The sequence below is a fragment of the Aegilops tauschii genome, chromosome 6 (assembly GCF_002575655.3).
Source record: "Aegilops tauschii subsp. strangulata cultivar AL8/78 chromosome 6, Aet v6.0, whole genome shotgun sequence".
In the NCBI taxonomy this organism is placed as follows: domain Eukaryota; kingdom Viridiplantae; phylum Streptophyta; class Magnoliopsida; order Poales; family Poaceae; genus Aegilops; species Aegilops tauschii.
Window position 1 is genome coordinate 491,538,842 of NC_053040.3, and position 71,147 is coordinate 491,609,988.

The 71,147-nt window shown below is 46.9% G+C and overlaps 3 protein-coding genes across 5 annotated transcripts; 2 read left to right on the forward strand and 1 right to left on the reverse strand.

Annotated features, from left to right (window-relative positions):
* Positions 1 to 35,444: 35,444 nt before the first annotated feature.
* LOC109758919 (probable prolyl 4-hydroxylase 3) lies at positions 35,445 to 39,513 on the forward strand. The gene is made up of 7 exons (XM_020317782.4): positions 35,445 to 35,957; positions 36,063 to 36,144; positions 37,430 to 37,625; positions 37,939 to 38,068; positions 38,164 to 38,351; positions 38,569 to 38,664; positions 39,120 to 39,513. The coding sequence occupies exons 1-6, from the start codon at positions 35,668 to 35,670 to the stop codon at positions 38,640 to 38,642; spliced, it is 960 nt and encodes a 319-aa protein (XP_020173371.1). The 5' UTR covers positions 35,445 to 35,667; the 3' UTR covers positions 38,643 to 38,664; positions 39,120 to 39,513.
* A 16,316-nt stretch (positions 39,514 to 55,829) lies between these two features.
* On the forward strand, positions 55,830 to 61,370 carry LOC109758918 (sucrose transport protein SUT4). Of its 3 annotated transcripts, none has more exons than XM_020317779.4 (14): positions 55,830 to 56,385; positions 57,802 to 57,867; positions 57,967 to 58,065; positions 58,151 to 58,215; positions 58,438 to 58,522; positions 58,635 to 58,668; positions 58,756 to 58,855; positions 59,296 to 59,371; positions 59,481 to 59,837; positions 59,955 to 60,098; positions 60,342 to 60,575; positions 60,651 to 60,714; positions 60,793 to 60,836; positions 60,930 to 61,370. In XM_020317779.4, exons 1-14 carry the CDS (start codon positions 56,119 to 56,121, stop codon positions 61,095 to 61,097), a joined length of 1,803 nt encoding a protein of 600 aa, XP_020173368.1. In that variant the 5' UTR covers positions 55,830 to 56,118; the 3' UTR covers positions 61,098 to 61,370. The 3 variants fall into 3 exon arrangements, 2 of the variants coding, with proteins under 2 accessions (XP_020173368.1, XP_020173370.1); XM_020317781.3 differs by having other exon boundaries at positions 58,176 to 58,215; XR_006665746.2 differs by having other exon boundaries at positions 55,868 to 56,385; positions 59,955 to 60,072.
* Positions 61,371 to 61,475: 105 nt separating this feature from the next.
* On the reverse strand, positions 61,476 to 62,933 carry LOC109758922 (uncharacterized). The gene has a single exon (XM_020317785.4). The coding sequence runs from the start codon at positions 62,842 to 62,844 to the stop codon at positions 61,642 to 61,644; it is 1,203 nt and encodes a 400-aa protein (XP_020173374.1). The 5' UTR covers positions 62,845 to 62,933; the 3' UTR covers positions 61,476 to 61,641.
* Positions 62,934 to 71,147: the final 8,214 nt, after the last annotated feature.

Below are 71,147 nucleotides of genomic sequence, written 5' to 3' on the forward strand. Positions count from 1 at the left end.
AAACTGATCCAAAAAACCCCAACGAAAACAGGCAGATGGACGACGTCGAGAGCCAGGCACCCCATGGAGACCGGGAGATCAAGGCCGCCAGACACTACCCGTTTTGGCTCATCATGGTGGTCGGGCTGGTCGTCGTCGGCACCGTGATGGCTTTAGGCGGTTTCCTCCAATACGGGTACTATGGTATCAATGCCCATTACACCTTCGCGGTAGATTCTGTCTCCGGCACCGACCCCAAGACGGGCCTCTCGTTCAACCTCACCCTCGGCGTCGCCTCCCAAAGTTACGGGTCAGAGGCGTGCATTAACCCCGGCGCATACATGGAGGTGACCTACCGGGGCGCCCACCTCGCCGCCAGCGCGCCCAAAACACGACCGCTCTGCGCTAAGCCACGGAAGGCGGTGGAGCAGCATGTCCTCGCAATGGCCACCACGGTTCCGTAGGGAACGTGTTGGACGGTCTTGTGGCCGACATGAAGAGAGGGGTGGCAGTGTTCGACGTCACATTGCACCTACCAGTCGGATCTTATGGCAGGGCGAACGCATGGGTGCCAGGCTGCAAGGGTATGCGGGTCGGGCAGGGCGCTGTGACATGTGAATCCCCCGACCAATAGTTGTCTGCTTAGCTAGAATAGTTGGTAGTTGATACAAGAATTTTGTTTTACCGTATACTTAGTCCGACTAGTACATATGGACGATCTAGTTATCAACTCATCGATCAGTATGTTGTCAAAAAAAGTGTAAACCTCTTTGCTTTCTTTCTTGGAACGATCCGTTGCATGAAGTACATCTTGAGACCGTGGTTAGCAGGGTTTGTAAGGTATGTTTGTTCTATCGATCGTGGTTACCAGACGATTATCAAAATTCTATTTTTTGCCAACCGATATTTTTATTGGTTATAACTAAATAGTAAAATACATCAAAGCATGTATATTGAAACAAATACTAGCAACAAAGACCTATGATATATACTTACCATGCTCACTGAAACAATGGATGACCAGGAAAAAAGTTACGTATATAACAATGTTTAAATACTAGAAGACCTAAAATCCAACTAAAAAAAGACCTAAAATCCTTTTAACTGGACACAGCTGATTTGGTGCGAGGGGAACAACAACTCAAGCATTGTATTCTGACCAACTGAATTTAGTCCAAGCATAATGCCACGCGGTACAACTACTCCCTCCGTCCCGTAATATAAGAGCGTTTTTGACACTACACCAGTGTACAAAACGTTCTTATATTATGGGACGGAGGTAGTAGTTTGGAGATCATCGGCAGTGGCTCCAACACGCCTATACCCCCACAAGATGACCACCATGTCATCAACATAATTACTATCGGACAGCCTTAGAGCATCTCCACTCGGGCCCCCAAGACCCCCCCCCCCCCAAGGCACTTTTTGGGCGCCGGCAGTAAAAAAAGCTCCCAGCCACACCCCCAAGGTCTTGTTTTGCGCCGGATTTGCCCAAAAATTCAACCAGCGATCTCAGGCGAAACCCAACAACCTGGGGGGCAGCTGGGGACGCTGGCACTAATTTTTGCATGCAAATGGTCCACTGGTCAGTGTCCCCAACTCCCTTTCTCTTCTCCAGGCCCACCCACGTGCGAGCATAGAGCACACTCCCTCTCTCCTCTCCAGGCCCACACTCCCTCTCTCCCCGGCAACGGCTACATTCTCCATGTACTCTGGGCGGGCGAGGCTGGACCTCGCCGTGCGTGGCCGGAGTTGGCGAGGCCGGGGCGGGCGCTGGCCGGAGCTGGCGAGGCGGGGGCGTGGCCGGAGCGGGCAAGGCCGGGGCGGAGGAGGAGCGCGCGTGGCCGGGCGGAGGAGGAGCGCGTGGCGGCCGGGCGGAGCGGGCGCGGTTGTGGCCTGCACGGCGCGGCCGGGACGGCCCTGCACACTCGAGAGTGATTTCGCATTCTGTTCAGCGCCAGCGCACGGTGAGAGGCCATTCTGTTCAGCAGCGCGACGAGCCTCTCTCAGCCGCCCAGCGTCTCCACGCCCGGCATGCCGGTGAGAGGCCATTCTGTTCAGCAGTGCGACGAGCCTCTAGCAGCCGCCCAACGTCTCCGCGCCCGGCACGCTGCCCTGTTCGGACCAAAGAAAACAGAGCCCGGTCAATCAGTGTCGGGCTACACACGTGTCGGAAAAAACGCCTCCTGGGAGGACAACGGCTGAAGATGCTCTTGCAGTCACTTTGAACATACATGTCGGGCTACACACGTCCTAGTATGACGGCTCGCGGAGATAATGCGGAGGGTAAGGTTGAACGCTAGGTCTAGAGGCAGTAGACCAAGGTCTGTGATCGGGTCCAGGCCGGAGATGGAATCGATCCCATGTTCCCAATCGAGTGTGAACTGACCGTGGCTCGTATGGTTATGTTTTTTGTGGTGCAACCAACCAGGGTTCAAGTCTTAGACTTGGCATTGGTGGTTGTATTTTTTTGGATTTATTTCAGACCTTCAGTGATGACTTCGTTAATCTTAAGATCATGTACGGACTCGGGATCTTGAAGATGCTCATAGGGTAGTATGTGTGCGGCGTTTATAGGGATGAGTGTATGCTCATATGTATGAGCGCATGTGGTTAATAAATACCTCCACCAACGAGGGTTGAGATTCTCTGTAGTACTGTATGGTGTTGTAGTATGAATGACATGTGGGGCTAGATCCGACATGGCAATGACTGTACTGCACCGTATATTACTGTAGAGGATCCTAACCCAACCTCGTTAGTTGCTAACTACTACTCCAGTTTCCTTTGGAATCCTATAACCGTAGGATTGCCTAAGTAGTACGCAAGTCTCCGGCCAAAAAGATTTTATTTTTCGGGTGAACAGAGGAATTTGTTGGCCAGTTAATATCCTTTCCGATAACAACACCATCTGCTATATAAACTCCAGCCCCAGCCCGAGACCCCAACTCAAACACAAACACAATCAATCAATCGGTCGATCTAACAACAACGGCGTACGTCCATGGCTGCCACCGTCAACCGCGGCGGCCCTCCAGACTACGACAGCCCAGGCTTCATCTTATGCACAATATTGGCCGTTGCCGCTGCGATCCTACTCGTCGCCGGAATAGGCTGTTTGCTCTACTACGGGCCTGCCTATCCTTACTACTACGTCGCCATCGACTCCGCCTCGGGCCTCCTCGACGTCGCGGCGCCAGACCTCACCCTGAATCCGGAGTTCAACCTCACCGTCCGCGTCACCTCGGCGAGCCCCGGTCAGGGCGTGTGCATCGAGGCCGGCACGTACGTGGAGGTGTCCTACCGCTGCGTCATGCTGGCCGCTAGCACCGCTACGTCGGAGACTCTCTGCACCGAGCCGGCCAAGTCAAGGGAGGTGCCCTTCATCGCTAGGGGCGTCGGCGTGCGCGTGCCGGGGTACATGATCGACAACCTCGCCGGCGATGTGCGCAACGGGGTGCATGTGTTCGACGTCACGATCAAACAGTCCGACGCCTTCTACGTCAATCGTAAGGTGAAGTCGTGCGGCGGCAGGCGGGTCGGCGGGCAGACTGCCGATGAGTTGGAGATCGCATGCGATGGTGTGTGGTTGTGCCCTGACCCGGACCACAGAAGGATCCCTTCGCTCAACTCGCGCACAAAACACATCTCTGCTCAGCGAATTGTTATGTAAATCAAGACCAAGGATGTCACGTCCTCAAGTCAAAATCCCTGTTCCCAAGATCAGCCGTCAAGATGCGTTACAGGTTCACTAGAGTTAGATTAAAAGGTGTTATACATATATTTGTAATTTCGGTTGTCAAGTGTGGGACGCGCCTCACATCTTTTGCTTCAATCGATCTAATTTTAATTTTAGTTACTCCTACTTAGCTTGTTTGATGCCTCGCATACGTTAGATTGATGCGCCACGTACTTCCTCTGTTTCAAAATGAGTGTCGTGGTTTTCATATAAATACGACATTTATTTTGAACATAAGAGGTAGTTTTTAACAACACATGAGTTCTGGAACCATAGGAACAAGAAGATTCCCTGTGCGTTACTGCAGCAGTTCATGTCTTTTATAAAAAGCTTTGAACAAACACTTTCCAAGAAAAAAGAAGGAAAAAATAAAGGGTTTTTATCACTTATGCCACTAGTTATGTCTCACTACCCAGTTTTGAAAAAAAGAAGGAAAAAATAAAGTATGTTTTTAGTCCCTCAAGTTTCCATAATGTACAGACTTGGTCCTTTAATATTTTTTGGTATACATTTGGTCCCTCAAGTCTCAAAACCAGACAAGTTTGGTCCTAAACCAGATTTTGACCCCGTTGACCGGGTTTGACCGCCAGAAAACCGCCTGATGAACAGTAAATTCGAGTTTTAAAAAAACTTCAAAAAAATCTGAAATTTTTTGCGGTCCAATATGCTTACGCATGTAAGCATATAAGCATATTGGACACCTTGCGCATGTAAGCATATTGGACCCCAAAAAATTTCAGTTTTTTTTGAAGTATTTTTTAACTCGAATTTATTGTTCATCGGGCGGTTTTGTGGCGGTCAAACCCGGTCAACGGGGTCAAAATCTGGTTTAGGACCAAACTTGTCCGGTTTTGAGATTTGAGGGGCCAAATGTATACCAAAAAATCTTGAGGGACTAAGTCTGTACTTTTTGGGAACTTGAGGGACCAAAAACATACTTTTCTCTAAAAGTTACAACTACTAAAAAATGTCATTGTTTCGTGAGATGCTTACTCAAAATGCCATTAGATACCTAAAAAATGTCATCGTTTCATTAGATGTTTGCTCAAAAATGTCATTAAAAATTGTTATTGTCAGGTCAAACCCGTTGACCATGTTATATGAACAAAATACCCCTAGACCCACATGTCAGATCTCTCTATCTCACAATGGTAAGTGTGGAACTCACTTGTTAGGAGTAAGCAAGCGATCAATTTTAGAGAAAAATAAGAACGCTGTTTGGGGTCGAGTGGGACCCCACCTATCATAGTGAGATAGAGGGAGATCTGACATGTTGGTCCATGGGTATTTCGGCCATTATAACATCGTAAACAGGCTTTGAGCTGAGAGTAATTAATGGTCTCTAGATTCACTAGAGCTTACAAAATGTGATGAGTTCCCACATGCTTTCAGCAGCGAGTGATGGCTCGATCTGGCTAATAGCATTGAAGGACATGAGTAAACTAATGAGAAGTTGTCTGCTCATTTTGGTGGAGGAAAACAAAAGGGTTATTTTAAGGGAACAACAAACACATGAAACTAGTAACTGACCATTAGGTGCAGCTCAAGACAAAACAGACAGTTGATGAATAGTTTAATATTGAGACTTTTAAAAAATGTGTTAAGTTTCAATATTGAGACTTAGTACGAGTGAGCGATACAATCAATTATTTTGTGTCTATGACGGACAGAAAACATTGCTTAAAATTATATCTTGAAACTGGTTGAAACATTGCAGTTTTAGATGCAAAAATTGTAAGTTTCATCACTGAAACTTAAAACTTATTGTGCCCTCGTGCGGGATCCAACTATTACGCGAATCGCAAGGCAACTCAAGCGGTGCACGGTAACAACAGAAGGGATGTGGACTCCCTAATTATCCTCACTCCACACGAGATTTGGCTATAGAGGAACAGACGTGTGTTCGACAAGGCAGTGATGATTCCCACACTTGTAATAGGTAGGATTAAGGCAAACTTCGAGAGGTTGAGAAAAGCGAGAGATAGCATGTGCACGTGGGTCTTTCAGCGATGATTGCGTGTGATCAGAACCGTTGTGGGTAACAACTCCCCTCCATCTTAATACATAAAACACAAAAAACTCATAAAACATGCAAAACTCTTGTAGTGTTCTTAAATACGAAGTTAATTTATTCGATTGGAGATATAGAAGACCCTAAAAGGAGTATGCTCCCTTCACCGACCTGCCGACAACTCCGATTGACTCAGCCTTGACCATCTCCATCATTGATTCGCATTAGCTCCTAATCACATGCTACCACAGTTTCTTCATCTCCATCGGCCACGAGCGCGTAAATCATGCACTATTTAGGGCTACTATTTCCGGTCATCGTCCTCGGACTACCTCAGACAAACAAACCGGCAATGGAATTAAATATTAGCATCACTGGAATTTAATAATGTACCATTTTTGGTGAACCTAGTGCATGTGAGTATTTTAATAACAAGTAACACCTGGTTTATACTAAAATGTTTTAACATTTTAATTATATAATAATAGTGATGTAATGATTTTATTATCCGATTTTACCATTTACAGTGGAAAATACACTTGCATTAAATTTATAACATATATAAAAAGGAAGTAAAAAATATAGTTTAATGTCTGAGACACCGCTTTTTTTTTACAATTTTAGGTTAATAATCATAACGTGAGAACTTAGCCCTAGCTCTTGATCCATTTTTTGTAATGTTATATTTTCCTTTGTATCTACTAATATTTACCAACCTCAATTGTGTGATAAATTTAGAATAGGGATTTGTCAAATCGATACTAATTGGTTGGAGGTTGAAACAAAAATTATTGAAGATCAATGAAAAAATCGCATGCCTTTATAATTAATTGTGCCGGTTAGATGAATGTCAAATATATACATGTGTTCACATTTATTTTACTTTCCTAAATATCATGGTAGAGAGCTCTATGACTAGTAGAGATTTCTATCACGCGTCTTTATCTATGTTATTTAAGGGCAATAGACGATATATCACCAATGGGATTTCCCTCAAACCGCCACGTTGCTCCGGATGGATTTTTCATGACCAACTTTTTTTTCTCCAAGACAAACTCACAAGTTTTATTACGTCGTCATAATGTCTACGACAACGAAGAGAAGATTTCCAAATTGACCTAACCAAACATGCCGGCCAACCTCCATAGTAAGACCATGCTTTTGTGAGCCTCAACATTTGAGTTTGTAAACTTGTGACTAAAAATAAATGAAATAAACCCTGATGAATTTTCCCAATTTCACTAACCACTGCTCCATAGCTATAATGTCTTCCTCTAGGGCCATCGCCTCCCTGGTTGCTAGAACCTCGAGGATAGCATGATCATCAACGTGCGGGAAAAACTCGGTTGACGCGCCCAAAAAAGTACCACCATGGTCAAGGAAAATCGCTCCCACAACTCCGAATCTACCATTCCTCAACACTGTTGCATCAATATTTATCTTCACATGGTCCGCCGGAGGAGGGATCCACTGACTTGTTCTAGATACTAGGGTTGGCGGTCTAGACGTCGCATGCTTTTGCAAAATTTGTATATCTGACGGGAATGATAACACAAAGCTATGGGTACATAAGTGCCTCTGGAAAATATCCCCGTGAATAGATTTTCTGCGAGAGCTCCATATCGCCAACAGCGTTACAATCATCCTTGTAAATTCTTCCCGTGACAGCAAATCGTTCATGGCAAATGCCCAATCCTTGGCATTGGGTTCATTGTTCAGACGCATATGCTCGGTCATTACCTCATTAGAGAGAGAGGGAGCCCAAATGTTGTGTGTCATACTGCAATTTAGTAAAATATTTTTTGCATGTTCATGGATTCGAAGTTTGGTTCACTTATTATTCTCTCTTTTTTGGGGGTAAAAGGGAAATTTCTATTAACTCAAGGAGGCAAGTCAGCCAGTACCATTACAATAATATTGCTTAAGCCTGAGCCCAGCCAAACTACAGTACGAGGAGTACTTCTACCATATGCAGCGAGCTCATGACTAACTTTATTTTGCGAACGACTAATAGCATTAATAGAAATCTCCCTAGGGTCATCAGTGACCATCCTCTTGGTCTCCTCAACGAGTAAATGAAATTTCGACCTGTGCACCGACGTGGCCTTTATCATTTTGACGGCTTCGGTACTATCCATCTCGATCGCAATAGGGAGCTCAGTCTGGTGTAGTGCAAGCTCAAGGCCCTCCCTACAAGCCGCTAGTTCAGCATGGAGACTATTGTCGCAGGTACGAATCTCCCTACAAGCAGTGAATATAATTTCGCCGTGATCCGAGCGGAGAACCATGCCTCCTCCCACAGCTTTTTTAGCATGTACATAGCTGCCATCTATGTTCAATTTCGTCCAGCCAGTAGAACTCTTATTATTTTCTTTTATGAGGGGATAGAGTGGCTGCTCTAGTCTCTACACAACCAGGGCTCGCTGACGGGTGGGCCACATCACGTGGATTAAGCTTTCCATGGCTCTCTCCCGCATCACGTTCACAGACCACGTTCGTATCGGTTCGCGAACATTTGCGATGTCCGTTTTGGGGATTTGCATTGGAGATGCCACCCAAAGAAATCTCCATTACATACCATGCCCTTGAGGTAAAGTTTAGTTGACAACATTACATTTAACATTGTATATAGAACTAGTTTATACTAAACATTTTAACTTTTATAATTATATATTATTCCATTTATGTACTTTGTGACTAGTATAAGTTTTTTATATATACTTAAAAAATCAACCATATAATACTAATATGATTTTAAGAAATAATGAGCCCGTTATACCTGTTTAATGTTAATGGTGGAAAATTCACTTGCATTAATAAATATAAAACATATATTCAAAAGTAAGTGTTCCATGTTTGAGAACATCTTATTTTGTTTTTACAATAATGAGTCAACAATAGTAACTCAAGCACTTAGCACTGATAGAGAGCCTTACTGCCAGTAGAGATTTATAGAATGCACTTTTATCTATCTTAGGTGCAATAGACGATATAGTTAGCAGTGGAGTTAAATTGAACCTTCTAGAACACATAAGATATATCACCAATGGGTTTGCACTCGAATTGTTGCATTGCTCACCTCGTGAGTTTTTTCACGACCAAATATATTTTTCTTTTTTGAGAGTACGCCAAAGGCGTACCGTATTTTTATAGAAGAGAGAAATAATGTTTACAAGAGTCCGTGCAAGACGAGAGCGCCTACACGGGAGCTCCGACTCCAAGAAAAATACAAAACCTACTCTCTCACAAATCTAGCTAGTCCCTTGACTCTTACTCCCGCCATCTTCCAAAGTTTGATCTCCTCCTGGATTTGTTGCACTAGGCTTGGGGCCGATCTAACATGATCATTTCGATTGAACACTCTTGCGTTCCTTTGCTTCCACAAGTGCCACACGGTTGCGATGACGAAGGAGTCGAACCCTCTTTTGACCTTGCCTTGGAAGGACTCTCGTGTCTTCTCCCACCACTCTCTAAAAGTGTCCTCAAGATTTGGAATTTGTATGTTGACTTGTAAGAACTCGAAGCAGCCACTCCATACTTGCCTCTCATAAAAGCACCGAGCTAGAATGTGATCAACTGCGTCCACTTCTTGACAGGTAGCATGTCAATGTTGTCTCTTGGAGTCCGTGTCTCGCTCTTCGGTCTGATGTCCAAAGCCGATACTGGGAGGCCAGCCAAGCAAAGATTTTGCACTTGAGGGGCGCCCAGCTACTCCAAATGCAATTAGCAGCGGCAAAACGGGTCATGCCCTGGCACAACATCTTGTAAGTGGACTTTGCGATATAGGTTGCCGCCGCATTGCAAGGCCAACTGAAAGCATCGGCCTCCGACTCATTCCTGGCTACCGTAGCCATGGCCTGCTGCAGATGGATGAGCTGCAAATGCGCAATAAAGGAGAGGTCACGCGCGATGTCATGAACCCATGCGCCCTCAAGCAGCGCCTGCTGGACAGTTCTCTTGCCCTTGACGCGTTTGTCGACCATTCCGGCAATCAGGGGGGCGATATCCTTGCCGCGAAGTCGTGTATCCATCTATCCGTCCAGAACATAACCTTGCTACCCTCTCCAACTTTGATGAGCACCATGCTATCAATAACTACCTTTGCATCCTTGTCCACCATGAGGTGTAACCCTGGCCACGGGCAGGTGGGGTCTGTCCTTCTTATCCACTCCCACCGAACACGCATGGTCAGGCCTTGGATCTTCAGGCTCTTGACTCCCAAACCGCCAAAACATATAGGTCTGGAAATGGTGTGCCATGCCACCAAGCACTGCCCTCCGTTGACGGTCTCTTTTCCATCCTAGAAAAAAAGCTCTCATCCATTTGTCCACCTCTTCGAACACCCATTGCGGCGCGTTCATGACGAGCAGATGGTGAATAGGCCTCACCGCAATTACACTTTTAACTAGTACAAGTCTTCCTGGTCTCTGAATCAGGACGCGCTGCCAAGCCGGAATGAAGTGCTTGACCTGATCTAGCATGGATTGCCATTGCACTTTGGTGAGCTTGTGAATGCTTAGTTGCAGGCCTAGGTATTTGCACGGGAACTCTCCCATTTGGCAGTTCAAGAACTGTTGCACCCTCTCCGCATCTCCTTGCTATGCTTGGATTAAGCTCGCAGAAGTTTTGCGATAGTTCACGCGCAGACCCGAAGCATGACCGAAAGCTTGGAGCACCTCTCTTGTGCAGGAAAGATCCTGCTCTATGGGACGCACAAAAAGTGCTACATCATTGGCAAATAGAGAGAGCCTTTGTGAAAGAACATGCGGTGCCCCCATGTTTGGTTTTGGTAATTAATGACAATCTCTATGAACTAATGGTTGCCTTGAGTTATATTTAAAGGATTTGTCCATAGGCATTCCTTGAATTCCATGTGTTGGTTTCAAGGAGTTTATGAGTTGACCAAGGTGCTATTAAGGAATTATTCTAAGATTGGTCATGTGAGTGTTGAGCTTATTGCAAGCATGTCTTGAAGAAGAAGATTGTGTGATCATTCATGTTTACCTTCAAGACATCATCCAAATGAAGAGAGTTGGAAAGATTCAAGGTTGATCAAGACTAAGTCAAGAGTGAATCAAGTTGATCAACTCACAAAGCGTAGAAGATGTACCGAGAGGGATCAAGTGATCCCATGGTATGGTAAGCATTGTCCACTGCGCTTTGTGTACTAACCCATGGTCTATGTGAGAGTTTTATGTGGGGTTAGGTACGTGTTCATGGGCTTGCGTCAAGAGGAAGATATCACTCAACCCATGGAGAGGATGACATCAAGTGGTGATCATCATCAAGATTGTCGTGTGCAAGTTCAAGAGGAGCATCACGAAGCAATCAAGTGCTTGAAGCTTGCCATCCATTGTGGTGTCAATGGACTTGTGAAGATGTGCCGAAGAGTGGCTCACCCATAGTGGAGTATGGGGGAGCATTCATCTAGTCTTCATCGAGCCAATGCAATCAAGAAAGGTGGTCCAACTTGAGGGAGTCAAGATCATCATCATCAAGCTCAAGTGGACCATGTGCAAGGCAAAGGTTTGCCCTTGATAGGTTTTCTATTTTACCGGTCTCATGGTGGTAGTTGGGAGACCGGGTTATAGGATCGATTGCCGTACTATCAAGGGGGGCTCTCGATGAGTAGCTTGATCGTATCATTCGTAGAGAGCTCAAACCATTGCATCCTTGCATCATGTTTCTTGGTTCTTGGTTGGTTATCTTTGTGAGTCTTAGAGCTTATGGTCATCTTGATGACAAGCTCGAGTTCTTCGAAAACCGATTTCTTATGCATCTTCTTTTGTGTTTTCGGTGTTGGAGTTTTTACCGGTCTTAATTGAGAAAGAGTTCTCACCATTTTATTTTGGGTATTTTCTCATTGCTATTTATTTATATTTATATCAAGATTGTTTTTGCTCTTGTCTTTAGCTTTCCAACAAACTTGATTTCATCGAATTCGGAGCTCGTATGCGAAAGTTGTGGCTGTTTTGATCTTACCTGTTTTACATTGAGAGGTTGTACCGCCCCTTAGAGCGGTTGTACCGGTTGACCGGTACAACCGGTGTTTGGAGCGGTTGTACTGCTTCAGAATTGGTCTGAATGTTGTACCGGCCATGTAAACCGCTCTACCACCGGACTAGTTTCTGTTTTGGAGCGGTTCTTGGGCGGTTGTTGACGGTTGTACCGGTTAGTTTAGTTTAACCGGTACTACTGGTTCCCCGGGCTGTTGTACCGCTTAGGCCTTTTTCCTACAGGTTGGTTTTCCTCTACTTTGACCGGTTGTACCGGTTCGTGCACCGGTTGTACCGGTCTTACAGTTTTCTGCACATAACGGGCAGATTCGTGAGGACCTATCAAAGGGGGTCTTCTTCCCCATTGAACCTTATCCTTTGAGCTCGTGTTCTTCCCCCATTATTGACCTTCTTGAGCTTGCTATCTCTCAATCCCTCCATGGATTCTTGCTAGTTTTGGGGGGGGAAAAGAGAGGAGATCTAGATCCACATTTCCACCAATCACTTTCTCCTCTATGTGAGGGGAACCCCTTGGATCTAGATCTTGGAGTTCTTGGTGTTCTCCTTCTTGTTCTTCCTCTCATTTTCCTCCCTAGCATTAGTTGCTTTGGTGGGATTTGAGAGAGAAGGACTTGGGCACTCCGTGTGCCCTTGCCATTGCATTTGGTGCATAGGTTTGAGTTCTCCATGGTGATACGCGGAAGTTACAAGTTGAGAAGCTTATTACTCTTGGGTGCTTGGTACCCTTGAGTTTGTTCCTCTTGGGTGCTTGGACGCCCTAGACGGTTGGTGGTGTTCGGAGCTCAATCATTGTGGTGTAAAGCTTCGGGCAAGCTTCGGGGTCTCCAATTAGGTTGTGGAGATTGCCCCGAGAAATTTGACGGGTTTCGGTGACCGCCCCAAGGGTTGCCAAAGTGTACGGGTGCGGTGACCGCCCCCAAGGGTTGCCATTTGTACGGGTTCGGTGACCGCCCTCAAGGGCCCCTTAGTGGAATCACGGCATCTTGCATTGTGCGAGGGCGTGAGGAGATTACGGTGGCCCTAGTGGCTTCTTGGGGAGCATTGTGCCTCCACACCGCTGCAAACGGAGATTAGCATCCGCAAGGGTGTGAACTTCGGGATACATCGTCGTCTCCACGTGCCTCGGTTATCTCTTACCCGAGCCCTTTACTTATGCACTTTACTTTGTGATAGCCATATTGTTTCTTGTCATATATCTTGCTATCACTTAGTTGTTTATCTTACTTAGCATAAGTTGTTGGTGCACATAGGTGAGCCTATTTGTTGTAGGTTTTGTGCTTGACAAATTAACCGCTAGGTTTTCCGCATTTGTTCAAGCCTAAACCGTAATTATTTTAAACTGCCTATTCACCCCCCCTCTAGGCGACATCCACGATCTTTCACTTGGTATCAGAGCCTCGCCTCTCTTTGTTAGGCTTAACCGCCTAGAGAGTAAATATGTCGACTAGGGGATTAGGATTCTCTGACACTCTTAGTTTCAATGGCACAAATTTTGATGTATGGGTAATTCGCATGCTTAATCTCTTTAGGGTCATGGACCCAAATTTAGAGCGAATTGTAGATATGGGTTTTTCTCCTCCAAAGGATCCCCAAAGATTATCTTTAGAGGATGAGAAAAACTCTTATCTCAATGCTCAAGCTTCTATTGTGCTTTTCGATGCTTTGAGCAATGTAGTTATATTTCAACTCATGCCGTTCCGGGATGCTCATGAGTTGTGGACAAAGCTTCAAGATAAATATGGCATGTCCAAGATTTGTGGGGATGATTGTTCTCCCTCCACCTCCGGCCGTATTGTGTTCTCAACTTCTTCTACTTCACCTACATGTGGTTTTCCACAGGGTAATGAAATGGTGAGTAGTGTTGGTCATTGCAATGATGATATTATGCTTATTGTGGATGATCCTTCATCATTATCTTATTGCAATGCATCTTCTTTGCACTTTAACACTTCGAGCACCCTACATGTTTCTCATGCTTGTGTTGATAGTGCGTGCATATCTTGTAGAAATTGCTTGACTAAATCCCATGATGATATGCTTGCTATATCTTGTTGCCAATATAAAAATGCTTGTATTTCCTCGAGTTGTTGTGCTAACAATGTAGAGGAAACCAACACTCCATGGAACAATATGTGGTTTTAAATGGTGCTTCAAGGGATCCTACATCATCATCTATTACGGTTTGCCTTATGGCCAAGGCTTCAAAGGTATCTCCTACCTTGAACCCCAATATGTCTCTTGTTGATGATGTTGATGCTAATAATGATGAGGATAATGATGAAGAGAATGATAATGTTGCCTCCTTAAAAATTAAGGGGGAAATGATTTTTAAAGCTCTCCATAAGAATAAAATTGCTCGTTCCAACTTCATGGAAATCATGTCTATTGCTATTGAGGGCAAGAAATATATAGAGGAGTTGGAATCTCATCTAGAGGAGCTTGAGGTCACCATTGAAAAAATGGAAGGTCATGAGTGTGATTACGCTAATGAGATTGCGGACCTCTCTCAAGCTCTTGAACTTGAACAAACCACCAAGGAATATCTTGAGGAGACTTTTGCTCTAGAATTATCTAGAGTGAAGGAATCTCATGATAGAGCTCTTGAGGTGGCCAATGATTTTGAAACTAAAAAATGATAAGCTTGAAGTTGCGCATGCTAAACTTCTTGAGGACTTTGGGCACCTCGAAAATGGCTCAAGGGTCATTAAGAGTGAGCTCATCAAACTCACCGAGTCTCATGCACAACTTAAAGCTTCATATTCAAAAGAGCTTGCCAAGTTGCCTTCTCCTCTTGCTATTATTGATGATGCTTGTGCTACTAACTCTATTACTTGTGAAGCATCCATTTTGAAGGAGAATGTTGAGCTTCGGGCTCAACTTGAGTTGCTATCTAGCAATTATGGGAAATTGGAAGAAAGTCATGAAAAGCTCTCAAGCTCTCATGATGATCTTCTAGTATCCCATAATGTGCTAAAGATAGCTCATGAGGCCATGATTGCTAAGGTAACATCTAGTGAGCCTCATGTGGATACTAGCACTACTTTTAGTCAAAATGCTACATTGCCTTGTGCTAGTCCTCGTAATTCATCTATGCATAACATTGGCACATCTTATGATGAATTGCTTTCCTTGCCTTGTTGCTCTAACGATGAAGCTTATACTTCCTCTAGTGCTTGTGTTGAGACTAACCATGTAGAGGAAATCAAAGAGCTCAAGGCCCAAGTCACTTCTTTGAAGAAAGACTTGGAAAAGTGTCATGAAGGGAAATCCACACTCAACAATATGTTGAGTGTGCAAAAATCCCCCAATGACAAAGGTGGACTTGGATTCAACTCCAATAAGAAGAAGAAGTCCAAGAGCAACAAGAAGAAGGGCCAAAAACAAGTCAAGAATTCGTCCAAGATCATTTGCTTCAAGTGCAAAATTGAAGGGCATCATGTTAGATCTTGCCCTTTGAAGAAGAAGGCCATTAGTGACAAGCAACAAGGGAAGCGGCCACAAGTTCACTCTAATGCTCAACCTCAAGTTGAAGAAAGACCTCTTCCCAACAAAACTCAAGCTAATGCTTCTCAAGTTGAGAAATCAAGTGAGAAGAAAGTGAAGAGTAGATGTTGCTACCTATGTCGTGAGAAAGGTCACCTCGCTTATTCATGCACTAGTCGTAACTTATCCAACCCAATTATTATTGATGATATCTATTCTCTTGGGAAGGATAAGGTTGGCAATGTGTTTGCCAAGTTTCTTGGTACTCAAAGTGGTTTCAAGCAAAGAACCATTTTGGTAGCCAAGCCTATTGTGACTAACCTCTTAGGACCCAACTTGGTTGAGGACCAACTAGCTCAAACTTGATCAATAGGTGTTGTAGGAGGGCATTGGATACTTGGCTACATCATGAAGAATTAATGGATCTTCATCATTCATATTATCTCAAGCCAAGTCAATTGGGTTATCAAGTTTCTATCTTATATCCAATGTGCCTCCTTGCGGTAACTTGTGCTTAAAGTGTTTACATTGATAGTTACTTGCCCCTTTGCATGTTTGGTTTCGTTCCTTGCATGTGTTTGTATTGTTGTGCTTCCAACTTGATTATCTTGAGCAATCAAGTATGTGTGTGTTGGTTTGCACATCATGTACGTGTGTGTCATGCGTTGAGCCTTTTGCATCTTGTTTATATCTTAATTGGCTCATGTGAGAGATTAATGGAACATCCCATTTTGGGGGAGTGATGTGCTTTGTGCACCTCACGGTCCCACAAATGTGTGTACATGAGGAATACCACCTATTATTGATATTGCAAGCTTATCTAGTCACTATGTGGTATGTCTTCTCATGAGAAATTCAAATTCTAAATAGTCTATTAATTATCTCTTGTTGGATCCTCTTATTGCCTCTTGTTAAGTTTTTATTGGTATCACATTATGGGGGAGTAATATGCTATGTGCATATTACAAGCCTGGAAAATGTGTACATTTGTGATATTGTCACCTAGAATTGATATTGTAAATTATCTTGTTCCTAGGTGGCATGTTAGCTCTACAAGTTGCAATTTGCTTATGTTTGGTGTGAAGATGATGTTGGATATCCTTGCTATCTACCAACAGAATTATTTCCAAATACTTTTTGTCTTTTGACAATTTGTACTCACTTATGTGTGGTAGAAATTATTGATCATCTTTACATTGGCCTTTGCTTTTATTTGCCTTATCTCTTGCCTAGGATTGTGTCAACTCCCATTGTATTCCATACCACTTGTGGATCTTGTTATTTCCTTGAGATTGTCTAGTGTTTGTATAGATATAGTGAAAGTGGTGATCCCATCTTGTGCTTTTTGTATTCAAATGCAAATTCTCTATAATGCACAATGCTTGGGGGAGCTATCCTATTTTTCTTAGAACACTCACCTTGTGATCCTTATCAAGTGTGTGTTGGTGGAATGCAAACCGTTTCTTTTTGGTACTTTGTGCCATCACGAAACTTTGTAGAGCACTTGGTTTGTTTGGAACCATTCTCTCTTTTGGGAGTTTGACATCATTCTTTTTGAGTGTGCCAATGGATATCTCATTCCTTGATGTATCGGTTAATGATATCTTCCAAGTGATGGTTTCTCCTTTTGGTACCCTTTTCACTTGGTATTCCTTTTTCATTTGGTGTTGGTTCTTGAAAGTCTTTAGCATGCATATTTACTTCATGTATTTTCTTTGGCATGCTTTCTTTCTCTGACCCTATATATAGGGGAAACTCCACCAAGTCTCAAATTGGATGAGATGTGCATGAAATTCATGTCCATATCTATATGCACATATTTATGTGGAGTTTGTCCTATGTGTATTGGTGTTTCTAACTCTTTGGTCCCAATGAGTTTGGGTACCATTTTGTTTGTGTTATTGGTATAGGAACAATTGGAGATGCATTGGATGCTCAGCTCACTCACAAGGGAGGTGGTGCCACCATGTGCTTATTGGAGTCAAGCTATGATGCTCAATGAACTACTATCTACTACCTTCAATTGGTTTCTACCACATCCTTCCAATGTTAACTCGGTAACAAATATCTTCATATACTTCATGCACACATTTCTTGCTTCAACCTTGTCTAGGTTGCATCTTGGCATGATATTCATTCCATCTTGTGATACTTGTTTCCTTTCTCAAAGCATCTCAACGATGATCTCATGTTGCTAGTTGTGATGTCTTTAATGGTTGTGTGGTAGGAATTCATTTATATACAATAAGACCATATCTAGCCATGTGCTATGCTTCCAAGCAAATATCTTATTGGTATATGTATGACTTCCTTTTGGATATCTTCTTCCTTCGTGTTGTAACTATTTCGGGTGTACATCCTTCTTTTTAGATATATATCATCATGATTTTGTCTACCTAGAACCTTATACACTTGAGAGAAATTACATCTCTAGATGATATCCTTTCTTTCACGTCCACCTTGTCTTTCTTATGCTATTTATTTGGTGGCTCCGTGAAAGCTTTTGCCTTGAGTGCGTGTCTTATCTCGTTGCATCTTGATGCGCCCTTGTGTGGTGAAGATTATTTTCCTCATGCTTGTCCTTATGAGGCTTTTGCCATCTTAATTGGTATCCCTCGTCTTGATGAGGCTTTCTTCTTCTATCTTCACCATGGGTTGTCGCAAGCTTTGTTGTTTTCTTTTTAGTGAGCTTGTGAACCCATTTGCTAGTTGTGTGGGGGGGGAGGAATGTCATGCACCGTGTATCTCATTTATCCAAGACTATGTTGATGCTTAATGCTCATCCTTATTTTAGTCTTCTCAAGTGCTTTGCCATGACTCACACACATCATTTTGGTTGAGCCTATTCTTAAGTTGCCTATTTTACATGTTGCTCAACCATGTGTTTGTTGCAAGTGCTAGGCTTTGTTTCCTATATGCTCGCTTACACTTGTTGTGGGTTTCTATTGATTTTGGGGGAGCTATGATCCTATTTTGTGCACTTTGTATCCTAATACAAAAATTCTTATGTGTGTACAAATCATGGGGAGATTCTCTAGTTTCTTTAGATCACTCCTTTGCTCATATCATAATATCCTTTATTCATGTGGCTCGTAGGATCTTTGGTCTAGTTGGTTTAATTGGTATCTTTTGATAGCTTGCTTCAATTGGTATCTTTTGATTGCTTGATTGCTTGTTTCTCTCTTTGTTATGTCTTTGTGGCATATCTTTCTTTTGCAATCTTTGAGCCTCAATATAGTTTGTCTTCCTCCAAGTATTTACCGTTGGATATGTGCATTCCACTCTCTTGTGGAGAAATTAACAATTTACGGAGAAACACAATTTATATTGGCCTTCTAAGCTTTTCTCCCATTTTGGCAATCGATGCCAATGGGGAGAAGTTTCAGAGAGTTTCGTGGAGAAGTTTAGAGAGTCATCTTTTCTTGCTTTGGTTGTGTTCCCAAGCGTTTGCATCTCTTACGCATGCATTATTGGTTGTTGCATTGCATGGTGATGCATAATTCCTTATATAAACTCTCTTGAAAGTTATTGTCATCAATTACCAAAATGGGGAGATTGAAAGAACATGCGGTGCCACCATGTTTGGTTTTGGTAATTAATGACAATCTCTATGAACTAATGGTTGCCTTGAGTTATATTTAAAGGATTTGTCCATAAGCATTTCTTGAAGTCCATGTGTTGGTTTCAAGGAGTTTATGAGTTGACCAAGGTGCTATTAAGGAATTATTCTAAGATTGGTCATGTGAGTGTTGAGCTTATTGCAAGCATGTCTTGAAGAAGAAGATTGTGTGATCATTCATGTTTACCTTCAAGACATCATCCAAATGAAGAGAGTTGGAAAGATTCAAGGTTGATCAAGACTAAGTCAAGAGTGAATCAAGTTGATCAACTCACAAAGCGTAGAAGATGTACCGAGAGGGATCAAGTGATCCCATGGTATGGTAAGCATTGTCCACTGCGCTTTGTGTACTAACCCATGGTCTATGTGAGAGTTCTATGTGGGGTTAGGTACGTGTTCATGGGCTTGCGTCAAGAGGAAGATATCACTCAACCCATGGAGAGGATGACATCAAGTGGTGATCGTCATCAAGATTGTCGTGTGCAAGTTCAAGTGGAGCATCACGAAGAGATCAAGTGCTTGAAGCTTGCCATCCATTGTGGTGTCAATGGACCTGTGAAGATGTGCCGAAGAGTGGCTCGCCCATAGTGGAGTATGGGGGAGCAATCACCTAGTCTTCATCGAGCCAATGCAATCAAGGAAGGTGGTCCAACTTGAGGGAGTCAAGATCGTCATCATCTAGCTCAAGTGGACCATGTGCAAGGCAAATGTTTGCCCTTGATAGGTTTTCTATTTTCCCGGTCTTGTCGTGGAATTGTCACGGCAGATGTCCTGGAGCTAGGACTTAATCGTGGAGCCATCGCAACTAGGAAGCTAGAAGGGGTTAAACGGGACAAGGAACACGAGGGTTATACTGGTTCGGCCCCTTACGGTGAAGGTAAAAGCCTACGTCCAGTTGAGGTGGTATTGCTTATGATTTCGATGGCCAGGGAGCTTGATTGCTATGCCTGGCTCTCGATGAGATCTTACCTGTCCCTAAACTGCCGCCGGGTCGTCCCTTTATATAGAGAGGTTGACGCCCAGCAGCTCTCAGAGTCCCGGCCGGCTCATAAGAGTGTCCGGCTCGGACTCTCAACTATTCTTGCCTTACACTACAAGTTCTACCATAATGGCGATTGTAACTACGGGCCTTAAGCCATACCACCGGGTCTTAAGCCCATCTTTGGCCCGCCGTCTTCAAGCTTGGCGCCGGGCTTCAGGCAATGACCATTATGAGTAACCAGGCCCCTCCGGGCGGGTGACTCTAAGGTTTATATCCTCAACATTAGGCCCCAGATTGATTTGAGCCGGCTCATGTCAATCTTCAATCCTTTCGACAGAAAATCTCCGGCTTACAATTGTGTGAAGGCTATAACCCGTCGTGACGTCATCTTCTGGATTCCGGGTAACCCGCCGTGACGTCATCTTCCATTAAGTCCATTTTTTACTCCACCATATCCGCAACGGATCTTATCTTTAACTGTCGTCCCGAAAATCGAGGCGTTTATATGGCGAGATAACCACGTCATGGCCTCTTCGTTTCTCGCGCCCACTTATGAGCCTCACCTTATAAATAGCCCAGCCCTCTGGTCACTCGTCGCCTCTATCTTCTTCCTCCTCTCGCCTACTGTGCTGTCGCCCGAGCTCTGCCGCCGCCACCGCGGATCTCCTCGTCCTCACCGACTCCGGCCGCTGCATCAACCTGTCGTGTCCAGAGAAAACGGCGGCGACCTCCGCGACTCACCAGCACCCGTAACCCCTCGCCACTCCATAGAGTAGATCCACATTAGGTTCTTGCTGTTCTTCCCGTGTTCTTCGCCGTTCCTTGCGAGTTCTCGGTAGATTTCATTTTTACCACCTTTCTTGATCTTTAGACTGTATAGAACTGTTGCGGTAGTTGTTTTACGCCCGTTTCCGATGTACATAGATCCCTTCTCATCGCATAAAGGCTCCGTTCGAACTTAAGAACTTCCTCTGCGTCTGTTTTAGGTCTAGAAACTTTTCCTTTTAGTCGACCATTTTGATCCAAAATATTCACTGCGATCTGTGAAACTTGTTTTCACCACACTTAGTAACAAACTGCATCTGCTGAGCTATGGCGGCTTACATTTCCGGCTCAAAGAAGCCACGCGCCGTAAAACCTTCCGGCTCAAAAGAAGCCACGCGCCGTAAAATTTTCCGGCTTATTTATGATAAAGCTGTAGACAATTGAATTACTCTCAATACCTCCAGCGGCTTAGATAACCCGATGCACTTAGCTATATGTCATTAGGCCCCTTCATAAGCCGCCACTTTAAACATTGAACTATAAATTTCCTCCGGCTTATAATTAAACCGGACATTTCTTTTTATCATAGGCTTCCGACTTTCACCATGCCTCCCAAAGCTCCCAAAGCACCCATCACGTGCAACTGGATGAGGTCCAACGTCACTGATGAAACCTTAGCAGACTTTGTGAAAACAGGTTACCTGCCCAAGAAGGACGTCATGTCCTACCGTGCCCCTGACCCATCAGAGGAGAGACCGCAACCAAAGGATGGTGAAGTGGTAATATTCGCGGATCACATGAGCCGGGGCTTCGCACCGCCCGGCTCAAAGTTCTTTAGAGATGTGCTGAGTTTCTTTGATCTGCGGCCACAAGACATAGGACCCAATTCCGTGTCAAACATATGCAACTTCCAAGTATTCTGCGAAGTCTACCTTGGAGAAGAGCCCAGCCTTCTGCTCTTTAGAGAGCTATTCTATTTGAACCGCCAGAATGAGTGCGCCAACGGACCGAGCCTGGAACTTGGTGGAATCTCCATTCAACGCCGGAGGGACTGCCTCTTTCCTTACACTGAGCCGCCCAGCCATCCAAAGGACTGGAACCAGACGTGGTTTTACTGCCAGGACACGTCTCCGGCTGACGAGAGCCCTCTGCCCGGCTTTCATGCCGTGCGTCTGGAACCAAACCACCCTCTACCCGACAAACTATCTCAGGCAGAGCGTCAACCTCTGATCCCCACCATCAACAAGATCAAGGCTCTCCTGGGCAACGGCCTCAACGGTATTGATCTGGTCCGGGTTTGGATCTCGTGGCGGGTGATCCCCTTGAGCCGCCGCCCCGGCTTAATGTGTGATTACACGGGCCGGAAAGATGACCCCCTGCGACATAGCCGCAACGATCTTCCTGAAGACATTGTCGAAGATATGACCAAGGCCCTCTTGAATGAGAGCTTGGCAGACTGCGGGAGGACCGGCTTAAGCCCCTTCTGCAAGACCAACCCGGCCCCAGCGGTAAGCCACTGATCTGAACAACTTATTTCCTCCTTTAGATAGTCTTCATCTGAACCTTAAGAAATCTTCATTGTATTTTTCAGGCTGATGATAAATTCTGGAAGGTCAAGTATGACCATGAGGCGGCCAAGAAGGCCAGGAAAGCTAAGAAAGCCGCCAGGAGAGCCGCTCCCCGCAAGAAGGGCAGCAGGCCTACTGCCTTAGAGCTGCTTCAACTAAGTGACAGCTCCGAGTCAGAGGTAACCCCTGAACCTGTAAGCTCTTGTTGTATTTCTTGTTTATTCCTGTCCACCTTATTGATACTGACCATCAGCAGGATGACACCGGAGCAAGTAACCCGGTGACCGAAGAGGTAATGACACTTTCCTCCGACTCGGAGCCCTTGCCAAGGCTAAAAGTCCGAAGAGTAACCCGGAAAGTAAGATTTTCACATCCTTTAGCTTATCAAGATCCTCAATTTCTTTTGAAGCGACAGATTCATGAGAGCCGGCGGCACACCCGGACCAACAAGGATGCTGACCTCTCCTCCGGTTTACCTGAGGCGCCAAGGAAGCGCCGGACCGAGGTTATCTCCAAATTATATCCTTTTCCTCCTTTGGCGGGTGTTATACGTCAACCGCTCAACTCTTCCGATTCAAATTATCAGGAAACTTCACCCTCCTCTGGCGACTCTATGCAATCGAACCTGCCGGCTTTCAAGACCGTACCCGGGTAATGATGATCATCTCTTGTTGTGCTTATCTTTACTCATACTTTTGTACTAACCTTGTGTCCTTTCAGTGCTCAAGCAAAGCTCAGTAAAAGAGCAAAGAAGAATAAGCCGGTCGAAGAGCCGGTATTGCCTGAGCCGGAGGTTTCAGCTCAAGAGCCGCCAGCTGCCTCTACTCCTAAAGCCACCACTCCAACTGATGAGCCAGCCATGGAGACTTCCACCAACCCGGATATCTCCAGCCCGGCTCAGCCGGCCGATGACCCGGACGTGGTAATCACCCGGACGGAGTTTGTCGAGCCGGGGAGACCCACTGCGCTGGCTAAGTGCTCTGCGAAGGAGGAATTGCTAGAGCGCCACCGGGCCAAGCTGGACATCACCAACTACGCCAACCTGAGCATTGGAGAGATCATCTCCGGCTATGTCAATCAAGTACACAGCAGCCGGGACTTGGAGATTGACATGGTGAAGCAGATACAGCATAAGTCTGAGGTACCACTCTACTGCTTACTGCATAATCCTCTTTACCATACTCTAGCCCCCAAGTCTACTACTTATGATAGAATATGTTGTAGACTTAACTTCCGGCTTACTTCCATGAACCGGTAATTTGTAGATAGAGACTTTCGACATGCATTAGCCCCCAAGTGCCAAGTGTCTTTGCTTGGAAAGCGCTTGGGACTTTAAAATTGCATAATAACTGTTCATACTATAACCCGGAAATTGTGCAGGCTGCTTGCAAGAAGTTTGAGGCTGATATCTCTGATCTGAAGAACCGCCTGAGGACGCAGGAAACTGAGACCCGGAAGGCCAACGCCAAATTTGAGTCCAGTATTGCTGCTCAAGAGAAGCTGAAGAAGAACTTTGAAGCTGAAAGGAAGACTTGGGCCGAAGAGAAGGCTACTCTGGTGAGTCGGGCCGAACAGGCGGAGAAGGCTCTGAAGGAGAGAACCGCCGAACTCTCCGGCTTAAAGCGCCGCGTGTCACAGATGGTCGCCGCAATCTTCGGTAAGTCATTCCACCGGCTTTCGTCAAGTTTATAATCTTTATGTCTCATAACTCCCATCATTGCCAGCGGCTTATCTTACTCTGTTAAATAGGCCCCAGAAGCGCCAACCTCAATCAGAACGTGCTGACCAAGCTGAAGGCCGTGTATACCCTGGTGGAGCAACTCTACACCGGGTCACAGCGCGCTTTGGCCGTGGTGGCCCTATCCAATGAGGTTCCGGCTCACCTGGCGGAAGTTCTTCGCCAGCTTTCCATTCTTCCTCAGCGTGTCCAAGAGCTGCGACGGGCCTCTGCAAGAGCCGGAGCCATAGCTGCTCTGAGCCGGGCCAAGGCTTTCCTTCCAGAGCTAGACCCGGCGGACATTGCACTTGGTTACCCTAGCTTGAAGGAAGACGGCACCCCTTTCGACCAAAAGGACTTTGCTGCCTGTGTGAAGATCGTGCGCCCGGTGGCCACCCTGATTGGGAATGACACTGATCTGACCAAGTACCAGCCAGGCTACGATGCAGAGAATCAGAGGATCCCCACTCCGCATTATGAAGCCATCAGCTTAGTCCCGCCGACTCGTAAGCACACCTTTGCCCCGGAAATTGACCCGGCCGGGTTAATTGATGAGGAAGCTCAATTTGAAGCTTTGAGCGGCATTGACTAGAAATCATCAACCTTCCAGGTCTTGGGAACAGCCGGAGGAGCGGAGAGGGATGAGCCGGAAGCTTCAACCCGGCAAGCATCTTGACTCTTTAGGCAGCTTGTTAAACAATGCTTCACCCTTTTGGACTCGGGGAGTCTTGTAATAGAATAGGACCAACATTTTAACTTTGTTGTGCCATCGTGCACGTGCTGAATGCTTAATTCCATTGAAGTTGCTTCCTTTATATTCCTCCGGGTCATAATTGGTCATTCATTTTCCTTAAGCTCAAATAGTTGTCTTGAACTATCCTGCATAGAAAAACAAATCACAAGTCTCTAGGCGGCTTACCGCACTGAGAATCATAGTCTCATACATATACCGGAATATGAATCTAAGTCCCGAAAGACTGGTCCTCAATTATGTCCTTGATATAACCGTAATAACACACTTACAGGCCTTCAAGTACGCTTCCGGTTTATATAACCCGGATAATAAGGTTGGTACCTCAACTCTGGTTTACTAGTCTTGATAATGCTGATTGTGTGCGACTAGCACTGTGAATCAAAGTTAAGCCGGCGGAACAAGAACCGCCGTGTACACTGTTGATACCACCAGAAGAACTTGTTGTAAATCAGAAAATCAAAACTCAGGGGCTTCCGGTTCGAATACGACCAGAGACCCGTCCCAAAGGGGTTAAGCTAAGATTCGAATACGATCATATAGCCCCCAGTGGGTTTGGCGATGCCGATCAAGAGGGTACCGACAGCTATGTTCTCTTTGGTTCGAATATGACCCATGTTTGAACAGGAAGCCCCCAAATGACCTTAAGAGTTGTTTAACGACGTTGATTCGAATACGATCCCCGTCGGTTCCCAAAGGGGGTTGAACTATGATTCAAATATGATCAAAGAAAACTCCCCAATGAGCTCGGCATTTTGCCAATCAAATGGGTATCGACAGCTATGTTCTCTTTGGTTCGAATACGACCTATGTTTGAACAGGAAGCCCCCAAGTGATTATATTGCGTACGGCTAGATTCGAATACGATCATAAGCCGGATCCACCTCCAAGTTACCATGTGATCTTGTAATGGAAACAACACATTTACCTTTGGAGGAGAAAAAAGGACAGAGGTCCTGCTTTATTGCTTATCATAATATATACATGGCTTATAGAAATATGTACATTATGAGAGCCGGTGGCTCAAGTGTAATAAGGCCGAAGCTGAGCTATGTTACACGGCCGACGGGTCTCCTCCTCCGACTTGCGTGAATCTTTGTGCTCCCGAATGTCAATGAGGTAATATGACCCGTTGTGCAAGTTCTTGCTGACCACAAAGGGTCCTTCCCAAGGCGGGGATAGCTTGTGGGCATCTGTTTGATCTTGGATGAGCCGGAGCACCAGATCACCTTCCTGGAAGACCCGGGACTTAACCCGGCGACTGTGATAACGGCGCAGGTCTTGTTGGTAAATCGTGGATCGAGCTGCTGCCACATCACGCTGCTCGTCCAACAGGTCAAGAGCATCTTGGCGCGCCTGTTCATTATCCGCCTCAACATAAGCCGCCACTCGAGGCGAGTCATGACGGATGTCACTGGGGAGGACTGCTTCCACTCCATAAACCATGAAGAAAGACGTGTAACCCGTAGACCTGTTAGGAGTAGTATTGATGCTCCATAACACGGAGGGGAACTCCTCCACCCAACAACCCGGCGTCCGTTGCAAAGGGACTAAAAGCCGGGGCTTGATGCCCTTCAGAATCTCCTGATTAGCTCTCTCAGCTTGACCATTGGATTGAGGATGAGCCACTGATGAAACATCAAGTCGAATATGCTCTCGTTGACAAAACTCCTCCATAGCACCCTTAGATAGATTGGTGCCGTTGTCAGTTATAATGCTGTGTGGAAAACCAAAGCGAAATGTCACCTTTTTCATGAACTGAACCGCCGTGGCTGCGTCACACTTACTAACTGGCTCTGCTTCAACCCACTTTGTGAACTTGTCAACTGCCACCAAAAGGTGAATCTTCTTATCCTTGGACCTTTTAAAAGGCCCAACCATATCAAGCCCCCAGACCGCAAATGGCCAAGTAATTGGGATCATCCTCAGCTCCTGAGCCGGCACATGAGCCCGTCGCGAGAACCTCTGGCAACCATCACATTTACTGACCAAGTCCTCCGCATCAGCATGAGCCGTCAGCCAATAAAAACCATGACGAAAAGCCTTGGCCACAAGAGATTTTGAGCCGGCATGATGGCCACAATCCCCTTCGTGAATCTCACGCAAGATTTCTTGACCTTCCTCAGGGGAAACACAACGCCGGAACGCTCCCGTAACACTGCGGCGATGCAGCTCACCATCGATAACAACCATTGACTTAGACCGCCGGGTTATTTGTCTGGCCAAAGTCTCATCCTCAGGCAAGTCTCCCCGGGTTATGTAAGCCAGATAGGGCACTGTCCAGTCCGGGATGATGTGGAGAGCCGCCACCAATTGTGCCTCCGGGTTAGGGACGGCCAAGTCTTCCTCTGTAGGCAACTTAACAGAAGGGTTATGCAAGACGTCCAGGAAAGTATTAGGAGGCACCGGTTTTCGCTGAGAGCCCAGCCGGCTTAAAGCATCAGCCGCCTCGTTCTTCCTGCGATCGATGTGCTCTACTTGGTAACCCTGAAAGTGTCCGGCAATGGCATCAACTTCACGGCGATAAGCCGCCATGAGAGGGTCCTTGGAATCCCACTTGCCGGATACTTGTTGAGCCACTAAGTCTGAGTCGCCGAAGCACCTTACCCGACTCAGGCTCATCTCCTTAGCCATCCGAAGACCATGGAGCAAGGCCTCGTACTCAGCCGCATTGTTAGTGCAAGGAAACATCAACCATAGCACATAATGAAACTTGTCACCTTTAGGGGAAGCCAATACAACTCCAGCCCCCGAGCCCTCCAATTGCCTGGACCCATCGAAGTGAATAGTCCAATATGTATTATCCGGCTTTTCCTCAGGCACTTGTAGCTCTGTCCAATCATTGATGAAATCCACCAAAGCTTGCGATTTAACAGCAGTGCGTGGCACATATTTTAGACCATGAGGCCCAAGTTCTATAGCCCACTTAGCCACTCTCCCTGTAGCCTCTCTGTTTTGGATGATATCTCCAAGGGGGGCAGAACTAACCACAGTGATAGGGTGACCCTGAAAATAGTGCTTAAGCTTCCGGCTTGCCATGAATACGCCATAAACAAGCTTCTGCCAATGTGGATACCACTGCTTGGACTCTATGAGCACTTCGATGACATAATAAACCGGCCGCTGAACCGGATGCTCCTTACCCTCTTCCTTGCGCTCCACCACCACGGCCACACTGACAGCCCGTGTGTTAGCAGCTACATACAGCAATAAAGGCTCCTTGTCAACCGGAGCAGCAAGGACTGGGGGCTCTGCCAGCTGTCTCTTCAAATCCTCAAAAGCAGTATTAGCAGCATCATTCCAGACAAAGTTATCAGTTTTCTTCATCAACTGGTACAATGGCATGGTCTTCTCGCCCAAACGGCTTATAAACCGGCTTAAAGCAGCGATACGACCCGCCAGGCGCTGGACGTCGTTTAGACACGCCGGTTTAGCCAGAGAGGTGATTGCCTTGATCTTCTCCGGGTTAGCTTCAATGCCTCTGTTAGAAACCAAGAAACCCAAGAGCTTGCCTGCAGGAACACCAAAAACACACTTGGCCGGGTTAAGCATCATCTTGTAGACCCGGAGATTATCAAAGGTTTCCCTCAGATCATCTATCAAGGTTTCCTTCTCCCTGGACTTAACCACAATATCATCCACATAGGCATGAACATTGCGCCCAATCTGGTTATGAAGACAGTTCTGCACGCAACGCTGATAAGTCGCCTGTGCACTCTTGAGTCCGAAAGGCATAGACACATAGCAGAAGGCTCCAAAGGGAGTGATAAACACCATCTTCTCCTGGTCCTTAACTGCCATTTTAATCTGATGGTATCCAGAATAAGCATCCAAGAAACTTAAGCGCTCGCAACCCGCCGTAGCATCAGTGATTTGATCAATACGGGGAAGGGCAAAAGGATCAGCCGGACATGCCTTGTTTAAGTCCGTGTAGTCCACACACATCCGCCAGGTGCCATTCTTCTTGAGCACGAGCACCGGGTTAGCTAACCACTCTGGGTGAAAGACTTCAACAATAAACCCGGCCGCCAAGAGCCGGGCCACCTCTTCACCAATGGCTTTCCGCCTCTCTTCATTAAACCGCCGAAGGAATTGCCTGACCGGCTTAAATTTCGGATCAACATTGAGAGTGTGCTCAGCGAGTTCTCTAGGTACACCTGGCATGTCAGAAGGTTTCCATGCAAAAATGTCCCTATTCTCACGGATGAACTCGATGAGCGCGCTTTCCTATTTTGGATCCAGATTGGCACTGATGCTAAACTGCTGAGATGAATCACCTGGAACGAAATCAACATGTTTAGTCTCATCAGCCGACTTAAATTTCATTGCCGGCTCATGCTCCGTAGTCGGCTTTTTCAGAGAGGTCATATCTGTTGGGTCAACATTGTCCTTTTAAAATTTCAACTCCTCTGTTGCACAAACAGATTCTGCATAAGCCGCATCGCCTTCCTCACACTCCAAGGCCACCTTGCGGCTGCCATGAACCGTAATGGTCCCATTGTGACCCGGCATTTTGAGCTGTAAATACACGTAACACGGCTGTGCCATCAACTTGGCGTAAGCCGGCCGCCCAAATATGGCATGATACGGACTCCTTATCTTGACCACCTCAAAGGTCAATTTTTCCACTCTGTAGTTGTACTCGTCTCCAAAGGCCACTTTCAACTCGATCTTACCAACTGGATAAGCCGACTTACCAGGCACCACGCCATGGAAAATAGTATTGGACTGGCTGAGGTTCTTATCAATCAACCCCATACGACGGAAAGTCTCATAATAGAGGATGTTGATGCTGCTGCCTCCATCCATGAGTACCTTAGTGAACTTATATCCTCCCACCTGAGGAGCCACCACCAGGGCCAAGTGACCCGGATTATCAACCCGGGGAGGGTGATCCTCCCTACTCTGCACAATAGGCTGCTCAGACCATCTTAAATAGCGTGGAATCGCCGGCTCAACAGCATTCACAGCCCTCTTATGAAGCTTCTGATCTCGCTTACACAGACTGGTGGTAAATACGTGATACTGTCCACCGTTAAGCTGCTTGGGATTGGTCTGATAACCCCCCTGCTGCTGTTGATGACCCTGGCCAGACTGCTGATTAAAGCCCCCTTGACCGTTCTGAGGATTAGAATGTAAGCCGCCGCCCGGGCCATGAAAAGTGCCAGCGCCTGAGCCGCCGCCCGGGCCATTGTTGCCATTAAAGGCATTGGAATTTTGAAGGCCTTCATGATTGCGCAATCCTTCCATAGATGAGTAGTTGGCTTCTCCCTAGAGCCATGCCTCGGACAAGGCTCATTCAACAGCTGCTCCAGCGTCGGGCCTGACCCGCCGGCTCGGGGAGGTGGCCTCCCCTTGCGTCGCTGGTTATTACCCTGTGAGCTGGCGTTGGCCACGAACTCTAGGCTGCCGTCGGCCTTACGCTTGCCACCTCCTTGGTTCCCCGGGTTATGCTGAGGACCCTTGCCATTGTCGTTCTTCTTTCCCTTCCCTGTCCTTTCATCATCTGAAGCGGGGTCCTTGGTACTATCAGAATCGGCGTACTTGACGAGGGCCGCCATCAGCGTGCCCATATCATTGCAGTCGCGCTTAAGCCGCCCGAGTTTCATCTTCAGGGGCAGGAAATGACAATTCTGCTCCAACATTAAGACTGCAGAGCCGGCATCCATCTTATCCGATGAATGTATGATCTCTTTGACCCGGCGAACCCAATGTGTCGTATACTCACCCTCCTGCTGTTTACAGTTAGTCAAATCCACAATTGACATAGACTGCCTACAGGTATCTTTGAAGTTTTGGATGAACCGGGCTTTCAGCTCAGCCCAAGACCCGATGGAATTCGGTGGTAGCCCTTTCAACCAAGTGCGGGCAGTCCCATCTAACATCATGGTGAAGTACTTGGCCATTGCCGCTTCACTGACCTCCAGCAATTCCATGGCCATCTCGTAAATCCCGATCCAGGCTCCGGGTTGTAGATCAGCCGTGTAATTAGGCACTTTCCTAGGCCCTTTGAAGTCCTTGGGTAGACGTTCATTGCGGAGAGCCGACACTAAACAAGGGACCCCTCCAGTCCTCGTAGGGATACCCACATCGACGGAAGTCGTCGGATAAGCCCGGGGAGTCTGGTAAGCCGTCAACTGAGGCACCTGCTTCGCCTCTTGCCGCGCTCTGTCTTGGTCTGTTGCGTGAAAGGCTCCATTATGAGCCGGGCCATGGCCAGGGGGCAAGTCATGGCGTCGGACATTACTTGAGCCGATCGCTGAAGCCATGCGTCTGCTATAACTCGGGCTCCGGCCTGGACGAGGGGTTGAATGGATCCTGTCCCGGCTGTAAGAGTACGCCTCTTGTTGCGCCAGCACTGTCTGAAGGAGTTCTCTGACCTGGCGGGTTTCAATAGCCGTTGGAGAGTCGTCGTCAATTGGGAGAGCCGCCAGCCGTGCTGCTGCGGCGACCATGTTCTCCAGCGGGTTAGCATAATGACCCGGCGGTATTGGCACATACTGAGGCGGGGCAGGGCTCACCCGGGGAGGCCCCATCACTTGTGGCTGAACAGGGGTCCCAGACCCGGGCACTATGATCCCCGGCGGGTTACTAGACCCTGCACCTGGCGTGTTGAAGAGGTTTCGAGGATCGTAGACCGGAGGGAGTCGAGATTGGGCCTTTTGATGCCTCCTCCTCATGACCTCATTGGACGCGTTCTGATCCATCGTGAGCCGGAAGGACTGCGCCTGAATCAACTGAGTCTGGGCGTCGAGAGCCGCCCTCTCCGCAGCCATCCTGATCCCTTCCGCCGCCAGATCCTCCTTGGCTTTCACTAGATCTAACTTTAACTGTGCCACCTCCACGTCATGCTGAGCTTGATCCGCCGGGTCAACCGTGGCGGTCAACAGGGCCGTCATCTTGTCCGTGAGATCCATCAGCACCTGAGCCGGCGAGGGCACCGGGTTTCCCGACCCAGCGGTAGGGTTCTGAACAGGCTGTGCACCGGCCATGAAGATCCCAACCCGGCTTGGCGGCTCAAACGGGTCCGGAATACTGTCACCATCGGAACAACCCATGAGCCTGCCATCTTGAAGTTGATACAACGAGTTTGACTCATCTGTGGATGACTCGCCGTCAGAGCCGGCGGCCGTCCCATCACCAGATCCAGATCCATCAGAGAGCCCTCCATGGACACATCCCACAAAAGCATGCTTCAAGGCGGGCAGGGCCCGGGCGGGTCGTGCGCGCTGAGCCGTCTCGATGAGATCGGCGCAGAGATCCGGCTCAGGGCCCGGCTCACCAATCTTGCCAATGAAGACATGAATTCTGCCGAAGGGGACCCGGTACCCGTACTCAATTGAGTCGGCGTCGGGGCCCCAGTTTGCATCATCGATGTAGAGCTTGCCGCGACGACTCTTGGTCATCCGGCCCGCAGCGTATCCCTTGAGCCCTTTGAAGCTGCCCTTCAAGAACTCAAATCCACCGTGCGCTGGCCCCACGGTGGGCGCCAACTGTCGTGGAATTGTCACGGCGGATGTCCTGGAGCTAGGACTTAATCGTGGAGCCATCGCAACTAGGAAGCTAGAAGGGGTTAAACGGGACAAGGAACACGAGGGTTATACTGGTTCGGCCCCTTACGGTGAAGGTAAAAGCCTACATCCAGTTGAGGTGGTATTGCTTATGATGTCGATGGCCAGGGAGCTTGATTGCTATGCCTGGCTCTCGATGAGATCTTACCTGTCCCTAAACTGCCGCCGGGTCGTCCCTTTATATAGAGAGGTTGACGCCCAGCAGCTCTCAGAGTCCCGGCCGGCTCATAAGAGTGTCCGGCTCGGACTCTCAACTATTCTTGCCTTACACTACAAGTTCTACCATAATGGCGGTTGTAACTACGGGCCTTAAGCCATACCACCGGGTCTTAAGCCCACCTTTGGCCCGCCGTCTTCAAGCTTGGCGCCGGGCTTCAGGCAATGACCATTATGAGTAACCCGGCCCCTCCGGGCGGGTGACTCTAAGGTTTATATCCTCAACAGGTCTCATGGTGGTAGTTGGGAGACCGGGTTATAGGATCGATTGCTGTACTATCAAGGGGGGCTCTCGATGAGTATCTTGATCGTATCATTCGTAGAGAGCTCAAACCATTGCATCCTTGCATCATCTTTCTTGGTTCTTGGTTGGTTATCTTTGTGAGTCTTAGAGCTTATGGTCATCTTGATGACAAGCTCGAGTTCTTCGAAAACCGATTTCTTATGCATCTTCTTTTGTGTTTTCGGTGTTGGAGTTTTTACCGGACTTAATTGAGAAAGAGTTCTCATGATTTTATTTTGGGTATTTTATCAATTTCTATTTATTGATATTTATATCAAGATTGTGTTTGCTCTTGTCTTTAGCTTTCCAACAAACTTGATTTCATCGAATTCGGAGCTCGTATGCGAAAGTTGTGGCTGTTTTGATCTTACTTGTTTTACATTGAGAGGTTGTACCGCCCCTTAGAGCGGTTATACCGGTTGACCGGTACAACCGGTGTTTGGAGCGGTTGTACCACTTCAGAATTGGTCCGAAGATTGTACCGGCCATGTACCGCTCTACCACCGGACTAGTTTCTGTTTTGGAGCGGTTCTTGGGCGGTTGTTGACCGGTTGTACCGGTTAGTTTAGTTTAACCGGTACTACCGGTTCCCCGGGCTGTTGTACCGCTTAGGCCTTTTTCCTACAGGTTGGTTTTTCCTCTACTTTGACCGGTTGTACCGGTCTTACAGTTTTCTGCACATAACGGGCAGATTCGTGAGGACCTATAAAAGGGGGTCTTCTTCCCCATTGAACCTTATCCTTTGAGCTCGTGTTCTTCCCCCATTGTTGACCTTCTTGAGCTTGCTATCTCTTAATCCCTCCATGGATTCTTGCTAGTTTTGGGGGGAAAAGAGAGAGGAGATCTAGATCCACATTTCTACCAATCACTTTCTCCTCTATGTGAGGGGAACCCCTTGGATCTAGATCTTGGAGTTCTTGGTGTTCTCCTTCTTGTTCTTCCTCTCATTTTCCTCCCTAGCATTAGTTGCTTTGGTGGGATTTGAGAGAGAAGGACTTGGGCACTCCGTGTGCCCTTGCCATTGCATTTGGTGCATAGGTTTGAGTTCTCCACGGTGATACGTGGAAGTTACAAGTTGAGAAGCTTATTACTCTTGGGTGCTTGGTACCCTTGAGCTTGTTCCTCTTGGGTGCTCGGGCGCCCTAGACGGTTGGTGGTGTTCAGAGCTCAATCATTGTGGTGTAAAGCTCCAGGCAAGCTTCGGGGTCTCCAATTAGGTTGTGGAGATTGCCCCGAGCAATTTGACGGGTTTCGGTGACCGCCCCTAAGGGTTGCCAAAGTGTACGGGTTCGGTGACCGCCCCCAAGGGTTGCCATTTTGTACGGGTTCGATGACCGCCTTCAAGGGTCCCTTAGTGGAATCACGGCATCTTGCATTGTGCGAGGGCGTGAGGAGATTACGGTGGCCCTAGTGGCTTCTTGGGGAGCATTGTGCCTCCACACCGCTCCAAACGGAGATTAGCATCCGCAAGGGTGTGAACTTCGGGATACATCGTCGTCTCCACGTGCCTCGGTTATCTCTTACCCGAGCCCTTAACTTATGCACTTTACTTTGTGATAGTCATATTGTTTATTGTCATATATCTTGCTATCACTTAGTTGTTTATCTTGCTTAGCATAAGTTGTTAGTGCACATAGGTGAGTCTAGTTGTTGTAGGTTTTGTGCTTGACAAATTAACCGCTAGGTTTATTCCGCATTTGTTCAAGCCTAAACCGTAATTATTTTAAACCGCCTATTCACCCCCCCCCCTCTAGGCGACATCCATGACCTTTCACTTTGATTAGCCAGGACGTCGTTGAATGAGGACATGACACTAGATATCGATGCTCTACATATCAAAGCCGAGAGGGCATCCATCGCAGTGACAAAGAGCAACGGGGAGCTGGGATCTCCCTGACGCAATCTGCGCGCGTGATCAAACCTCTTCCCTTGATTTCCATTAACAATGACTCGAGTAGACGCCGTCTGCTGCAGCAGTATCGCAACCCATCTTCTGAAGTTATTGCCGAAACCCTTCGCTCTGAGGACTTCAAACAAGAATGGCCACGAGATGGTGTCAAGCACGCGCGAGATGTCTAGCTCCAGGAACACACCCGGCGCCTTACGGGCATGCATCTTCCTTGCCACTTGCCTAACCAAGAGGAAATTGTCGTGTAAACTTCTCCCATGTATAAAGGTTGACTGGTTCACATTGACGAGCTCGGGCAGTCGCCCACATACAGCTTTAGGATGGCCGCCATAATATCACCCTTGATGATAGGCCATGCACGCTGATAGAAAGCTCCAATGAAGCCGTCCGGGCCTGGCGCCCGGTCCGGGTGCAGCTCCTTGACCACTTGCCATACTCCCTCCTCGGTAAATATTTCCTCTAGCTCAAGCAGGTCGGTTGGTTGCATCCCGAGGAAGTCCAGATTTAAAGTGTATTCGCGTGCATAATCAGTGCCCAGTAGCCCTGAACCCTAAACCCTAATCTAAATATATTTTTTCCATGCTCCTGTATGTGACGATCATTAGGCATTTTGGTCTCGGAACCAAGCCGACCCACGGAGATTTACAAAATCATCCATCTGATTTGGGAAATCAAATATGGATATAGAGCATTTGTTTTCATTCATTAGTTCTTTTCATTCATGAAGAAGCGATTGAGTGCCGTACACACCGGTGTGGCTCGCTGACGGGTGGGCCCCACGCCGTCGCTGCCGACCGGCGAAACAAGGAGCCAAACGGACGCGGCACACGGTTTGGGAGCGCGAACCCGCGGCGACGTCGCAGCGTGCACGGCCACGACACGACCACCCGCCGTCTTCCCTTCCATTCCCCGCTACCACACACGAGCACCCGCCGGAGCCGATCGACCGAGAGCCGCCGCGCGCGCAGCTCAGCTCAGCCCCGCCGCCCGCCTCCTCCACCGCCGCGCCGCATTCCTCTCCCGCGCGCAGGCAGGGGGAGATCCGCCTCCTAGTCCGATGGCGCCGTCGCGGCCGCTGATGCGCGGGGCGGGCCCGCCGCGGGTCTTCGGCTCCGCGCGCGCCGGCCGGGCCTCGCCGTACGCGCTCGCGCTCGCCGCGCTGCTCCTCGCCTCCGCCTTCCTCCTCGCCCTCATCGCCTTCGGCGTCTTCTCGCTCCCCGTCTCCTCCCCCGCGCTCCCCACCACCGGCGCCGAGACCGAGTCGTCCGGCGACGGCGGGGCCGCGGAGTCCGATGCCTCCGGCGGCTCCTCCCGCGCCGCGCGCAGCCGCGCCCGCCGCGACCTCAGGTGAGTGAGTGAGTGGTTCCGATGCACTGGTCTTTCTCCAGATTTGGTTCCACCTGCTGCTGGCTGATCTGATCTGATCCGGGCGGTCGTCTCTGTTGTGGTCAGCGAGGGGCTGGGCGAGCGCGGCGCGCAGTGGACGGAGGTCATCTCGTGGGAGCCCAGGGCGTTCGTCTACCACAACTTCCTGGTAATCACCACTGCTCCTGCCCACTCTGCCTCCCCTTCAGCATCCACAATCACTGCTGCCGCCATGGCTCATTAGTTCCTGCACCTGCTCCCGCATGCACGATGTCGTGTGTATGTAGAGACTAGATTCTTGTGGGATCCATCCATCCCGTATCGCCTCACCTTTTTGGGTGAATTACGTCTGTGCTTTTCGGTGCAATGCCTGCCGGCTTTCCGAGCTGCGCTTTCGTCTGGAAATGATGCGGCGCTGAACTCACACTTGGTGCAAATGGGGTTGACAGTGACTGAAGGAAGCATGCCGTTTGCGCTGCATTTCTGTTTTTGTTTTCTGGGATCTTGGCTGGACTGCATGCCGTTGCCTCCTGGGACAGGAACGGTTGTAGTGTGATTCGTGTACTGGCTTTAGTTCTGCTTTCAGTGGAGCTCCGTGTATGGTCGATTACATAGGTTATTACCTGATCTATTATGGAAGAATGGGAATGTAGACGGTGTGAACATGTATTTTGTCGAATCTGCAAACATGATAAATGAAGAGGGAGAGTTTGCAGTTTTGTTAGGTAGTCCATCGACGATGTATGGGTTTCTGTTTCCTTTTCTTCCTTGGGATCTTGGCTGTACTGCATGACATTGCCTCCTGGAATGAAACGATTGTGGTGACTCTTTTGTTGGCTTTAGTTTGCCTTCAGTGGAGCTCTGTTTACACTGGATTCTTACCTGATCTACTCTGAAGAAATGGGGATGTGGGATGTATAGTGCGAACTAGTACTCGTCGAATTACCGAATAGGGTAAATTGAAGGGGGGAAGCTGGTTGTCTTAGGTACTCCATCGAGTTGCCTTCTGGACAGAAGACTCACATGCATCATGTGTTTTAAAATTTGTACTACACATTACCGCACTTCACTGCACAGTATTACTATGAACTAAGCAAATGCCTTATGCAAATATGACTTAACGCTTCAAAATTGTGTATCTTGTAAGTAAGCCTCCTTGATTGTGAGATTCTGTTGGTACATTTCTTTGCTCTGTTACCTCAAGTTTCTCCTGTTTTCAATTCTTCATATGTTGAGCATACATATGTGTTCAGACTTCTGACTTTAGGGTGTTTACTTACCATTTTTGCCTTTCCTTATATTTGTACTCCTTTTTTTCTGTAAAGTATCTTCATTATTTTATTTTTTGCAAATGTAATGGGTTTAAGGTATTTCCATTGCTTGTTAGTTCAGCTTGTAATTTTCTGATGATTTTACCATGTTTGATTGATGGCTGTGTTTATTCTTTTCATCAGTCTAAGGAAGAGTGTGAGTACTTAATTGGATTGGCGAAGCCTCGCATGGTGAAATCAACAGTGGTCGACAGTGAGACTGGTAAAAGCAAGGACAGCAGGGTTCGTACAAGTTCAGGCATGTTTCTTCAAAGAGGGCGGGACAAGGTTATCCGGGCCATTGAAAGGAGGATAGCAGATTACACCTTCATACCTGCAGGTTTGTACCTATGTAAAGACCTTATTTCGTTTCATGGTCAAGCCAAATTCTCGGTGAGATTTCTCAGTTGATGAAGTAAAATTAAGGCATACAGACAAGTGTGACCCCTAAAATGCATAGGAAATCTGATGGTTATATGTGTCACCCAAACTCCCTCGTTCTTAGTTATGGTGCATTTAGCTTTGTTCAGTATACAAGTGGTGTGACATTTTCTCGACTTCAACAATGCAGCTCTTAGCATATGTTTCTTTTATCCTTTGAGCATATACTGTATTAGGTTTGTTTAACAATGTTCATTCATGCTGGCTTACAGAACATGGAGAGGGACTCCAAGTACTGCACTATGAAGTCGGGCAGAAGTACGAACCCCACTTTGATTATTTTCTTGACGAGTTCAACACCAAGAATGGTGGCCAGAGGATGGCAACTATTCTCATGTACCTGTAAGTAAAGTAGTACCCTATGTCCCAACAATTATGTTATGTGTGATGTTAACCGAGTTGTTAACTTGTCCAAAACATATTCGCAATTGGAACAGGTCAGATGTTGAAGAAGGGGGTGAGACTATTTTCCCCGATGCAAATGTGAACAGCAGTTCCTTACCGTGGTACAACGAACTTTCAGAGTGTGCCAGAAAAGGTCTTGCTGTCAAACCGAAGATGGGAGATGCGCTGCTTTTCTGGAGCATGAAACCAGATGCCACTCTAGATCCACTAAGTTTGCACGGTTAGTTCAGTGGCCTGCTCGCTGCCGTTGTTAGTTACACTTTTTGCAGAAAGCAGAATATTTATGAGACCTGATTTATATTGGACCTTTCACTTCTGAAACTCTTGTTCCATTCTCCTTCTGAAGCTACCAGCTGTTAAACTTGAAGTTGTGCTTATATGCATATATTCTTGAGCAATCTGCTGACAGATTTCTTTACATCTTGTTATTCTTGCAGGGGGCTGTCCTGTTATCAAAGGGAACAAATGGTCATCAACCAAGTGGCTGCATGTTCACGAGTACAAAGCATAGGCCCTGTGAACTCATTCCAAAGGTATTTTCTGCTACCCCAGCCCCAGTGGATCTATATTTTGTTAAGATGTAAAGCCGGATATTTTCCTCAAAACAAAAGATGTAAAGCTAGTGGTGTATTGTTGTTGCTTTATTTTCAAATATAAATAAATCTTGGTCCTCTCGGAAGACGTCCCAGTTAGTCCATCCTCAGCACCAAGATTCCTCCATCTGCAATTACTCCTTATAGGCATGTTATATATGTCTCTACTCCGCAGCAAATTGAAGTTACCCTTCCCATACATTTTGATTTTACGATTGCTAAGTGTGACTGTTACTCTTGTACCGAGATGAGATACGTGTGCATATAAATGATGGTTGGGATGAGGCCAAACATGGTTACCTTTGTTTGTGCTGCTGGTAGGCTTGAGCATCTCAGGTTGTTGCCCAAAAGTAAACTCTTTAAGCTGATGCCAGACTACCACTTTGTGCTTGCAGATGACACGATCTGAGCATGTGACCTGGGCTCTTTACAGGATGGCTTTACAGTTACAGATCCACCCCCATTGTGTTCATTGCTTGTGGAGGACATATATATACAAGGAGGGCTTCATGCTGGAATACTGACTCGGCATTTTTCTTCTTCTTCCCCCTCGCCGCAGTGCCCCCAGCAACTTACTATAGAGGAATGAATATGATATGATGTGATGTATGTAGCGTCGGGGGCTGTAGGATCCGGAGTTCCATTTTCGGTTCGTGTTCTTGTCCTGTTTGTAGCACTAGTACTATAATGCAGTACTGATGTAGCAGCGTCGAGGTGAGTCGTTACTGAACAATAACTATTGAGGATTTTGCTTGTCTCGGCATTTTATACAGTTATTATACCATGCTATGTGGCTCGTGTGCGCTGAACCGGCATGTGCTGTAAACCCTAAACCCTGAAAAACCTAGCACTAGCAAACTTTCAGACATGCTTTTTTGAAGTTGTACCAGAGCAGTAGCGATTCGAAACTTTCTGCTCGGAGATGGTGCCCGTCGACTCGTGATAGCTCCAGATCTCATCGTCCTTGGTAGATCTCGCAGCCGAAGCTTGCGGTCTCTGTCGGCTAGGAAATGCAGGAGGGAACAAGGAGAACGTGTCTGGACTCCAGGCTTGATGTTCTAAAGAGGAAGCCTTGTTTTAGTGTTGGGTGGATGATAGTGATGGGTGGGATCGGACTGGAGGCGACGGTGGAACCGAACTGAACTGAGGTTGGGTGTTGGTGCAGGCTCGCCCACCTGGCGCCGAAATGAAACGCGGTCGCTCTCATCTCCACCAGATCGACCAGAAGACCATCTCATCAATCAAAAAGGAAAAAGATCGGCCGGAAGATACTAGACACTCTGAATCTGAATAGAGAAAATTCAACTTTCGCTTAGGCGTGGTGGCCTGTGGACCGGTGAATCCAAGGCAGGCAACGGCAGCGCCAATCGCGCGCTCACATGGAAGAAGAGAGAGAGACCACTAACAAAAAAAAAAAAAAAAAAACAGTCCTTGAACTCTCTGACACGTAACATCTTTGACACGTAACAGTTTAGTACCTCAACTCAAGAGATACTACAATATGGTCCTTATACATGAAGAGACACTACAATACGGTCCTTATACATGAAAATACATAACATCTACGGTTCAATATTCGGTTCCCTCAACGGTCGACCACTCCGGTGCTGCCGCGTGGCACTGCTCTTTGTGGACCCCTCCCCCCTTTTTTTGGAAAACAACCCGTGCTCCACCGTGGCCCCACACGCCAGGCGTTCCGACTGTGTCAAGACGACCCGGGCTAGTGCGCTCGCTCTCTCCCTCCCTCCCTCCCCCCCTCTCTCTCTCTCTTGCGCGCGCGCTCCACTCTTCTCTTCCCCCCGAGCACGCTCTCTCTTGCTGGACCACGCCGCCGCTACACTCGTCGCCGGTGACCATGCCATCGTGGAGGGATTGGGAAGACAGCAATGGTGACGACATCAGCATGGGCGATGACATGATGGAAATGGAGTACTTTGTAAGATTCCCCCTCTTCTCTGTTTAGTTAGGGTTCTTGCACTTGGGGATCTTTTTTTTTTAGCTTTTCTGCACCAATTCGAAGAATATTTCGTTGATCTAGTGGCTTATGCATGTAGGAGACCCCGAACACCATTCTTGAGCCCCTATACCGCGGTACTGCACTGGATGATTTCCCCAAGTGCATGCTGCACAAGCTTAAACCGGAGAAATGTATTGCTACATGAATAGATTGTCCAATTAATTGTGTACATGGATCAATGTTTGACTGTACCTATGCAACACACTTAACTGAAGAATGTGATAATAGAGTGGAGTAGTAGAATTGACACTATGTTTTCTTGATGCTTAGTTGGTCAATGAGCACACTAAGTAGCTATATGAGTTGAGTTAGCTCAGGTATCTAAAAATCTTGAAGTATAGTGAAGCTGATTGACTGCACAATTGAGACTATGTTATGTATGTGTTTAGTTGGTCACTGATCATTAACTTGCTAATTCACATTCTAATTTATTTGTAGTTAGATAGGTGTAAGGTGAATTAGCAGTAAGAAAGCATTGCACATTCAGGTATTGTGAAATGGTTAGGTAGTACAAATTGCAGAATTTAGTTCTAAATGTCTTAAAGTTAGTTTACTTTGGCAGGGAGGTGTAAACTTTGGAGTAGTGCAGTGGTTGATGGGTCTTGGCCTGTCATACTATGGAACTGCTTGACCAAGTTATGGGCATGTTTCATGAGGAAAACTGTGCCAGGTGACAGAAAAAAGTGGTCTATGAAAAAAACCTAGCCAAGATGAAGAAGCAGTATGATCATATGTGCAATGAGTACCAAAAAATGGTGGATGATGTAAGCAAGATGTTTGATTGGCATGATGGTGTTGACAAGCTAGACTACTAGATGGAGCTCAAGAAGAAGAAGGAAGAGATAAGAGATGAAGCTCGAGATGGAGAAGGTGTATCCTTAAGACTCAGGCAGATATCATTCAGAACACAAGGAAGGCCATGCATGAGATCAAGGTGGACAGGGACCAACTTGTTGAAGATAAGGAGGTTGAGAAGCTTGTTGTTCACTAGTAGGAAAAGGGGCTTTTACCCCGGTTCATAAGGGCCTTTAGTCCCGGTTCTGGAACCGGGACTAAAGGGTCGTTACTAATGCCCTAGCCCTTTAGTCCCGGTTCTTACACGAACCGGGACTAAAGGCCGTCCACGTGGCCGGTGCGGGGAGCCCAGGCAGGAGGGCCTTTGGTCCCGGTTGGTGCCACCAACCGGGACCAATAGGCATCCACGCGTCAGCACGTGGCAGGAGCTGAGGTTTTTGTTTTTTTTTGAAAGGGGGTGGTTTAGGGGTTTTGGGGGGTTAATTTAGGTGTTTCATATATTATGTTAGCTAGCTAATTAATAGAGAGAAGTGTCCTCTCTTATCTCCGTGCTTGGTCGACGCTACGTACTATATATGTATGGAGAGGAGTAGACACGCTAGCTAGTAATCAAATGAAGGAAACAGAAGATCGTCATGAACATATGCATACAGAGAGAAGTGATATCGACCACCTCTCCTTCTCCGAGATATTGGTCGAACAACAAGTTCTCGTATATCTATCCGACACTACCGGCTACATATATACAATAATTATCTCTTACAATACAATCTCCTAATTATATTGTAGGAACACAGGGTCCACATAGTATTCTCCGTTTTCAGCGATCACGTGGTCAAGGAAGAATGCCGCCAATTCCTCTTGAATTCCTCGCATACGATCTTCTGCTAGGAGTTGATCCCGCTTCCGAAAAATCTAATTTGAAGAAGGGGGTCAATACATATATATATGAATAAATGAAACTCAACACAAATGATGGTAATAAAATAAAATTGTGAATATTATTGCTTACGCACTTCATATTGTTCTTCAGTGTAGCCCCGCTCACAGGTATGGTAGCGGATGGACTCGCAAATGTAGTATCCACAGTAATTATTCCCGGGTTGCTGCCACAACCACTTTACAAGAAATAGAGGTCAATCAAACTGATAAGCAAGCATGCTAAATGGTATTGATCAAACTAGCGCTTGAATCACTAGGAGATGCGCGGAACATGCTACAGTACTTACTTTCGGGTGTCTAAATTGCAGCTGGTTCGGTAGTCCCGGGGCTTTTGAGGTGAATTTTCTCCAAACCCTGCCAGACAAAGAAAACAATTACTTGATATCAGGAAATGAACAAAGTTGCTGATATGGTGGATAATGATCGATTTAACTTACTTCTGGAGCATTTGAGTCATGTTCGCATAGTCCTGGGGATCTTTTCGTTTCGAGTCTAAGACGGTTACTACTCCCGGCTCAAGCTTAATCTCTAGGAGAATATAGTGGAAGCTGCGCATGCATGCATAAGTCATCAATTACATTACCATAACCTGGACTAATAAGGGAAACCGAATATGCAGAAGACAGTAACACTCACTTGAAGTTGTAAGGAAAGAGTATTATATCTTTGTTTTGATTTAATACCAACGATTGTAGCAAGTTGGCCTCGGCTTCTTTGGGATGTTTTTCAACCGTATATGCATCTATGAGATTTGTGTTAATGAACCCAATATCACCGATTTGTCTTTTCTTCAATTCGGCGATCTTCAATCTGCATAATATAGCGAGGATAAGTATAAATACATGCAATGAAAGAGCTGACCTATATAGAGAGACTTAATGACAGAAGTAGTACTACTTACAGACAGTAGCAAGTGGTCGTTGTTTTATCGAGGGACTTTAGATTGTAAAATTGGAAGAAATCCTCAAATGGAACATTCAGCAGTTCAATTCCAACGAGGTCATGCTCCGGTTTAACTCTCAGCGTCAAAGTACTCATCCCATCAGACTCTCTGCAGGTTTTCATGTACCAATCATGTAGTCTTCGCATCATCGTGCTTAGAGATCTGACATCTTTGACGAGAGGCTTCCCGTAATGGTATTTGTGTTCGTCCACCTCCATGATTTCATAATGTACATCGTCGGGCAGGTAATCTCCAAGATTGCTATAACCGGGCACCATACCCGGATCATTAGCGACGATGTCTTTTGACACCTTGAGCAGGGGGCACGATTGGTTCGCTTGTTCGCCGAGCTGGGCAATTTTTTTCCCAGCTCGTCGTTCTTTCATCCTTTTATCACTGACAGTACTTCCCGACCGCTCCGCTTCGGCATATGCCTTTCCAAGAACGCGCTGATAGTTGCCTCTCGGCGGAGACTTTGGTGGTTTTGTCAGGGCAGCCAGAGTGCGCTTTGCTTTCACCGGATCTACCTTCTCCTCCGGAGGTGGGTGTTTCTTTGCTTTGACCCCTTCAAAGAAGTTCTTCACTCCGGCTCGCACGATCTTCGCGTTCTCCTCCTCGGTCCTCTCATATGGTAACTTCTCTGGAGTCTTCAGAGAAGGACCGAATCTGTATTGCCTCCCGCCTCTGGCAGCTGTACTGCTAGACGCCGGCAGAGCAGACGGAGCGGCTGCGGCTGTCTTCTTTCCTTGCTTACGAGGCGGAGGAGAAGGACTACGACGCGCCGGAGCAGCCGCAGCGGCGGCGGGTCTCTTCCGCCCTTGCTGACGAGGCGGAGAAGGAGGAGGCTGGCTGCTCTGGCGCGCCGGCGCTGGCGGAGAAGGAGGCGGAGTGCCGCCACGCGCCGGAGAAGGAGGCTGAGTGCCCTGATCACTCGCCGGAGGAGGAGACGGAGGAGGAGGCGGAGTGCCCTTACTCGCCGGAGCCGTCCAGTTCGGAAGCTTGATGAGCTCCTTCCGCCATAGGCATAGAGTCTTCAGAGCTAAACCCAGCCGAGTCTCCCCTTCACCGGTAGGGTGGTCAAGCTGGAGGTCCTCAAATCCCTCCATTATTTCATCCACCATCACCCTAGCATATCCTTCTGGAATCGTCCGGCAGTGGTAGGTTGCGCCAGGTTCAGTAGGTAAAACAGAGCCAACAGCCGCCTTGACTTTCAAGTTCTGCCATTCCGCCATAAGGTGGCAATGTTGAGACTCCGTGATAGCATCCACGGGGTAGCTAGGAGTAGCCGCATGCTCCAGCTGAGGCAGCTCGGTGGAAGCCACGCTGCTTCTACGCTGAGATGGCGGTGTAGCTTCGGGGGCAGTTTCGGCATCTCTATTGCCGTCTCGTTCCTCTAGCACTTGAACCCTTTCGTGCAGACGCTGAATTTGGAGCTGCTCCACTTTTTTCCTCCTCTCCTGGGTTTTGTAACCGCCCGCGTCCGGAAAACCATCCTTCCACGGAACGGAGCCTGGCGTGCCTCGTGTCCGTCCAGGGTGCTCAGGATTCCCGAGGGCCATTGTGAGCTCGTCGTTCTCTCTGTCTGGAACGAACGTCCCTTGCTGCGCTGCATCGATATAGTGCTTAAGCATCTTGACGGGTATTGCAAGTTGCTCGTCCGTCCAACGACACCTCCCTGATACAGGGTCCAAGGTTCCGCCAGCCCCGAAGAACCAAGTCCGGCAACGGTCTGGCCAGTTCATTGTCTCTGGTTCGATCCCTTTATCAAGCAGATCCCTCTCAGACTTGGCCCACTTAGGCCGGGCTTTGAGGTAGCCACCTGACCCCGTGCGATGGTGAAGCTTCTTCTTCGCAGCATTCTTCTTGTTTGTCGCTGACATCTTCTTACTCTTTTCCGATGTCTTGTGGGCCACAAATGCGGGCCAGTGATCTCTGATCTTCTCATACCGGCCGATGAATTCTGGTGTCTCTTCTTTGTTGACAAACGTTTTCAGCTCATTCTTCCACCTCCTGAATAGGTCTGCCATCTTCTTAAGAGCATGAGACTTGATTAATTGCTCTATAACTGGCTTCTCCGGATCCTCCTCTGGCGGTAGGGTGAAATTTGCCTTTAGCTCAGTCCATAGATCATCTTTCTGCATATCATTGACATAAGACACCTCAGGGTCTTCCTTCTTAGGCTTATACCATTGGTGGATGCTGATCGGGATCTTGTTCCTAACTAGAACCCCGCACTGAGCAGCAAAAGCATCCTTTGTCCGGAGGGGTTCAATCGGTTGGCCGTCGCGCGCGATTGCTGTGATCTCAAACCTTTCATCCGAGCGCAACTTTCTCTTCGGGCCTCGTCTCTTTACCGCAGTTGTGCTCGATCCGGAGGGCTAGAAAAAATAAGAAAGACGAGTGTTAATTAATATGCGTACATACCAAAACAATGAATGCATCAATTAGCTAGTCAGCACAGGCTTAACTAATATATTTACCGGCCGGACTCTGTTCGGTCACCGGAGCCGTCACCACGGGCTCCTTCTTGCATCAGCATTGGGTCACCGGAGCCATCATAATCATGTCTTTCCTCCTCCACTCTTCGATCATCGCAGCCTGCTTCTTCACCCTGTTCTTCCAGACCATCATTGTCGTTAAGATACGACAAGATATCACCTCCAGCTAAGATTATGTCCCCCAACACCTCTTCTGCTTGCTCATCTCGTCCGTGCTCCATTGTTTCTGCAAATATTACAACATGGCAATTATTACACAAACATGACAGCAGGTGGATATATTAGTGCAAACGTAGACCTAGCTTATTCCGGGTTTGGGGTGGCCTAGGCAACGCTTCAAGGGTAGGGGCGCGGCGGGAGGGGGTAGGAGACCGACATCGTTTTTTTCTAGGGTTTGGGTGTCCTCGAGAGTTTTGGTCGAGCGAGAGGGCCGGGGGGTGCTCCCGTGGTATAAGTTATCACGGTCGAGAGGGGGTATACATATCGACCGTCCATCATGTCGAAGTTATCTGGGAGGGAGTTATATATATCGACAACGACGACATACATACACGGGAAAATAATGTTATCGGGGAGGGGGTATATCGACCCCCCCTCGTGTTGAAGTTATCCCCCCTCGTGTTGAAGTTATCGGGAGGGGTATATCTACGACGACAGACCCGATAAAACATAAGAAAACGAAGAAGAAATAAAAAGAGGAGAGAAGAAGAAAGGAATAGAGGAGAGGATTGAAGAAAAAAAGAAAAAAAAAAGAGGAGAAGAAGAAAGGAATAGAGGAGAAGAAGAAAAAATAGAAAATATTCTATTTTTTCTTCTTCTCCTCTATTCCTTTCTTCTTCTCCTCTTCTTTTTCTTCTTTTTTCCTCTTCTTATTTATTTCTCCTCTTCTTCCTCTCCTCTTCTTCTTTCTTTCCTCTTCTTATTTTCTTCTTTCCTATCCTTCTTTTTCTTCTTCTTCCCTTCCTAGCTAGATATATAAAACTTTTCTAAAATTGTAACTTTTGCATATATAAAACTTTTCCATGTGGATCATCATTTCTCATATATATCGAATATATATCCATTGTCATATATAAAAACTTTCTATATATGAACAAAAAACTTTCTATGAACAAAAAAACATTTTTGACATATATATTCATACATTTTGAACATCTACATACATAAATTTTTTTTTGTTCACATATACATTATAGCCACATACACATATACATCACATATGAACAAAAAAATTAAACTAATAAAAATAAAAAAACATATAGCCACATATGAACAAAAACATATAGCCACATACATACACATATACATTATATATATATATATATATGATCAAAAACAATTAACTAATAAAAAAATAGAGCCAGGGCGGCGGCTCTCACAGCGGGGCGGCTAGGACGATGGCGACGGCGAGGGCGCCGGCGCGCGGGGGCGGGACGGGGCGGGGGCGGCGAGGGCGCCGGTGAGCACGCGCGGGCCGGGCAGGGGGGCTCGGGGCGCCGAGGCGGCGCGCGCGAGCAGGGGAGCACGAGGCGGGGCGGCGCGTGGGGGCAGGGCGACGGCGACGAGCACCGGGCGGCGACCCGTCGAGGCAAGGGCGCGGGGCGACGGCGACGAGGAGCGGGCGGCGACGGCGAGCACGGGCAGCCTGGCGGCGTCGAGGGCAACTGGCGAGGTATCTCGAAAATTTCCTAAGTGTGGACTTATATAGCAAAGCCTTTAGTCCCGGTTCGTGGCACCAACCGGGACTAAAGGCGGGCATTAGTCCCGGTTGGTGCCACCAACCGGGACCAAAGGCCGCCGCTTCCCGCCCTTTGGGCTGCTGGCCTTTGGTCCCGGTTGGTGGCACCAACCGGGACTAAAGGGGGGGCATTGGTCCCGGTCGGTGGCACCAACCGGGACCAAAGGCCTTGCGCTGCCCGCGGCTAAAAGTTTAGTCCCACCTCGCTAGTTGAGAGGGGCTTGGAGTGGTTTATAAGCCCCACTGCGGCTGCCCTCTCGAGCTCCTCTCAAATGCAGGCTTACGGGCCTAATGTCACACTGTGCTGTCTGTTGGCCTATTGGGCCTTATGCGGGCCTGAATCCTGGCCCAGGTTGGGTTTCTAGTCGTATTCAGGCCGTGGTGGCCCAATAGGTGGCAGTTTTTTCTAATTTTTTTCCAGTTTTTCGGTTCTGTTTTTTGCATTATTTATTTTCTTTTGTTTTTTGCTTTATTTTTTAATTCTTTTTGCTTTTAGGTCAGCAAAATTATAAACTGTCTGTTAGTGCCATTAGTTTTAGAAAAAATATAAACTTTCTATTAGTGCCATTAGTTTTTTATAAAATTCTTTTTGCTGTATTTAGTTTTTTTTCTTTTTTGCTATATTTATTTTGTTTTTGTTTCTACTTACAACAAAAAACTTATTTATTTTATTTTATTTTGTTTCTAATTACTTATTTATTTTACTTTATGATAATTCTTTCTGCTATTAAAGTTTCTATCAAAAAAAGTTCTTTATGAAAATTCTTTTTGCTTTTAATGATTAAAAATAAAAAAGAGGCGCAATGCGCGTTGATTTGCTTCAAGCCTTTCGGAATAGTGTAGACTGCACTGCACATAGCTCGATGCAGTCTACCTTATTCCTCAAGGCTTGAAGCTAAGCAACGTGAGCATTGCGCCTCTTCTTCATCGTCTCTGCACTCAGGGCTTATAAACCGCTCCTAGTGCCTCTCAGCTAGCAAGGTGGGACTAAAAAACTGCTTAGCTAGTAAGAAACTCTAGTACCGGTTCGTGCCACGAACAGGTACTAAAGGTGCTCGTGGGGCCACAGCCTTATTAGTACCGGTTCGTGGCACCAACAGGGACCAAAGGGTGGAATTGGTCCCGGTTCGTGCCACCAACCGGGACCAATGGCCTTGCACAGCGGCGTGGTGGTGAGTTTAGTCCCACCTCGCTAGCTAAGAGAGAACCGCACCTGTTTATAAGGTGCGGTGCGCCTGAGCTGTCGAGCTCCTCTCTAAAGCAGGCTTACGGGCCTAACCTCTCTGCACTCAGGGCTTATAAAGCATTTCAAATGAACTCTGAAAAGGTTGAAAGTTGGCATGTATCATCATTTCATCCACATAGCATGTGCAAGAAAGTTGAGAGGGTTACGGCAAAAACTAGATGCACTTCTTGTACAAAACGGACAATGGTATCATACTCGTCTATTACAAAGTTGGCATGGTATCATCATAATAGTTGCGGGAGAAAGTCTTCACTTTTTCTTCGCTTGTGTCATTTGCTTATTGCGCCGTAACCATGTATAATCTTCATCATTTATCAGGATGCTTGGGTCAGCCTTGACTTTGAAGGGAGGAATTTCATGAAAATTTTCATAATGTTCAGACATGTCTGTCTTGCCCTCCACTCCCACAATGTCCCTTTTTCCTGAAAGAACTATGTGCCGCTTTGGCTCATCGTATGATGTATTCGCTTCCTTATCTTTTCTTTTCCTAGGTCTGGTAGACATGTCCTTCACATAGATAACCTGTGCCACATCATTGGCTAGGACGAACGGTTCGTCAGTGTACCCAAGATTGTTCAGATCCACTGTTGTCATTCCGTACTGTGGGTCTACTTGTACCCCGCCTCCTGACAGATTGACCCATTTGCACTTAAACAAAGGGACCTTAAAATCATGTCCGTAGTCAAGTTCCCATATGTCCATTATGTAACCATAATATGTGTCCTTTCCCCTCTTGGTTGCTGCATCAAAAGCGGACACCGCTGTTTTGGTTGGTGCTCTTTTGATCTTGGGCGATCGTGTAAAATGTATTCCCATTTATCTCGTATCCTTTGTAAGTCAATACAGTCGAAGATGGTCCCCTGGACAACGAGTACAACTCATCACAAACAGTGGTGTCACGTCTGAGACGTGTTTCCAACCAACTGCTGAAAGTCCTGATGTGTTCACATGTAATCCAGTCGTCACACTGCTCCGGGTGTTTGGAGCGCAGACTGTTCTTGTGTTCATCGACATACGGGGTCACCAAGGTAGAGTTCTGTAGAACTGTGTAGTGTGCTTCAGACCAAGAATATCCGTCCCTGCATATTATTGAGTTCCCCCCTCCAAGCGTGCCTTTTCCAGTCAGTCTCCCCTCATACCGCGATTTAGGGAGACCTATCTTATTAAGGCCAGGAATGAAGTCAACACAAAACCCAATGACATCCTCTGTTTGATGGCCCATGGAGATGCTTCCTTCTGGCCTAGCGCGGTTACGGACATATTTCTTTAGGACTCCCATGAACCTCTCAAAGGGGAACATATTGTGTAGAAATACGGGCCCCAGAATGACAATCTCGTCGACTAGATGAACTAGGACGTGCGTCATGATATTGAAGAAGGATGGTGGGAACACCAGCTCGAAACTGACAAGACATTGCGCCACATCACTCCTTAGCCTTGGTATGATTTCTGGATCGATCACCTTCTGAGAGATTGCATTGAGGAATGCACATAGCTTCACAATGGCTAATCGGACGTTTTCCGGTAGAAGCCCCCTCAATGCAACCGGAAGCAGTTGCGTCATAATCACGTGGCAGTCATGAGACTTTAGGTTCTGGAACTTTTTCTCTGGCATATTTATTATTCCCTTTATATTCGACGAGAAGCCAGTCGGGACCTTCATACTGAGCAGGCATTCAAAGAAGATTTATTTCTCTTCTTTCGTAAGAGCGTAGCTGGCAGGACCTTCATACTACTTCGGAGGCATGCCGTCTTTTTCGTGCAAACGTTGCAGGTCCTCCCGTGCCTCAGGTCTATCTTTTGTCTTCCCATACACGCCCAAGAAGCCTAGCAGGTTCACGCAAAGGTTCTTCGTCACGTGCATCACGTCGCTTGAAGAGCGGACCTCTAGCTCTTTCCAGTAGGGTAGGTCCCAAAATATAGATTTCTTCTTCCACATGGGTGCGTGTCCCTCAGCGTCATTCGGAACAACTAGTACGTGATCACCGGTACGCATGGCGGGCTTCTTCCGGTGATCTGCCTCGCCTTTGAAATGCTTGCCTTTCTTTCGACATTGATGGTTGGTCGGAAGAAATCGACGATGGCCCAGGTACACATTCTTCCTTCTTTTGTCCAGGTATATACTTTCAGTGTCATCTAAACAGTGCGTGCATGCGTGGTATCCCTTGTTTGTCTGTCCTGAAAGGTTACTGAGAGCGGGCCAATCGTTGATGGTTACAAACAACAACGCGTGCAGGTTAAATTCCTCTTGTTTGTGCTCATCCCACGTACGTACACCGTTTCCATTCCACAGCTGTAAAAGTTCTTCAACTAATGGCCTTAGGTACACATCAATGTCGTTGCCGGGTTGCTTAGGGCCTTGGATGAGAACTGGCATCATAATGAACTTCCGCTTCATGCACATCCAAGGAGGAAGGTTATACATACATAGAGTCACGGGCCAGGTGCTGTGATTGCTGCTCTGCTCCCCGAACGGATTAATGCCATCCGCGCTTAAACCAAACCATACGTTCCTTGGGTCAGCTGCAAACTCAGCCCAGTACTTTCTCTCGATTTTTCTCCACTGCGACCCGTCAGCGGGTGCTCTCAACTTCCCGTCTTTCTTACGGTCCTCACTGTGCCATCGCATCAACTTGGCATGCTCTTCGTTTCTGAACAGACGTTTCAACCGTGGTATTATAGGAGCATACCACATCACCTTCGCATGAACCCTCTTCCTGGGGGCTCGCCGTCAACATCACCAGGGTCATCTCGTCTGATCTTATACCGCAATGCACCGCATACCGGGCATGCGTTCAGATCCTTGTACGCACCGCGGTGGAGGATGCAGTCATTAGGGCATGCATGTATCTTCTGCACCTCCAATCCTAGAGGGCATACGACCTTCTTTGCTGCGTATGTACTGTCGGGCAATTCGTTATCCTTTGGAAGCTTCTTCTTCAATATTTTCAATAGCTTCTCAAATCCTTTGTCAGGCACAGCATTCTCTGCCTTCCACTGCAGCAATTCCAGTACGGTACCGAGCTTTGTGTTGCCATCTTCGCAATTGGGGTACAACCCTTTTTTGTGATCCTCTAACATGCGATCGAACTTCAGCTTCTCCTTTGACTTTCGCATTGCATCCTTGCATCGACTATGACCCGGCGGAGATCATCATCATCGGGCACTGGTTCCTCTTGATCTTCAGCAGCTTCCCCCCTTGCAGCATCATTGGGCACATCGTCTGGTTCCTCTTGATCTTCAGTAGCTTCCCCCGTTGCAGCATCACCGTATTCAGGGGGCACATAGTTGTCATCATCCTCTTCTTCTTCGCCGTCTTCCATCATAACCCCCATTTCTCCGTGCCTCGTCCAAACATTATAGTGTGGCATGAAACCCTTGTAAAGCAGGTGGGCGTGAAGGATTTTCTGGTCAGAGTAAGACTTTGTATTCCCACATATAGGGCATGGACAACACATAAAACCATTCTGTTTGTTTGCCTCAGCCACTTCGAGAAAATCATGCACGCCCTTAATGTACTCGGAGGTGTGTCTGTCACCGTACATCCATTGCCGGTTCATCTGCGTGCATTATATATAATTAAGTGTGTCAAAAACCATTACAGAACATCATGAATAGATAATTAAGTGACCAAATTAATAGAAGTTCATCATCACATTAGAACCAAAGTACATACATAGTTCTCATCTAACAACATATATATAGCTCTCCAGAGCATCTAATTAATTAAACCATACATTGAAACTATGTAAAACATTTCAATGCGAAAACAAATGCGCTCATAATTGCAACCAAGGTAACAATTGATCCAACGGCATAATGATACCAAGCCTCGGTATGAATGGCATATTTTCTAATCTTTCTAATCTTCAAGCGCATTGCATCCATCTTGATCTTGTGATCATCGACGACATCCGCAACATGCAACTCCAATATCATCTTCTCCTCCTCAATTTTTTTTATTTTTTCCTTCAAGTAATTGTTTTCTTCTTCAACTAAATTTAACCTCTCGACAATAGGGTCGGTTAGAATTTCCGGTTCAACCACCTCCTAGATAAATAAAATCTATGTCACGCTGGTCGGTATATTTGTCATAAACAATAAATGAATCAAATAGTTATAAAAAGACAATATATACCACATCCGAATCATAGACAGGACGAGGGCCGACGGGGGCGGATACCAAAACCATCGCACTATGTAATAAGAAGAAATAAAATAGTAAGAAAATTAGACAAGTATCTATCTAAAGTAAGAATTTTTTTCTTTCAGAAAGAAGATAAGAACAAGAGGCTCACCACGGTGGTGCCGGCGACGAGATCGGCGCGGGCGGTCGACGGCGGTGAAGACGGGAATGGGACGTGACGGGCCGCTAAACCTAGACAAATCTCGAGGAAAATGGAGCTTTGAGGTCGAGCTTCGAGAGGACAAAGCTTAACTAGTGTGGCTCGGGCATTTCATCGAACACCTCATGTGCATAGGAGGTGAGCTAGAGCACCACAAAGCCCTCCCCTCGCTGGCCAGAGAAAAACAGAGCACTGGAGTGCTCTGCTCGCGGGCGAGGGGTATATATAGGCACCTCATTGGTCCCGGTTCGTGGCATGAACCGGTACTAAATCCGGGCCTTCTGTCCCGGTACATGCCAAGAACCGGAACAAATGGTTGTGGGCCAGGAGCGAGGACCATTAGTCCCGGTTCGTGGCTCGAACCGGGACAAATGGTTCCATACGAACCGGGACCAATGCCCACGAGGCCCCGGCCGGCCCCCTGGGCTCACGAATCGGGACGAATGCCCCCATGGGTCCCGGTTCGTGACTGAACCGGGGCTAATGTGAAAACTGCCCTGTGACCTAAGCCCTGTTTTCTACTAGTGTGTTGACCTGCTGAATTCTAGGCATGGGAGCAAGGAGAAGCTGGGGTAGACGAAGGCAATCTTAACATGAAGAGGAAGAGTAACCTTCCTCAGAACACGCTCCCACCGTTTCCCTGCTATGTGATCCGAGATTTTGCTTCCAGCATAGCCCACTTGAGCACTTGATCCGGATGCTGCTTCTATTGCACAGGCATCCGCCGCTTCTCATCCATTGCGGAACCGGTGTAGACAGGCGTCGGCCAGCGTGTGAGGGACAAGGGCTTCACACGCACCGACCGACGCACTCCTATCCGTGCTTATGGGCCTGTTTGACCAAGTTATGGGCCTGTTTCATGAGTAAAACTGTGGCAGGTGATAGAAAAAAAAGTGGTCTATGAAAAAAACCTAGCCAAGATGAAGAAGCAATATGATCATATGTGCAATGAGTACCAAAAATGGTGGATGATGTAAGCAAGATGTTTGATTGACATGATAGTGTCGACAAGCTGGACTACCAGATGGAGCTCAAGAAGAAGGAAGAGGTAAGAGATGAAGCTCGAGATGGAGAAGGTTAGGCTTGCAAAGGAGCAAATGTGTATCCTCAAGACTCAAGCAGATATCATTCAGAACACAAGCAAGGCCATGTATGAGATCAAGGTGGACAGGGACCAACTTGTTGAAGATAAGGAGGTTGAGAAGCTTGTTGCTGACCTGCTAAATTCTAAGCATGGGAGCAAGGAAAAACTGGGGCAGATGAAGGCAATCTTAGCATGAAGAGGAAGAGTAACCTTCCTCAGAACAGGCTCCCGCCATTTCCCTGCTATGTGATCCGAGATTTTGCTTCTAGCATAGCCCACTTGAGCACTTGATCCGGATGCTGCTTCCATTGCACATGCATCCGCCGCTTCTCATCCATCGCGGAACCGGTGTAGACAGGCGTCGACCAGCGTGTGAGGGACAAGGGCTTCACACGCACCGACCGACGCACTCCTATCCGTGCTTATTCTAGAAGCCAGCAAAAGTCTTAACTACCCAGCTTATTCCAGCTGGGTAGGGGGCTTGCAAGAGGACCGCAACCGCCTCATGATTCAAAGCAGTTACAGTTAGGAGGTTGACGACGGCGAGCAACAAGGAAGAGTAACCTTATCCGAGATCTTGCTTCTAGCACAACCCACTTGAGCACTTGATCCGGATGCTCTTTCCATTGCATAGGCATCCACTGCTTCTCCTCCATTGTGGATCCATTGTAGACGATCTCTGTGAGCAAACCCAATTCAAAACTGAGTTATCATCGCGCTATCTGAACAATCCTCTTTGCGCCTCTGCCTTGGCCATTGCGGAACGCAGACCTCGCACGCGTGCCTGCCATCAGAGTGCCCCATCCCCATTCCCGCCCGTCCGCGTGAACCACCACCGCATCTTCAATCATCCCTCCGTTCCGGTGGCACCGAGGGGAATAGAAAAACACATGTAGAATCCATGCTTAATCAGCCCGGCCCCTTGTGTTAAATGTTAGGTGGATGGTAGTGATGGTCGGGGTCGGACCAGAGGCAACGGTGGAGCCGAACTCAAGTTGAGTGTTAGTGCGGTGTAGGCTCACCTGATGCTAAAAGAAAATGAAACGCAGTCGTGGGAGCTGAGCTTGGGAAGAAGAGGACCGGGATGAATGGGTGGTGGAGGGCCCACCTGAGCCCCTCTCACTCACTTAACCACCATACCGCCAGGGTTCGTTCGCGGTAGGGCATCACTGCCTACTGCCAAAGACGTCGACGGTAGCCACTGATCCACGTCAGCAGAGGGTAGCGGAGCCGTTTGCGTCTGCCGTTATCCTCCTCGGCGGTAGCGCCAGGGACTGGCGGTAGGAAAGAGATCAAACCATGAAAAAGTCACGGCGGTAGGGATTTTGATCGGATCGTGCTTATACAAGTTAGCCTTCTAAAAGGATTAAAAAAACAGCGGTTTCGGCCATGACAAGATTACTCTGAGGAGAGAAAATTCAACTTTCTCTTGTGTGATGTGAATCAAGGGCGCCAATCGCGCGCTCACATGGAAGCCAGCCGGGAGGGAGAAAACCAAACAAAACGAGTGAGTCGTTGACGGAGAAGACAGGCGTCGGCGCGTGAGCGCTTCCTCCCTCCCTCCCTCCCTCGCCTACCTCACCGACGCGCTCCCTCCCTCCTCTCGCCAATTTTCTACTCTTCCCTCCCTCCGCTTTCCGCCCCGCATCTGCCCGCCTCTCACCTGCGAGCAGATCTCGCCGCCCCCCTCGTCGGCGTCGGCCCCCGCGCCACGCCGGACCCTGACCTAACCCCCCACCCGGTCTGCCTCCCCCGCGCGCCGGATCTGCCGCTGCCCTGCCGGCCATGGACTCCGGCGGCGGGGCCACGGCCATCCGCGTGCCGTACCGCCACATCCGCGACGCCGAGATGGAGCTCGTCAGACTCAACAGCACCAACAGCACCGGCGGCGACGCCGAGCGGCCCAAGGAGGAGCAGGGCAGCGGCGCGGAGGCGGGGGAGGGCGGCAGGAAGGGCGCGCCCAAGTGGCGGGTGGTGCTGGCCTGCATGGTCGCCGCCGGCGTGCAGTTCGGCTGGGCGCTGCAGCTCTCCCTCCTCACCCCATACATCCAGGTACTACTGCCCCGCCCGCCGGATCTCGCCCGAACCCCTCCCGTCTTGCTGCTCGGGGCAGGGACTACTCTGTTGAGTATGCCTGCGCATTTCGGGAGGGAGGGAGGCAGCCAGCGGCCGTGCCATGTATCGTTCCCCATTGCTGCTCCGAGTCACGCCACCGCAACTGCAAATGCGGGCTCCTAACTACATCCATCCATCCATCCATGTATGATGCGTGTGACACTAGCAAGCACTAACTCTTTACCCGATAAGGCAGCTTCTGTTCCTGCTGCCTGATTTATTATAACATCAACTCTCACAACCGGACACTGCTACATAGTATCACGCTGCCTAATCATACCAACGCATGACTGACAGTCAGTACTAATCTGAATTCCGCGCGAGCGTTTCGGATTTGCATTCAGATGTAGTCAGGCCAAGTAGGGTTACTCCCGCGCCACAACTGTTGATTTACATACAGACATAGGCGAACCCTGATCCACAGAGGTTGCTGCGAATTAGGACACACTACTTTGCTGCAGTAATAAACAAGCTAAAGCGGGGTTTTGGTCTGCGCTCATTTGCCCGGAATGTCCTGCGGAACATCTGCTGCGTTTTACTACTGTGTCAAGTATCAGATGGCCCGTATGCTGTGCTTGTTGCTCTGTCATTCTATATATGCCAATGTATCGTTCCCCATTTCTGTTCCGAGTGACGCCACCGCAACTGGAAATGCCGCTGCTACTACTACTGCATGTACCAGTACGATGTAGCTCTAGCTCTGACTCTTTGCCCGATAAGGCAGCTGGACTAGGTTCTGTTCCTGCTGCCTGCTCCATCTTTCATAGTACCAACTCACAACTAGACATCATTACTACATGTCAGCGAGCTGTCTGTCTGAATTCGGACTTTGAATTTCCAATTTGCACACAGATGTTGTCGGGCCAACTGTGAACCCCTTAGTGGCACAGAGGTTGCAGCCAATTAGTTAGGCAAGAAAAACAGGCTGATCCCCTTTACTTCCGCGCCAGAATTTTTTATTTACACATAGACATAGCCAGGGCGCGACACCCCTTAGTGAGACAGAGGTTGCTGCAAATTAGGCAAGAACAGGACACTCTGTTTTGTTACCGTCGTGTTTGCTGCAGTAATAAACAAGCTAGAGCGGGGTTCTGGTCTGCGGCTCATTTGCCTGGAATATCCTGGGAAACATCTGCCGTGTTTTACTAGTGTGTGAAGCACCAGACGCCTGTATGGTGTGCTTCTTACTCGGTCATTCTGTATATGCATACGAATGCTGATAATAAATAGTTAACATCTGCTGCAAGAACTTCATGCACTCTGGACCGTTTACGTTCTTAGTGTGTTCTACATGAAATCTTTCTTGTCCTACAAATTCGCTCACCTGCTGTTTGTTCCTCATCTTACATGCAGACTCTAGGAATAGACCATGCCATGGCGTCCTTCATCTGGCTTTGTGGGCCTATTACTGGTTTTGTGGTAAGTTCTTACAATGACACAGTTGCTGATTTTTGTTCGGTGTCAGTAATGCAAGGTCTCATGCCTCTAAATGGCTGGTTGGTTACCCGCTGACGCCAGGTTCAACCTTGTGTTGGTGTCTGGAGTGACAAGTGCCGCTCCAAGTACGGGAGGAGACGGCCGTTCATTTTGGCTGGATGCGTGCTGATTTGTGCAGCTGTGAGTATATATATCATGTTTGATAGTTTACAGTATATTCCCCATTCTTTCCCTGCTCTCTAATAGGCAGACTTCATACTCGTAGGTAACTTTAGTCGGGTTTTCTGCAGACCTTGGCTACATGTTAGGAGACACCACTGAGCACTGCAGGTAATCATCCATTCGTTCTGGTAGTTTGTTATTCTATTACTCCCTCTGTCCCGAAATTCTTGTCCTAGATTTGTCTAAATACGGATGCATCTAGTTACGTTTTAGTGTTAGATACATCCGTATCTAGACAAATCTAAGACAAGAATTTTGGGACGGAGGGAGTATAACAATTTAGCATCAGCTGTATCGCCATCACTAAAATGCTAATGATTGTTCATACAGTACATACAAAGGTCTAAGATATCGAGCTGCTTTTATTTTCATTTTTGGATTCTGGATGCTGGACCTTGCAAATAATACAGTTCAAGTAAGCCTATTTGAAACTTTACATGTGATCTTATGAATTGACTCCCAGTCTCTGTAAATGTTGCTGGAAAGTTGAATTACTCTCCTCCTAATATTTTGTTCATTCTTGATAGGGACCTGCTCGTGCCCTCCTAGCTGATCTTTCAGGTGCTTAATACATTCCTTTAGAATTTCTACTAATGCTAGATCCACCCTTATAATATCAGTTACCGAATGATACATTCTACTATGCAGGCCCCGATCAATGTAATTCGGCAAATGCAATATTCTGCTCATGGATGGCTGTCGGAAACGTTCTTGGTTTTTCAGCTGGTGCGAGTGGGAACTGGCACAAGTATGTCGTGTTTTGTGTTATTCTGTGCTTACATTAGCTTGAGCCTTGTTGTCCAAGAGTAGATTCATGCCACTATCCATTAAGAACCAAGCTTATGCTAGTTGACATAAATTTGTAGGTGTACAGTAGGTAATATCTTAAACCTATACTCATGCTACTATTTAGAAAAAAGATCCTTCTGGCTTATTATGTTAGTCAAGCTGTCTCTGTAAATAGTATGCTTGCTCACCCTGCCTTGATGATGTGCTTTCTCGAGGTATGGTCTCGCAGTAGCATAGGGTACTTGTAATCCCACAACTTGTTTTTCCAACTTTCTACTTCTGACAAAGATAGCTGGCCAACTTTTATTAATTTCTAGTTTTATCCCGAGAGCTCTCTTGTCAACCGTAGTTGATTTCCCCGTACAAAGCTGACCTTCCCACTCTTTTTTATTTATGCAGGTGGTTTCCTTTTCTGATGACTAGGGCCTGTTGTGAAGCTTGTGGTAATTTGAAAGCAGCTTTCTTAATTGCAGTTGTAAGTTCTCAGAGATTCTGCATTTGACCTAGGTTATCGAAGTTCTCAATATAATTGTACAAGTGCACTGCTGGCAAAAGCGTAATCTGACTAGTTATCTATCATGCAGGTATTCCTTCTGTTTTGTATGGCTGTTACCCTCTACTTTGCTGAAGAGATTGCACTGGAACCAAAGGATGCACAGCAGTTATCTGACTCGGCTCCTCTACTGAACGGTTCTAGAGATGATCATGATGCTTCAAGTGAACAGACTAATGGAGGACTTTCTAATGGCCATGCTGACACAAACCATGTCTCACCTAATTCCCGTGCTGAGGATTCTACAGATGCAGGCTCCAACTCGAACAAAGACGATGTTGAGGCTTTCAATGATGGGCCAGGAGCAGTTTTGGTTAAAATTTTGACTAGCATGAGGCATCTGCCTCCTGGAATGTACTCCGTGCTTCTGGTTATGGCCCTAACATGGGTATGTCGTATGCCATACAAATGGATTACATATGTAGATGTGCATCAGCTGCTTGCTGATGGTCGGTCTCTTCTGCTGGAAACTGATGGTGTTCATCACATTTTATCTGTTTTGCAGCTGTCATGGTTTCCCTTTTTCCTTTTTGACACCGACTGGATGGGGCGTGAAGTTTATCACGGTGACCCAAAAGGAAACGCGAGTGAAAGGAAAGCTTATGATGATGGTGTCCGAGAAGGTGCATTTGGTTTGCTATTGAATTCAGTAAGAGCCTGTGATCAATTTTGTTTACTATAATTTTGGTACATCTAGGCCTCTAGGGTAGTTCCTGCCGTTCTTGGTAATGCATACTTGAACAAACACTGCAGCTTCATAGGTTGTACTAGATACTGCAAATACTTTGAAATCTTAGTTACATGGTTTGTGGTGGTTTAAAAGCATTGCAGTTGGATGTAAGTGCCAAGGTATTTTTAGTCAGTGGTGGTAATATTTGGTTTGTTCATGTAGGTCGTCCTTGGGATTGGCTCTTTCCTTATCGATCCATTATGCCGGATGATTGGTGCAAGATTGGTTTGGGCAATTAGCAACTTCATAGTGTTTGCCTGCATGTTGGCTACAACAATACTAAGTTGGATCTCCTATGACCTGTACTCGAGCAAGCTTCAACATATTGTCGGGGCAGATAAAACAGTCAAGACTTCAGCGCTCATTCTTTTCTCTCTTCTTGGATTGCCACTCTCGGTCAGTACCAGACACTCAACACCTTCTTTAGTGCAACTGGAAGATGTCTTATACCCCCTGCTCTTGCATACACAGATCACTTATAGTGTTCCGTTCTCCGTGACTGCTGAGCTGACTGCCGGAACAGGAGGCGGACAAGGTTTGTGTCGCTGGTGTTTTCTTCTTTACAGTGTGTTTTAGTTGTTATTCTCGATTGAGAATGTCTGCCCATGTCCAGGTTTGGCTACTGGAGTTTTGAATCTTGCCATTGTCGCTCCTCAGGTCGACCCTTATACCTAGAATGATCTCCTATGTCATGCATCGTCACTAAACATGTCCTGACCGTTACAACTGTCGACCGCATTTACTTCGCAGATAGTGGTGTCACTCGGAGCCGGCCCATGGGACAAGCTCTTGGGGGGTGGGAACGTCCCTGCCTTCGCCCTGGCCTCGGTTTTCTCGCTGGCAGCCGGAGTGCTCGCGGTGATTAAGCTGCCCAAGCTGTCGAACAACTACCAATCCGCCGGCTTTCACATGGGCTGAACCCCGGAACTCAAACATTGCTAAACCTCACTCATTTTGACATTCGTTTACATATGGAGATGATTCTTTTCTCCCTCTTGTTAGATACATAGTAATAAGATTAAAGATGAGATATAGATTAGGATAGAGACCTAGTTTTTAGGCCTGTGTGCATACAAGTGTCAGCCCCAAGTTGTAAAAGATGTACACTTTTTTGTACTGTATATTATTTCACGGATGACCGGATGTAATGTATATTGTTTTTTAGTCTGTTCTAGGATGAAATTAGTGTAATCTTGGTTGGTGTCGTGATTGTTGTAGTTAAAATTTGAATTGCGAAACTGAACAAAAAAAACTCATGAAAAATCAAATTGAATACAGATATCTAGCCACAGCCAATTTGGAAGCTCAAACATCACACAACTCAATTGAAACTAATAAAATCTGCCGACATGATTTACGTTTGTTTACACAATGAATGAAATTGAAACAAATGCAAGATTACTAAAAGCTAATGAAAAAAATCCAATCGAAGCCTCATGCTAGTAGAAACTATTTATCGTATCTAGTCGCTGTAGAAGCTACTTGTGTTCTTCTTGCCGTTCTTGTTGGTCTTCTTGTTCCTCCGTCTGCGCCGGTCGGCCTCCTCCACCCGCCGGACGGAGCGCTCCAGCGTGTCGACCCGCTCAGCCAGAGCCCCGATGAGCACGCACTGCTGCGCGCTCCGCTCGCACAGCGCCGCCACCATCTCCATCAGTTTCTTCGCATCCAGCCCGTCGGTGGTCACCGTCTGCTTCTTCTTCTCCTCCTGTGCCTGTTGCTGCTGCTGCTGCGCTTTTGGTAGTGCAGGGCCCTCCTCGCCGGTGGAAACGTCGCCGTCCCCTGTTGCCACCATCTCCCACTCGCCCTCCGCCTCCGAGGCCTTCTCGCCTTCGGCCACCAGTCCCGTCTCGTTCTGCCCGGCTTCGTCGACGACGACGGGACTCGCCGTGTCAACCTCCATCGCCGCCGTGTCAGTTGTCTCGGCAACCAGAAAATCCGACGCAGTATTGTCCTCAACCGGCAGCTCCGGCTCCATCTCGCTCTCTGCTTCTTCCTCTGCATCCTGAACTTCCGTAACATCGGCGGTCACCACCGCGGGCGCGGCCTCGAGCGTGTCGACCGCGTCCTGTAGCGCGAGCACGCGTCGGGTGACCCTCCTGCGGTACTCCCGGGCGCCGCGCACGCCGTCGAGTCGCAGCAGCAGGCGCATGAGCTCCTCCCCGAGGCCGATCCGCGCACGGGCGTCCGCGCGGAGCACCTCCGCCTCGGCCGCCACCCGCGCGGCCACGGCCTCCGCCTGCCGCTCCACCGCGCGCACCTCCCGCACCATGCGACGAGCGAGCAGCCCGCGCGCCGCCGCCTGCACCCTCACCGCGGCCTCCTCCGCGGACGGCGCCGTCTTCTTTGGAATCGCCGGTGGCGAGTCGGAGTCGGGACCCGTGACCTCGACCTCAAAGCAGTCCGGGCAGCTCTTCGGAGACCCGCTGCTAGGCCTGGGATGCGCCGTGGTCCGCGCGGCCGGCTCGGCGGCGCCGAAGCCAGGGAAGAAGCCGCCGTCATGCTGCGCCGGGGCCCTCCGGCGGGCGGGGCGCAGCCGCTCCGTGACAAGAGGCTGGGCGTCCAGGAAGAAGGGATCGGCGTAGTACGGGTAGGCCTCGTAGCCGTAGGAGCTCGGGTAGTAGTAGTCATACGGGTCATACCCGAAGAAGCCGCCACGGCGTGCCATGATGAGATGGTGAAGTCGACGTCGATCGCTTGGAAAGATCGATGGTAGGTCGATTGTTGCCTGATTCTGTTTGTTGTTGTGTTGAGGAGATAAGACGAGACCCTACTATATATTAGAGGAAACAACCTTCTCGAACGAGCGCAGGAACGTTCTCGAAAGCTACAGAATTCTTGAGAAAGGGGCAGGGCGCTACCGTGTTCTGGAGACCTCCTGCCTTACGCACCGGTTCGGTTAGCGGACGCTCGCAGCAGCCTCGCGTGGGCCGGCCCACCTACCACGCTCGCTCCTTTCCCTTCGTTCGCAGGTGCGCGTTTCATTCGTTCGTTTTTTTTTCTGGTGTTCGTCCCTTCGTTCACAAAACTGAAAAAAACGATTGGATCTGAAATTTACAAATTTGAAATTTTTCATCAATTCTAAAAACAATTCATCAATTTTGAAACAAATTTCATCAAATTTGAAAAACAATTCACCGAATTTGAAAAAGGTTCATCGAATTTTTTTAAAAAAGGTCATTGAGTCTGAAAAAGTTCTTTGAATTTGACAAAAAGTTCATCGATTTTGCAGAAAAAATTCATGAAGAAAAAAAGGTTTTCTCGAACTTGAAAAAAGAAAGGAAAAAAGGGACAGAAAAAAGAAAAAAAACAGAAGAAAGAACAAAAGGACAAAAGCATGTAAGGAAACAGAACAACTGAAGTGGTCGGGTGGTTGTCACGTCCTGCTCTGAACTCGCTCGTCCTGTGATCGAATCCTGGCTCTCGCACACTTACCCCCCGGTAGTGAAATGAGTAGTATATTAAAAAAAAAACTCAATAAAAACACGAAAAAGATTAAGAAAAAGTAGTAATATCGTAAAAAGTATGAAAAAAAAATTCTAAAACGTGGCGACATCAATCAATCAAATATACCGTTCCTCACTCGTGGGATTAAGTTTTTTTTTTCTCTAGCAGATAATCACGGTTAGTTGTTTCGATTTGCTTTTAGTTATGTCATGCTATATATATTTTTTCGTTCATCCCAGGAGACCACTAGATAAGGTATTTGTTTCGGATGCTGAATGGGGTTGTCCGGTATGTAGTTGTGGTGTCCTTATACTTTTTGGCCCCGGTGTCAACTGGTGGTCTGTGTGTTAATCCCTCGGGAGTTCCTATTTTCATGTTGAAACCGTGAAATTGTTGCTATAGCCTTGACTAGCACAAATGCCAACCGGAGAATTTTTTATACGTCTCATGCCTCAATTAATTCTGTCCATCGTCATGTCCTCGTCCCTGTTTGCGCTCCATATAATTTCATTTTAATTAAAGAGCTCCCCTTATTTCTCTAACTGATTTTCATCCTTATTCCTTGCACATCTTTCTTATTTTGTCTCAATTCCTTTCCTTCCTTTCTTATCATCTCTCAATTTCTCTCCTTCCTTTTTTACTTGCTTGCCAGGAATTAGCAAGAGCCGGACCGTCCCTCATAGCCATCGCTTCTGTGGTGATCACGACTGCTGCAAATGGAATTAATTTACACTGAGCCGCCATAAAATTACCTCTATCATCCCCGAGTATAGCCATCGTAGCTCCAACTCCTTCATCTGGGAAAAAAAAATACCGTGTTTGGTGAAACTCTTGTTTGGGTTACACCACCTGGGTTTGACAAGACCGAAAGTGACCATCTCCATGTTGGCGGAGCCGCTTCGTTGTGCGTATTTTTTTCTATAGATCCATCACAAGTACCAACCTCCGACTGCTATTACTTGTTGTAAAATCAAAGTTGGACTGTTGAGGAACATAGCATGCAATTTCAAAACATTTCCTACGATCACGCAAGATCTATCTAATAGATGCATAGCAACGAGAGGGGAAGAGTGTGTCCACGTACCCTCGTAGACCGAAAGCGGAAGCGTTAGGTTAACACGGTTGATGTAGTCGAACGTCTTCGCGATCCAACCGATCAAGTACCGAACGTAGGACATCTCCGAGTTCAGCACACGTTCAACTCGATGACGTCCCTCGAACTCTTGATCCAGTAGAGGGTCGAGGGAGAGTTCCGCCAGCACGACGGTGTGGCGACGGTGTTGGTGATGTGATCCGCGCAGGGCTTCGCCTAAGCACTACGACGCTATGACCGGAGGAGTAAACTGTGGAGGGGGCACCGCACATGGCTAAGAGAACAATTGATGTGCCTTTGGGGTGCTCCCTGCCCACGTTTATAAAGGAGGGGGGAGGAGGTGGCCAGCCCTAGCGGTGGCGCGCCATTGGGGGGAGTCCTACTAGAAATCCACTCCTAGTAGGATTGGCCCCTCTTCCTTCCAACGGAGAGGGGAAAGGGGAAAGAGGGGAGAGGGAGAAGGAAAGGGGGGGGGCACACCCCCACCCTTTGTCCAATTCGGATTGGGCAGGGGGGAGGCGCACGCCTCCTCTTGTGGCCTGCCTCCCTCTCTCCACTATGGCCCATGACGCCCATTAACTTTCCCAGGGGGGTTCCGGTAACATCCCGGTACTCCGATAAATCCCCGAAACTCTTCGGAACCATTCCGGTGTCCGTATATAACCTTCCAATATATGAATCTTTACCTCTCGACCATTTCGAGACTCCTCGTCATGTCCGTGATCTCATCTGGGACTCCGAACAAACTTCGGTCAGCAAACACACAACTCATAATACAAATGGTCATCGAACGTTAAGCGTGCGGACCCTACGGGTTCGAGAACTATGAAGACATGACCGAGACACATCTCCGGTCAATAACCAATAGCAGAACCTGGATGCTCATATTGGTTCCTACATATTCTACGAAGATCTTTATCGGTCAAACCGCATAACAACATACGTCATTCCCTTTGTCAACGGTATGTTACTTGCCCAAGATTCGATCGTCGGTATCATCATACCTAGTTAAATCTCGTTACCAGCAAGTCTCTTTACTCGTTCCGTAATGCATCATCCCATAACTAACTCATTAGTCACATTGCTTGCAAGGCTTATAGTGATGTGCATTACCCAGAGGGCCCAGAGATACCTCTTCGATACTCGGACTGACAAATCCTAATCTCGATCTATGCCAACTCAACAAACACCTACGGAGACACCTGTAGAGCATCTTTATAATCACCCAGTTACGTTGTGATGTTTGATAGCACACAAAGTGTTCCTCCGGTATTCGGGAGTTGCATAATCTCATAGCCAGAGGAATATGTATAAGTCATGAAGAAAGCAATAGCAATAAAACTAAACGATCATTATGCTAAGCTAACGGATGGGTCTTGTCCATCACATCATTCTGTAATGATGTGATCCCGTTCATCAAATGACAACACATGTCTATGGTCAGGAAACTTTAACCATCTTTGATTAACGAGCTAGTCAAGTAGAGGCATACTAGGTACACTCTATTTTGTCTATGTATTGACACATGTAGTAAGTTTCTAGTTAATACAGTTCTAGCATGAATAATAAACATTTATCATGATATAAGGAAATATAAATAACAACTTTATTATTGCCTCTAGGGCATATTTCCTTCAGTCTCCCACTTGCACTAGAGTCAATAATCAAGATTACATAGTAATGATTCTAACACCCATGGAGTCTTGGTGTTGATCATGTTTTGCTCGTGGAAGAGGCTTAGTTAACGGGTCTGCAACATTCAGATCCATATGTATGTTGCAAATCTCTATGTCTCCCTCCTTGACTTGATCGCGGATGGAATTGAAGCGTCTCTTGATGTGTTTGGTTATCTTGTGAAATCCGGATTCCTTCGCCAAGGCAATTGCTCCAGTATTGTCACAAAAGGTTTTCATTGCACCCGATGCACTAGGTATTACACCTAGATCGGATATGAACTCCTTCATCCAGAGTCCTTCATTTGCTGCTTCCGACGCAGCTATGTACTCCGCTTCACACGTAGATCCCGCCACGACGCTCTGCTTGGAACTGCACCAACTTACAGCTCCAGCATTCAATATAAATACGTATCCGGTTTGCGACCTAGAGTCATCCGGATCAGTGTCAAATCTTGCATCGACGTAACCATTTACGACAAGCTCTTCGTCACCTCCATAAACGAGAAACATATCCTTAGTACTTTTCAGGTATTTCAGGATGTTCTTAACCGTTGTCCAGTGATCCACTCCTGAATAACTTTGGTACCTCCATGCTAAACTTATAGCAAGGCACACATCAGGTCTGGTACACAAGATTGCATACATGATAGAACCTATGGCTGAGGCATAGGGAATGACTTTCATTTTCTCTGTATCTTCTGCAGTGGTCGGGCATTGAGTCTGACTCAACTTCAAACCTTGTAACATAGGCAAGAACCCTTTCTTTGACTGATCCATTTTGAACTTCTTCAAAACTTTATCAAGGTATGTGCTTTGTGAAATTCCAATTAAGCGTCTTGATCTATCTCTATAGATCTTGATGCCCACTATATAAGAAGCTTCACCGAGGTCTTTCATTGAAAAATTCTTATTCAAGTATCCCTTTATGCCATCCAGAAAATCTATATCATTTCCAATCAACAATATTTCATCCACATATAATATTAGAAATTCTACAGAGCTCCCACTCACTTTCTTGTAAATACAGGCTTCTCCAAAAGTCTGTATAAAACCATATGCTCTGATCACACTATCAAAGCATATATTTCAACTCCGAGAGGCTTCCACCAGTCCATAAATGGATCGCTGGAGCTAGCACACTTTGTTAGCACCTTTAGGATCGACAAAACCTTCTGGTTGCATCATATACAACTCTTCTTTAAGAAATCCATTAAAGAATGCAGTTTTGACATTGATACGTCTCCAACGTATCTATAATTTTTGATTGCTCCATGCTATATTATCTTCTGTTTTGGACATTATTGGGCTTTATTATTCACTTTTATATTATTTTTGGGACTAACCTATTAACCGGAGGCCCAGCCCAGAATTGCAGTTTTTTTGCCTATTTCAGAGTTTCGCAGAAAAAGAATATCAAACGGAGTCCAAACGGAATGAAACCTTCGGGAGCGTGATTTTTGGAACGAACAAGATCTAGGAGACTTGGACCCTACGTAAGAGAAGCTTCCAGGAGGCCACGAGGTAGGGGGGCGCGCCTACCCCCAGGGCGCGCCCTCCACCCTCGCGGGCCCCCTGTTGCTCCACCGACGTACTTCTTCCTCCTATACATACCTACGTACCCCCAAACGATCAGAAGAGGAGCCAAAAACTTAATTCCACCGCCGCAACCTTCTGTACCCACGAGATCCCATCTTGGGGCCTGTTCCGGAGCTCCGCCGGAGGGGGCATCCATCACGGAGGGCTTCTACATCAACACCATAGCCTCTCCGATGAAGTGTGAGTAGTTTACCTCAGACCTTCGGGTCCATAGTTAGTAGCTAGATGGCTTCTTCTCTCTTTTTGGATCTCAATACAATGTTCTCCCCCTCTCTCGTGGAGATCTATTCGATGTAATCTTCTTTTTGCGGTGTGTTTGTTGAGACCGATGAATTGTGGGTTTATGATCAAGTTTATCTATGAACAATATTTGAATCTTCTCTGAATTCTTTTATGTATGATTGGTTATCTTTGCAAGTCTCTTCGAATTATCAGTTTGGTTTGGCCTACTAGATTGATCTTTCTTGCAATGGGAGAAGTGCTTAGCTTTGGGTTCAATCTTGCGGTGTCCTTTCCCAGTGACAGTAGGGGCAGCAAGGCACGTATTGTATTGTTGCCATCGAGGATAACAAGATGGGTTTTTTATCATATTGCATGAATTTATCCCTCTACATCATGTCATCTTGCTTAAGGCGTTACTCTATTTTCATGAACTTAATACTCTAGATGCATGCTGGATAGCGGTCGATGAGTGGATTTATAGTAGTAGATGCAGGCAGGAGTCGGTCTACTTGTCTCGGACGTGATGCCTATATACATGATCATACCTAGATATTCTCATAACTATGCTCAATTCTGTCAATTGCTCAACAGTAATTCGTTCACCCACCGTAAAATACTTATGCTCTTGAGAGAAGCCACTAGTGAAACCTATGGCCCCTGGGTCTATCTTCATCATATTAATCTTCCAACACTTAGTTATTTCTTTTGCTTTTTTTACTTTGCTTTTATTTTACTTTGCATCTTTATCACAAAAATACCAAAAATATTATCCTATCATATCTATCAGATCTCACTCTTGTAAGTGACCGTGAAGGGATTGACAACTCCTTATCGTGTTGGTTGCGAGGATTTATTTGTTTTGTGTAGGTACGAGGGACTCGCGCGTAGCCTCCTACTGGATTGATACCTTGGTTCTAAAAAACTGAGGGAAATACTTACGCTACTTTGCTGCATCACCCTTTCCTCTTCAAGGGAAAACCAACGCAGTGCTCAAGAGGTAGCAAGAAGGATTTCTGGCGCCGTTGCCGGGGAGGTCTACGCAAAAGTCAACATACCAAGTACCCATCACAATCCCTTATCTCCCGCATTACATTTTTTGCCATTTGCCTCTCGTTTTCCTCTCCCCCACTTCACCCTTGCCGTTTTATTCGCCCTCTCTTTTCCGTTTGCCTTCTTCTTTTTGCCCCTCGCTCTCTCTGTCGTTATGTCTGAAATTGGGGAAATTATTGCCGATATGGACAATAATAATATCATAGAAAATTCTGATGCTCCTGCTGAAGAACCCCCTACCTTGCATACAAAAAGATTTCGAATTGGTAGTGGTAATATTATTGGAAAAGGAGTTATTCAAGATTTCTTTACTTGTGCCGGTACTTTGCCTTCTATGGGCGGTTCTATTCTTCACAGAACTAGTAGTCTTGCGGACGCTATTGCCATGCTTATAGTTGAACTTGAAAGGCAATTTATGCACATGCATCCTTGCATACAAAGAATTTTCCTAGAATTCTCTAATATTGAGCATTCTTCTGTTAAGCGTGCCGCCACTATCTTTTTGGCTCATGAGTTTAGATTCATAATAAAAGAGGCCAAAGAAATCTTTACGCATTATAGGGTAGATGCTAGTCATCCTCCCATTGAAGCTATCCTTTTTAATCAAGAAGACATGATGCGTTTACAATCTTTGGATCATATTGCTTATAATGAAAATCTTAGGAAAAAGGTTCCAGCTGATATTCTAGTTGATAGAATTTCCAAGCTTAATGATGATTTTGCTATTCAGAATAATGGATTAGGTTTTCCTCTTGAACAAAGGCTTGTGACTTTTTGCCAAAAGAATGCTTGTAATGATGAATTGGTTGTGCAATACAAAGGGCCTAGGGAGGAACCCATACCTCCCAAGATTGATCTTGGGGACTTTTGTCCCATTAAATTTAGCCCTTTTGATTATTTTTGCTTGCCTCAAAGAAAACTTGCTGCTGAACGTAGAGAATATGAGAAAAGTTTTCATGACTTGCCATACCACTATTATGGCAATACCTAGATCTATCCTTGCTTTTATGCCTAGCTAGGGGCGTTAAACGATAGCGCTTGTTGGGAGGCAACCCAATTTTATTTTTAGTTTTTTTTGCTTTTGCTTCTGTTTAGGAATAAATCTTTGTTCTAGGCTCTGGTTAGATGTGTTTTTATGTTTTAGTTAGTGTTTGTGCCAAGTTAAACCTATAGGATCTTCTTGGATGATAGTTATTTGATCTTGCAGAAATTTCCAGAAACTTCCTGTTCACGAAAACAATTGTTAAAAATCACCAGAACGTGATAAAATACTGATTCCAATTGCTGCTGATCAATAAACAAATTTCCTAGGTCTTCCTATTTTGGCTGAGTTTTTGGAGTTCCAGAAGTTTGCGCTAGTTACAGATTACTACAGACTGTTCTGTTTTTGACAGATTCTGTTTTTCGTGTGTTGTTTGCTTATTTTGATGAATCTATGGCTAGTAAAATAGTTTATAAACCATAGAGAAGTTGGAATACATTAGGTTTAACACCAATATAAATAAATAATGATTTCATTACAGTACCTTGAAGTGGTCTTTTGTTTTCTTTCGCTAACGGAGCTCACGAGATTTTCTGTTAAGTTTTGTGTTGTGAAGTTTTCAAGTTTTGGGTGATAGATTTGTTGGATTATGGAACAAGGAGTGGCAAGAGCCTAAGCTTGGGGATGCTCATGGCACCCCCAAGATAATCTAAGGACACCAAAAAGCCAAAGCTTGGGGATGCCCCGGAAGGCATCCCCTCTTTCGTCTACTTCCATCGGTAACTTTACTTGGAGCTATATTTTTATTCACCACATGATATGTGTTTTGCTTCGAGCGTCTTGTATGATTTGAGTCTTTGCTTTTTAGTTTACCACAATCATCCTTGCTGTACACACCTTTTGAG

Bases quoted from the DNA above. Each gene is read 5' to 3' on its own strand.
- LOC109758919 (XM_020317782.4), top strand. From the start codon at position 35,668: ATGGCGCCGTCGCGGCCGCTGATGCGCGGGGCGGGCCCGCCGCGGGTC. The intron at 36,145-37,429 runs GTAATCACCACT...TCTTTTCATCAG, and splicing joins TCGTCTACCACAACTTCCTG to TCTAAGGAAGAGTGTGAGTA. The intron at 38,069-38,163 runs GTAAGTAAAGTA...CAATTGGAACAG, and splicing joins GCAACTATTCTCATGTACCT to GTCAGATGTTGAAGAAGGGG.
- LOC109758918 (XM_020317779.4), top strand. From the start codon at position 56,119: ATGGACTCCGGCGGCGGGGCCACGGCCATCCGCGTGCCGTACCGCCAC. The intron at 58,216-58,437 runs GTAATCATCCAT...TTGTTCATACAG, and splicing joins GACACCACTGAGCACTGCAG to TACATACAAAGGTCTAAGAT. The intron at 59,372-59,480 runs GTAAGTTCTCAG...TCTATCATGCAG, and splicing joins CAGCTTTCTTAATTGCAGTT to GTATTCCTTCTGTTTTGTAT.
- LOC109758922 (XM_020317785.4), bottom strand. From the start codon at position 62,844: ATGGCACGCCGTGGCGGCTTCTTCGGGTATGACCCGTATGACTACTAC.